The sequence below is a fragment of the Ursus americanus genome, chromosome 7 (genome assembly GCF_024610735.1).
Source record: "Ursus americanus isolate L20-20 chromosome 7, mUrsAme1.1.p, whole genome shotgun sequence".
Lineage (NCBI taxonomy): Eukaryota > Metazoa > Chordata > Mammalia > Carnivora > Ursidae > Ursus > Ursus americanus.
Genome location: NC_142133.1, coordinates 36,143,413 through 36,214,558, shown reverse-complemented (window position 1 = coordinate 36,214,558; position 71,146 = coordinate 36,143,413). Strand labels below are relative to the sequence as shown.

General features: G+C 47.0%; 1 protein-coding gene across 3 annotated transcripts; it reads left to right on the top strand.

The window, feature by feature from the left end:
- Positions 1 to 16,510: 16,510 nt before the first annotated feature.
- ADD2 (adducin 2) lies at positions 16,511 to 70,068 on the top strand. Of its 3 annotated transcripts, XM_087863507.1 has the most exons (17): positions 16,512 to 16,608; positions 17,784 to 17,921; positions 20,871 to 20,988; positions 26,467 to 26,683; positions 28,442 to 28,580; positions 35,807 to 35,958; positions 36,379 to 36,459; positions 39,350 to 39,499; positions 40,894 to 41,037; positions 43,051 to 43,149; positions 47,701 to 47,877; positions 52,069 to 52,326; positions 53,446 to 53,565; positions 54,452 to 54,541; positions 56,468 to 56,615; positions 57,928 to 58,053; positions 63,319 to 70,068. In XM_087863507.1, exons 4-17 carry the CDS (start codon positions 26,501 to 26,503, stop codon positions 63,624 to 63,626), a joined length of 2,175 nt encoding a protein of 724 aa, XP_087719633.1. In that variant the 5' UTR covers positions 16,512 to 16,608; positions 17,784 to 17,921; positions 20,871 to 20,988; positions 26,467 to 26,500; the 3' UTR covers positions 63,627 to 70,068. The 3 variants fall into 3 exon arrangements, with proteins under 3 accessions (XP_045644171.2, XP_045644173.2, XP_087719633.1); XM_045788215.2 differs by lacking the exon at positions 17,784 to 17,921 and having other exon boundaries at positions 16,511 to 16,608; XM_045788217.2 differs by lacking the exons at positions 17,784 to 17,921; positions 39,350 to 39,499 and having other exon boundaries at positions 16,511 to 16,608.
- The last annotated feature ends 1,078 nt before the right edge of the window (positions 70,069 to 71,146 follow it).

The following is a 71,146-nucleotide window of genomic DNA, read 5'->3' as shown; positions in this document are numbered from 1 at the left end:
TGGGCCCTACTTCCTGCCTCAGATAGAGCACCAGGTTTGAACCATGGGTGGATGCCAGTGGGCAGACTCTCCCGTTTGGAGAAATGTGGGGGTGGATGTTTTGGAGGGAGAAGTGCTGGGTGGCATTGGTCAATCCTACTTCCCTAAGCTATTCCCAATAATGTGGGTCAATCGCTTGTCCCTTGTCAATTGTCCTCTCCCTTTTTGTGTGGATGAACTTGTTTCTCCCCCCCATGGATTTGTCCGTGTGGGCTGGGTACCCGTCTGCTGGGTTGATTTGGGCTGTGGAAGGAGCCCCCACTCCCCTGGCCAGGGCTAGTGATTTTGTGTCATAGTCTTCAGTGTCCCCAGTGGGGAAGAGATGGCGGGCCCTGTCAAGAAGTGAGCAGAAGGCACTGCTGAGGCCAGGCCCAGGCTTTCTAATTCTAGAGCTAAGAACAGACTGGTTTCCTTGACAACAAAAATGAAGTCTGCTCATCTGCTCCTGGGGGTGGGCTTTGTGTGTCTGTGGAAAGCACTGGGACTTGGGGACAAGAAAGGAGATCCTTTCTTTATCAGTGCAGCAACCCATTTCTGAAAACTCGCCAACTCTTACTGTATTTTAAAAACATTATAAACTTCCCAGGTGGCACAGTGACATCAGTTATGCAATCTACACATCGACAATCCAAACATAGAGCCTTCCCTTCCTTCCCACTGTATTGCTTCTGATTCTTGACATATTTTACCAGACCTGCAACACCTTTTTGATAACATGTTCTAAGATGTCAGTCAAATATGCACTTAGCCCTAGCACTCTTGACGGCTAAATGAAAAGCATTTTTTCCTTCTTTAGCTAGAAGTGATTTGTGTGGCCAGGCAGCTGGGAGGTAATGAAAATCAGCACTCGACAAGCTGATGTTGGCTCAAAGCTGCACTTGTCATATGGCATCCTCAGAAAAAGCTTTGGGGTCCAAACCCTTTCCTGATGAAAACCAGAAGATTCAGGCTAAAAGCTGATCCATTTGAATATTTACCCAGCCATCAGCAAGGATGAAATCTTACCATTTACATCATTCTGGATGGAACTGGAGGGTATTATGCTAAGTGAAATAAGTCAATTAGAGAAAGATGATTTTCTTTTTTTTTTTTTTTTAAGATTTTATTTATTTATTTGACAGAGAGAGAGACAGCCAGCGAGAGAGGGAACACAAGCAGGGGGAGTGGGAGAGGAAGAAGCAGGCTCATAGCAGAGGAGCCTGATGTGGGGCTCGATCCCATAATGCCAGGATCACGCCCTAAGCCGAAGGCAGACGCTTAACCGCTGTGCCACCCAGGCGCCCCAGAGAAAGATGATTTTCATACAGTTTTACTCATATGTGGAATATAAGGAACAGTAAAGAGGCACATAGGGGAAGGGAGGGAAAACTGAATGGGAAGAAATCAGAGAGGGAGACAAACCACAAGCAACTCTTAACTATGGGACATGAACTGAGGGTTGCTGGAGGGGAGTTGCGTGGGGGAATGGGGTAACTGGGTAATGGGCGTGAAGGAAGGCAGGTGATGTGATGAGCATTGGGTGTTATACGCAACTGATAAATTCCTGAACTCTACATCTGAAATTAATGATGTACTATATGTCGGCTAATTGAATTTAAATTAAAAGAAAAAAAAGCTGATCCATTTGCTTTGCCCACCAGGCCTGATTTCAAGGCAGCATGTCTTGGTAGCGGTTTGGTGTTGAATTCATGCACTACTCTTCCTTTGTATGCATTATTAAAGCCTCCTTAAAAAGCAGCCTACGATCACAGGGGAGAAGACATGCCAGCAGTGATTTCACGTCTCCTGCAAGAAGCAACATCTGCTGCCAGAAAACACAGGAAAAAGATCTGCAAAATTGTAGCCTGTGGTAGATTTGATAAAGATGGCCCTTGGACCCTGAGCTTATAAAAGCAGCTAATTTCTTCAAATCCGTCTTACTTTCTGTGTGTCTGTGTCAGTGCACAGCATTCTTGAATGCTAGGTAATTTAGATGGGAAATTGTGAGCAGGACTTATGTGCCAAGAGTGACTGATGAGATGGGAATTAATTAGCAGAGGAAGGCCAGTTCTGACGGATGTACGAACAGACAGCGGGGGCCAGAACACTGTACCTTTTCCATGAGATGTTTTGGTGACTCTTTCCTCTTGTGAAGTTCAAAGCACTATTACTCAAACTTAGGAGCTTGCATGCCCCCCCCCCAACCCCCCATCTCAGTAACCAAGGGATGAGCTGTGGCGTGAGCTGTGGCATTCGAAAGCCCTCTACAAGTTCCTTTGTTCCTTTCATCTCTCCAAAGGAAAGACTTTGACTCCCCCAGGCAAAGGCTCCCCTTACCGGAGAATTCCTAGGCTGAGTTCTTTGTTTAGAGGCAACCTCCTTGTCCCTAGGACCTTGCTACTCTGTGGATGCCACCAGATCCTCTTCTCCATCCACACTTCCTACATCTCTGAGGGCCAGCTGAGGATGACCAGGGAGAGGGAGAGCCCACCTCACCCCTTCCCCCACATGGACCAAGAAGAGACACGACTGGAGCCAGTCAAGTCACAGACTCTCAGTAAAAGAGCATCTCTGTACTGGAAGGAATTCCAGAGGCTGCCTTACTCCACACTTTATTTTACAGATGCCCAGAAGCCCAGAGATGTTGAGTGGCTTGCTTTGATCACAGAGCAAGTTGGAGATCTAGGACCAGACCTCTGGCTCTTGATTCTGTCCAGGGCTCTTTCCCCAGGATACAGCTCCTGGAGTGCCCACTTAGGGCTGTGGTTTCTCAGTATGGTACATGGTTCAAGTGTCTATCCAGGGGTCAGGAAAGCTTTGTTTTATTCGTATACGACCTCCATTGGTCCTGATGTACACGGCATTCAAATGTTGCTCAATCAGATAGAATTTGAAGACTTACTGTGAACCTAGAATTTTGCAAGGAGGTTCCATGTGAAGCTGGACTTTTGTAGATATTTTTCAGGTAGCCACCAGCTAAACCTGGTGCTGTTTTTGATTGGTTGACAATGGTTTTGGAAATTATAAAGATCTGTAGGCCTCCTATTATATATTTTTGTACCACTTCATGGTTTGGTTAGAAATTACTTACTTTGTTCTATCTTCTACAGAATCTTGGCTAGATTCTTATCTGCTACCTGTAGCACTTAATCCTCTGAACCTCATGGCAGGGAGGAGGAGGGAAGACTGAAAAGATGGCCATAAACATCACCTTGGGACATTGGGGCTGACAGAATATCAGCAGTTTCATTTTGCCTGTGGTGCCTGCAAAATGAAGGGCAGAAAATACCCCACAGAGTTTCCCTTCAGTCTCTATGGGTGCAGAGCCTGCTGCCTATTGAAGGGCAGAAAGGTCTGATTGGGAGAAGTTTAAGGTTGGTTGGTGCACCATCTACCTCTTGTCGTGGGCATCAGCAGGGAAGATGCCCCACTTGCTTGCTGTGACATGTGGGCTGGCCATTCAGCAGATGCTGCCTAATAAAGGTAGTGACCCGGGGCAGCAGCAGAAAGCCTGCAGAGCTCAGCATACGTAGCTGTAGGGGACTACAGAGGGATTTCCCTTTCCCCCAGGGCCCATCTATAACTCCAGCGAGAGATGTGCAGCCACAATGGTCAGTGGGCCATCAGAAATGCCACCGGAAGGGCCTGGAGTTGTCATCATTGCATGTTGGTCTGTGCTACCTCATTCATTCAACTAGTTCCTATTGAGCCCCTCCTATCTTTCAGGCACTATTCTAGATGCTGAGGATACAGCGATGAACACAATCAGACAAGGCCCTTCCCTCTTTAAACATCCCGTTTAGTGATAAGTGAAAGCCTATTCTAGTTCTTTGTTATTTTTAGAATTTCCAGAAAATAAGTTCCACATAATGAGCTTTTCCCCAGTTACACTCAGTCTCTTCTGCCTCACTGTAACCTTTTGTTCATGTCTCCTCCTTCCCCCAAAGAAAAAGTGATCCTGAGGTTGTAGTGGGTGTGGAGAGTGGGAGCAGGTGCAGGTAGGGTCATTCTAGGCAGAACCCTGGGTAAGTAGACGTTCCTTCCTCCCTCCCCCTTTGGCGCCCAATCAACCTCTAAAAACACCTTTCCTTGACTCCTCAGATGCCCAGGGTCCCTGTAACAATAAAGTAAGGCAGCCTACATCTTCCCATTGCATCACCTGAAGTGCTGCATGTTCCCCTCTGTTCCCTGACCCATCAGCCCCTGACGTCTACAAAGCTCCAGGAAGACAGCTGTCTCATTAGGTCACACTGATGTAGGAAGGGATTAACAAATATTTGGTCAACTCTTCCAGGAGTGCTGGCCTTTAAAGGCAGGAGACATTAGTCTAATAAACCTCTAAATGATTGAACTTCAGGCACGGAGGGGTGGGTGAGGATGTTTAGGCAGCCTGGTGAGATTTGGGGGCCGAGTGCCACCAGCCCCCACTCTGCACCTGTGGGTTCGTTTGCCTTGTCTGTCAGATTCATATAGATTGGGGTCATCTTGCTCTACTGACTGGCTTTTCCTTACAAGTGCTGTGTGTTTGTGCATATGTCCATGACTTCTTATTAGGTCACTGTTTAGCTTATGTGTGTCTATGTAAGCAACCTTGGCTCATTGGCCCTTTGGAAGAACATCAGAGCTTGAAGCGCCCACGGTGGTGCTCTGCTCACATGTCCCTATCATCCAACCCCAGAGGAGTCACCCTCGTCTTGTCCTAACACTTCATTTACATGAGGTGGGAGAGACAAGATCGTTCACATGCACTATCCCAGGGCTGCAATTCAGGAAAGAAATAGGATTCATTTTCGTGACACAATCTTTCACCAGTTACAAATAGTACCAATTGCCTATGGGACTCTTGAGAAATTATGAAGTGTTAATTAGCAGAAGCACTGTGTGTTTAAAATATGTGGTGTATTTAAATAACTATTAAATTAAACCTACTTTGCAAAGTTGAAAATCCATCTGGTCCAAAATCTAAGGAGTTGAATTTTGCTGCAAATACTAAGAGAACTGTTTAAATGCTTCTGGAAAGGATAATTTTGTGTTACCTTTGTTTCCTTAGATGTAGAAACTGAGGCACAGAAGCCTGTGGTGACTGGCTGTGGTTACAGCCTGGCTACCCTAATTGATGTGCCTCCATCTCTAAGAGCAAAGGTTTTAATCACTCCTCACGTCCAGAGGACATATGAAAGGACTGTGGTTATGCCTTAGAAGTCACGTATTGCAAATTTGTTGATCTCAATGATTTGCATCTCTTTTGGCTTAAGTGAAAATCAAGCATTCCCTAACATTTTCTGCAGAGAGGAGGAGGCAGAGCCAGGAAACCCAGGCCAGGCACTGACCACAAAGTGTCACTGAGTCTTTCTTTGGACAAATCACACTTTCCTGGCCTCAGTTTTCTCACAGGTTTGATGAAGGGAGGTGGGAAGTTGGGCTGTGTATCAGTGTATCAGTCAGGCTCTAATAAGGAAAATAGAAACTTCTCTAAGTATCTCAGCAGAGGACGTTTAATGCAGGACATTCACACAGGTAATGGAGGAAGTGAAACAGGTCACAGGGAGGTGGCCCAGAGATCAACCCCAGCAGGAAGTCACTTCCTCCAGGAAGGAGGCTGGAGAGAAAAGGTGGGGAGGTGGTGTTATCCCAGCCCTGGGGCCAGGGTCACTCACTCGGTGGAAGCTGGAACATGGTGGGCCTCTCAGGTGGGAACTGGAGCCATGGAGGAGATGCCATGTGAAGCAGAGAGGGAGAGAAGAAATGCCCTGGCATCTTCCCTCCATCTTGGATTGGTGCCTCCTATTGCCCCCAACCCAGCAGGAAGCCAGCTGACATGGAGCCTGCCATGGTCAGCAGGGAAGCCTGACGAATTAATCACTGGGAGCAACCCAGGCCAGGTTGCTTTCAGAGTCCCCTGTAATTCTGACATTCAATGAGAGCCTGACATTAAATGTGTCCTTGAGGGTTTGCCAATGGGCACATCAGGCCAATAAGGCCAGAGTGGTCTTTAATGAGACTCCCCTACTCCCACCATCAGAAACAAACTTTCCCAAGGTACACCTAGCATGTTCTGCACTGGACTCGCCTCTATGCAGGGATGAGGCAAGCTTCAGGGATGGTGTTTGTGGATGAGGGAAGAAGGGGAAGGTACAAGTGTGGGAGAGGATGAGAAAGAGGAGATAGGAGAGGGGTCATACCTGTGAGTGGAGAGCTGACCCAAAGGCAAAGAGGTCAGGGTCTCACCCATGATCAAGGAAGATTACTGTCTGTGCAAAATGGTGCTTCCCATCATAAAATAATTCACAGCAGGTCAGTGCCCATAGCAGGCTTTTCTAGAATGTTTAACATATTTTTATACAAAGCACTTTTTCATAGCGTGTCTTCAATCAATACCTGTCAAACTGGATTGGTTTGATACCCCTCACCTAAGCTACCTCCTCCTGAAGGAGGAAGGAAGGGAAGGGCTATTGGCAGTCCCACTGTGCTGTCAGCTCAGGACATGCTGCTCTACAGGCATTTTAGCTGCAGTGGAATTTGAGGGGCTCTGGCCCCCTTTCTTTGGGCTTCAGTCTCTGTATCTGTGAAGTGAGGATGTTGGGTGAGCCTTCAGGGCCTGCCTGACACTGCCACTCTGGAATCTGCCCTGGACCCTAGCAGACAGGCGCTGGAATGGCCCCTCAAGCCATAGGGGAAAAGAGCATGGGGAGGCATAAATGGGATACTTATGCAGCCATGTCCCATGAGGTTCAGGCTGAGTGCGCCTCTGTGACCTCAAAGACAGATTTAAATAATCAGAAGCCCTTTGTGATAACTCATGGTTTTGCATTTCTTGACTATGAAATGGGGAGTGTGTAGACCACAGCAACTCCTATAAATCCACTGTTCTCTGCTGCCCGCTGCCCTCACAGAACACATTGCTGCTCCTCTCTCAACACAAGACCTGCTTCCTTGAAGGTGCTTCCTCTTATTCTCTCCCAGCCCCCTTCCCTGTTGATTTCACTTCTTGAAGCCCAAAAAAACCCCAATGAGGCAAGGTGAGCTCTTCTTGGAGTATAGGGAGAAGAGGCTGTGGGGAAGGGAGAAGCTGGGAACACTCATGCATTAATCATTTTTGTCCTGACTCATATACAGGGATGAGTAATTGGAAAAGATGCCAGTTTGGTGGCAAACGAGAGGTGCCAGAGCCAGGAAGAGGGAGAGAACTAGGTGCTGGAGAATGGAAAGACCTTGACCAGGGGAAGAGGAGAGCTGGGGGCTGATGTGGGGTAGAGGGTGGTCCTGTCTGTCTGGGGGTGGGCATTTCATGCAGAGGAAGACTGGAGGAAGAGCTAGCTTGAGGAACTTGAGAGCCAAGATGACTTTATCCTGTTGTTCGGGAAGAAATGGCTTGGTGCCACTCCCCCTGCCCTGAGCCCATGGCTGACCCAGAAAATTAATCTCCTTCTTTCAGACTGAATGCAGAGGAGGACTGGAGCTCCCTTAAGTCAGTGCCACCAGTCCATAGGAGTTGGTATGTGTTCTGAAGTCTCATGGCTATCTTGGCCATAGACAATGGGGAATCTTGGGTGGTTTTGTGAAGGATTTTAGAGATAAAACCATACACGTAGATTGGATTGCAGGAGGGGCGCTGGAGAAAGAGATCCGTGGGAAATGAAAGTAGTGAGAATTCAGGCTGTTAAAAACAAGATTCATCTGAGTAAATGTGAAGATCAAATTGGCTTTATTCAGTGATTCATGAATCAGGCAACATCCCATTTAGCAAATAGGAGTTTGGAGGAGTTGTACAAAGTGGTAGGGTTTTATAGGCAGAACAGGGGCAGGACAATTAGCAAAAGAATAGAAAGGATTGTTTCAGGCAAGGTCACATTCCCTTAGGGGGCAGAGCAGGGGGTCTTATTAGGTGAATGACCTCATCTTCCTTTGGGACCAGGAGAGGGTCCATGTGACAGATTACATCACTGGCGCAGACCAGAAAATTCCTGACTGGCCAGTTAAGACAACATTTCTCGGGGGAGGTTGAAACCTCAATCAGATTAGGTAGTAAGCCCTGGTTTGGTGACTTGGCCTAGCGTAAGTGACTCCACTGGGCTTGTGTTTTTCTTTTCAGCAAGGCTTCTTGTTTTTCTTTGTAACAAGAAGCGATATCTGCATCTGCTGCCCATTCCTACATTGCACTTCGCGGACCACTTTTTTTTTTTTTTTTTTTCCTTAAACCTAGGCTGTTTTAGTGGATAGGCTACTCCACTTCCACCCTCATCCTGGGACATACCAGTGGCCTCTCCTCTCTTGTTGACCAACCCAAGCTGCTCAATATCTACTCACACAGGAGCCCAGGCTACATTAGAGGCAAGTTCTCATTCCCTTTTCGGACCAAGCATTTTTTACTCCATAAAAACAATAGGGCAGGGGTGCTGGATGGCTCAGTCAGTTAAGCATCTGACTCTAGATTTCGGATCAGGTCATGGATCGAGCCCGGTATTGGGCTCCGTGCTCAGCATGGAGTCTGCTTGTCCCTCTCTCTCTGTTTCTCCCCACTCTCTCTGTAAAATAAATAAACAAAATCTTAAAAAACAACAACAACAACAATAGGGCAAAAGTACTGATATATAAGTCTCCATCAAGTTCACTGAAATTAGGAAACTGGAGTACTATCACCGAAGCTTCCATTCTCCTAGGAATTATTCCTAGCCCTCCATAAGCCAGGGGTAAGGAAATCTTATTTTGCTTGCTTTTCTTTTCTTTTCTTTCTTTCTTTTTTTTTTTTTCCCATCCAAAAGGATGAGACCACTTCTTGGTTGACCCTGTTAGAGAGTGATGAACAGGAGCAGTCAGAACCCATTAGTACTGCCCCAGTGAGCTGCTGTTCAATTCAGAAGCATCGACCGAGCCTAGGGAGTCATGCCACCAGAGCTCAGTGACTTGCTTCTGCTCTTTATCCTCCAGGGGGGGGTGGCGCTCTTACTGTCACAATGGCCAAGTGTGGTGGCTGATTAGATCTATAACTTCTGTCCTTTTGTTCCAGGTATCCCCTTTGTCATCATGGTGCTGCTGGTGACAATATGCTCTTAAACCCTCGCTACTCAAAAGCGTGGTCTGTGGACCATTAGCAATGGCATCACTTAGGAACTTTTGAGAAATGCAGAATCTCAGGTCTCACCCCACACCTGCTGAATCAGAACCTGTAGATTAGCAAGTTCCTCAAGCAATTCGTATGCATATTAAGTTCAGAGTAGCCCTAAGATAGTTCTGGAGGCCAGAAGTGCAAAATCCAGATGTCAGCAGGGCTGTGCCCCCTCCAGAGGTTCTAAGGGAGAATCCTTCCTCGCTTCCTCCAGCTGCTGGTAGCTTCTGGTGTTCCTTGATCTGTGGCTGCATCACTCCCATATCTGCCTGTCGTCACATGGCCATCTCGTCTGTGTGTCTCTTAAGGAATAAGTAATGGGATTTGGGGCCCACTGGATAATTTAGGATGATTTCATCTTGAGATTCTAAATGTCATCGTATAAGATCCATTTTCCAAATTAGGTCACATTCTCAGGTTCTGGGAGTAAGGACGTGGACATATTTTTTGAGGTGCCACTGTTCAACCTCCTACAGACCCCCTTGGAACATTCCCGTGCTTCCAAGCTGCATGCCGCGCCGGTGCTCACCCTCCTCAGCTGGTCCAGCTTGGCGTTTGGATTCACTCATACTGCTGACAGCCGCCAAACAATAGCAGCATTATTGGATGTGTCTTCCATGACAGATACTGTCCTATGTGTTTTTCATGGATGAATCCATTTGACTGCAACAACCCTTTGGGATTGCTATCATAATTACCATTCCCACTTTACAGATGAGGAAACTGAGGCATGGGTGGTTCAGTAACTTGCCTGAAATCTCACAGCTAGTAGAAGTGAACCCAGGATACGAATCAGGCAGGCAGTCTTCGTTAGAATCTGCATGGTTTGCCATATAATAATGCTTCTGAAATTATGTAATATGTTTCTGAAATTACAGAGGGTTCAAAGGTGCAGGAGAGAGATGACATCAGGGCCCTTTGTCCCACTTCCCGGAGAGGCTGGGCACAAAGAAGGCAAAGATGGAGTGTGGGCAGCTGTCCTGCCCCTACCCTATAGTGTATGGAGGTTGGGGGCCTGCCCAGCTATTATTTATTCCACCCCAAAGCCTTTTTCATTTAACACTGTATAGGTGCACTTTCCCATGAGACAGCTTGTGCCGGCTAAATGGCTTATGGGTATTTATTATCAAAGAGATATTTAGGTGGATGTTTAGTATGGCTACGTACACTTTCAGTATGTATCATGTCTTGGGCTCACACATTCCATTTGTTTACTAACCATATGTGAAACTTTAATTTGCTTTAAATGCCTTTGTTTTGAGTGGTGAGGAATGGGATCTCCCCCTGTATTTGCTGTCTTTATACCCTTCATGATTGTCTGCCTTGGTCTGCAGTTCTTTGCCACTTCTATTTTTCCCAGACCTCACTCCTTTCTTTTGAATTCTTTTTTTTTTTAAGATTTTATTTATTTATTCGACAGAGACAGCCAGCGAGAGAGGGAACACAAGCAGGAGGAGTGGGAGAGGAAGAAGCAGGCTCATAGCAGAGGAGCCTGATGTGGGACTCGATCCCAGAACGCCGGGATCACGCCCTGAGCCGAAGGCAGATGCTTAACCGCTGTGCCACCCAGGCGCCCCCTTTCTTTTGAATTCTAAGCTTGACTGCCAGGAAGGGCCAGAAGTCCTTCCTTCCCAAGACACAAGCATGTCAGATGGCTGGGCACAGCTTTCTGTGCCTATAATAAATAGCCGGGTCAAGGGGGTCAGGAAATTAGCTGGAAAAACCTGTAACCAGTCCAGGCATTCTCATCAGTGATGCAAAGGGCATGGTAACAGCACTGGACTCTCCAGATTACCTGCTCAGGTGGAAAAGTGGAACCTACCATTTAAAACTGCCTATCAGCCAAAAATCTACCTGTGTCTTTAGTACAGAAATTCAGTAGCAACTATAATCTGCCTAATTGTATTAAGCTGAGTTTCACAGATGCACTGACATTCCCTTGAGAACATTTGATGGGGCAGTGAGCCCAGATGTGTGCTTGCTGGCAAGATGGAATCCAGACTGCAATTTTTTAAAAATTCGATTGTTACAATGTCAATAGACCACAGGAAGAATGATTTAATAGTAGCACCTGGCATTTATTGAGCCCACATTATTTACTAGGCCCTATTATTTCATATCTTATTTCATATAATCCTCTGAGGAGATTCTATTCCTCTCTCCATTGTACAGATCAAGAAACAGAGGTTTAGAGAAATTAATTCATTTGCCCAAGTACACACAGCTAGGCAGATGCAGAGCTGGGATTTGATCCTGGGCCCTTGATGCTGTCCAGAGTCTGGGTTCTTAGCCAGCCACAAGGCTGAACGGTGGAGCCAACTCCCTGGGTGAGACAGCTTTGGGCTTCTACTTAGTTATTTACCACTCCCCCCACCCCCTCAATAGTTGTTAATTTTCCCTCTGTTTGCTTCAAATCTGTCTACCCCCAATATTGAGAAAATGCTGGGCAGATCTCAATGGCAGATCTGGGAGGGTTCTGAAAGAGAAGCTGTAAGAGATGGGAACTAGCACTTGTTGAGCACCTACTATGTGCTAGGCCCTCTGGAGAACACTTCCAGCCGGGGTGGTTTTCATTCACTCAGTGAATCAGAAATCCAGGCAGTGGGTCCATCTCCATTTTTGTCTCATCGTGTCTTTTGAGCTTTGGCCTTCTCATCCTAGTCTGGTCTCGCCTTAGGACATACGTGATCCTCTTTCACCAAGGAGGAAGATGCTTCCTCAGAAGGACACGGATGTGCGTGGAGTGAAACATGTTTGGCAGTTGGGCACATTAGTCTGTCTTGCTGTTGCCGATATTGGGTCACTGCCTGGTGGAAGCAGGACTGGCAGCCAACATACCTCCTCTGCCGATAAACTCTGAGTCAGGGTTCATGGGCCTCTCCTAATGCCTCGTGGCCTCTTTCTCCTGTCTCATAGCTTGGCTTCCTGCCACCCGCATGTGAAGAGCAATCCCAAAGTTGGTGACCTAACTTCTAAGTTGGGTTGCCATACTTCATCAATTCTAAGGCACACATTTTCCCCACATGTCAACATCTCTGAAATCAGGATGTGTCTTCCAATTAATGATGACTTACAATTATAACTGGCAGTGGTTTCCCTTTTCTAGTAACACTGAAAATAATAGCATGTCAATCAGTGATGTCTTAGATTTGAAGAAATACAGTGACGCCCATGTTTACTTTTACCCCTCACCATCAAACCAATACCTGGGCTTGTATCTTTCTGCTTTCACTTCTGAGGCCTGAATCAAAAGTCTTCCTTGTGCTTGCCTGTGTGACTAGCCTCCCATGTCATTACTTCAAGCAGGAGATGTCCTGAAAGTGAAGCTAACCGAGTCTCTGGAATCTGATAGCCCTCAAGTTGTTGCCATGATGCTTATCTTTCATTCCCTTCTTCCTAAATCTTATCAGTTTTATGGGATCTCAGGAAATTATGAAGTGGGAGGTCCTATTTTAAGATTTGTGGATTCACCTAAGTATTTATGTCCTCAGGTCTGATGTTAATATACCAATCACCTAGAAATGAGTTTGATTGAAGGAGTACCCATTTTTTATAACCTGGATGCAGGATTGAGCTGTTTTCCTTGATAATCATCCTTTTGTATTTTTGATCTTATGTGAACTGATTATTAAGGTAATCGCTATGGTCAGCTAGTACAGAAATTGGCTGCATGGTATTAAAAGTCACTGTTAATTGTGTGTATACCACATCTATTTCCAGAAAACATGTGGTTTCCTGATCACATTTTGCTAGAAACTATTTTCCCTGTGTATTGTATCTTAGGGGACTTGATTACATCTTATTTAAGAATAAAGGGAAGGAAAAAGCAATTAGAAGTGTCTTGAGAAAAGACACTTCAGAGGAAGATAGATCATCTGGAAGACTCCAAAGAAGCACGTGCTTCTTGTAATAATCTGCTACAGGAATCAAAAGAAAAATGTCAGAACGTGACTTGGTTTCCTTTATCTAGTACAAAAACATGGCTTCTAAGAAATAGGAGAGGACAACCACAGGTTGTCAGAACAGCCTAGCAGGAAGGGGCTGAGGTGAAACTGGAGGTAAAGGAAAGTATGGCAGAGATAATATGTTCCGTCCTAGTGAAAACCATACTAGTTCACTAAATTAACATCGGAGAAGTGGGCAATAATGACAAACTGTCAGAATGCAAAGAAAGTGTCAATAATAAAACTGAGAGGAGAAATGAAAAATGAAAAATTTAGAGAACAGAGATTCAGCATATGGATAATTGATGAATCTGAAGGAGACATCAGGATTAAGCTAACAGAACACTATCTTGAGGTTTTGTGTTTTTTTTTAAAGTGTGACTATGTTGTTTAGGATAGGCTGTCTGCTCTAACAGCAGCCTCAGCCTCTCCAATCAGATGCTCAGTGGGCCGCCTTCAGTGACACCATGGCTCCTTCCATTTGGTGGCTGCGTTATCCCCAAGGGCGCCAGAATTTCTAATGGATCCTCTATATCCAGCAGAGAGGGAAGAAAAGAGAAAGAGTGTGAAGTCACTTCTGCTCTTAATTGCCTGGGCTACAGGTGATGCACATCTCTTCTGCTTATAACCCATTGACTTATGTTCCACATGGCCCTTGCCAGAAGGAAGGGTGGGGGGCTGGGAAATTGGGTACCCAGGAAGAAAAGCAGTGGGTCTGGTGAGCATATGGCATTGTCCCTGATGCAAACACACACACAGATATATAGAGAAGTTGAAATAGTTCCTCCCTTACTACCTTCACAATAAAATCCCAGCCATACAGAATCATAGGGAGGATCACAGAGAGGAGAAGGTCAAACAGCATGCCTCCTATTTTTTCCATTTTTGTCCTGACACTCTGTGACAGCCTGAACATCACTTCTCAGGCATTGGGGATATCTCCGCATGGATATCCAGAGGCCAGCAGAGTTTCCCATGTGAGTCCTTAGACTCTGTAACACATTTCTTTACCAACCCTTCTTCCCAGGCCTATGAAGTCTTCTCCCCCACACCCCAACTCAGCAAGGCCCAAATGTCACTGGGGTTGTGAATTTTTACAGCTTCCTTAGTCTGGAGACGGGAGGAATGGCATCAGATCCCCTTCTAGTCCTAGATGGAAGGTGTTCTTATAATTTTCTCTTTTGCCCAGTTAGTGAGGAAAACCCTCCCAACAAAACCAATAAAAAAGCCAACAAAACAGTTCTGACCTGAATGTGATAAAAAAGCATTTGTTTTCACCTCTGTAGCCTAGGATGCATTTCATTCTATTAGACATAGAAGAGCATGTCATCTAGGAGCTGTTTCCTGGATTTCTTGGCTGGAAGTGGGAATGGAAGCAAGGATAGTCCTGCCACATGGTTCAACTGGGTTACGTTTCACTTACCTACTGAAGAACAAATGCTCTCAGATTAGGTCAAAAAGCAGAACCAACTGTTTTATGTTTGAACATGACCGAGGTGAAGCTTCTCAAAATATAGCTCCACTTGTCTTAGGTACAGTCTTGCCAGAAGTAAAAGGTAGACAAGATGACTGCTTTAAAGTATCTGTGACTGGATTCTAGGACAGCCTGAGGTGTGGAACAGTGTATCAGAGGACATGTCAGTTCAATTAGACAGTCTTTTTGATGAGCTTTTATCCAGAGTGTGCAAGTTTGGCTGACCTTTTCACTGAAGGGACTGAGTATTTGAAGGCTGAACCCAGACTTCCTGCTAACTCAGCACTGTCTCTGCATCACCTGGGCTTCCTGAATCCCCCTTTCTTTCCCCTTCATTGAACAAATGGTTTTGTAATTGGTAGCAGAGATATCAGACAGGTGGATTAAAGCTTAATGCTGGAGACTCAAGGTTGGGGCCTCCCTGGAACCCCATGGTTCATGAGGGTCTACTAGAGCACTGTGCCCCCAGTACTGTAGTGATATCTCTGTGAGTCCCCCCCACCCCCAAGCTCCATCATGGGCCTTTTGAGAGGAGGGATTGTGAATTATATCCTTTGGTTTCCCCATGCCAGAAATAGCCCTTTAAGAGGCTGGCCTAATCCTTGCAGCCTCTTCGAAGAATATGAAGTCTGGACCTCGGGCTTTAGCTATTTGCTGATTTCCATTCCCACCTTCTGACCAGGCCCCTTGCATCTGCTCACCTTCATGTGATGCAGGGAAGGAATGCACAGTTAAGTGAAAAGAGAGAACAGGCTCTGGAACCAGATGGGTTCAAACTAGGCTCTGCCCTTGAATATCTCTGTAGCCCCGACCAGGTCACTCCGTTTCCTGGAGCCTCAAGTTCCACACCTGAAATAAGCCAGGGTGGTGAGCCCTGCACCGCAGCGCCGATGAGAAGGGCCCAGCACACCCCTACTTATTTGGGTTTAACAGCCCGAATTTTGTTGATTGAATAATGTCTTCCTTCAAGATCTAATTCAGAACTTTGGTCCTCATAAATGTGGACCCTGGGTAGGGGGATGTGGTAACTGGGTGATGGGCATGAAGGAGGGCACGTGGTGTGATGAGCACTGGGTGTTACATGTGTTCCATGCAACTGATGATTAGCTGAACTCTATATCTGAAACTAATGATGAACTAACCCCTAACCCTAACCTAATGGGTTACATTTCACTTACCTGCTGAAGAACAAATGCTCTCATGTTGGCTAATTGAATTTAAATTAAAAAAAAAAATAAATGTGGACCCAGAGTTTCCAGTCTCCTGTTCCAAAAACATTGAATACATGCATTCATTTTTAGTTTCCTGTATACACACACACACACACACACACACACACACACACACTATATATATACACATATATCTTGATATATACATAAATCGAGAGAGAGATACAGATCTACACCATCATTTCAGAGGTGATCTGAAATGCATGTGTTCAATGCTTGTTATACACACACACACACGCACACGCACACACACACACAGAGTTTTATTTGTATTCATATTTTTCACCTTAATATGACTGTGGGCCTCTAGCAGGCAGGGACCAAATCTCATTTCTTCTGGAAATCTTTCCTCTCATGCCCAATTCCAGTTCTTGCTGACTCTTGGGCACCAATAGATACTCAACAAATAATTGTGCTTGTCCAGTGAGAGGGAATGGGACTGATTTTAAGTGCTCAGAAATGAGCACTTTTTAGACCTGCAGCGGTCAGGGGGTTAAAGGGTTCTTCCTGCCTCGGGGGTTCCAGAGATGGACAGAGAGAGACTTATCATTTCTCTCCTTTCTCCTTCTCCTTTTCTTCAACTATTTTTGTCCTAAATGGTCACAGCCGTTGATACCTAATGTAGAACTTGGGAAATTCAGAAACGTGTGAAGAAGCTGATGATATGCTTCACCCATAATCCCACCCTGCAGAGGCGGGAGCTTTCTCTTTATCTGAATACACCAGGCAGGGTGTGGTCCAACCCGTTGTTCAGCAGTCACCATTTACTTTGCAAAGTACCAGCAGCAAGGCCAAGACTGCCCCTTCCCTCCCTTCTGGAAGTCTCAGAGATCGGTGAGCTTGGGTTCTGACTTCAAGTCTAAGGCTTGGAGCAGATGCTGTGCTGTGGGGCTGGGGGCCCGGGGCTTTCCAAAGCTGCCACCACCCCCAGGGGAGGCCATGCCCATGGCAGTGGTGGGAGTAGCCGGGAGCAACCGCTTGCAGCATATTTCCATTTTGGGCTCAGGGTGCTCTGACTGTTCCGATTTGGACACCTCCCACTGAAGGGGCAGGAGATAGGCACCTGCCTCTTTTAGGTGCACATGGAGCTTAAACAGCTTCTAATAAAAAGTCACACAACGTGGTCATCTGTTACTCTCCTTCTAGACCTTCTGTTCCTTTAATAGCTGCTAGGAACGACCCATAGAAATATGATTTTATGCTCCAGTGATTACATATACCTGGTCTTCAGTGGGACAGGGAGGAAAATGACTTGTGATTTACAATCCCCAGCTTCTCTCCTAGGAGGGAGAATCCCAGCTAGAGTATTTCCTGAGTAGGGGTCAAGGGTGTGAGGATGCAAACCGGAGATACTGAGAGGGAGCCGCAGGACTCCCCTGAGCAAAGAGTCGAGGGTCTTGGGCCAGGGGCCAGGGAGGGGCAGCTGGAGGGAAGAGGTGAGAGAGACAGATAAGGGGCAGGGCTGAGTTTTGGAGGGCCATGGGGGTTGCGGCTGGTGGCCTGTGCTATCTGTTGTTTTCTCCTCTGTCCCCATAATCAATGTTCTATGGTGAAGTTGGATTTGTTAGTCTAAGTGTTGTAGTCAATTGCCAGAATTCTGCTTCCAAATAGGCAAGAAGAAGGGTTGCCAGAGGGGACCCAGCTATTTGGGGGTTGTCAAACAAAAGAACAATTTGTTTTAAAGATGGAGATTTGGGCACTAGGGAACCTACCCTGCGTACCTCTATTAACAATCGGCAGGCACCTTACTAGAAACTGTCTCCCCACGCTGTACCATGAGCTCCCCTAGGGCCTCTCTCCCCTCTGGGACCCCAGGACCTGGACAGTGCTGCTTTGCGGAACTGGCCAAACTTGCAGTGCACTGTTAGTTGAGTTTCAGTTCAACTCCCATTCATTCAGCATCTACCTGGCACCTGGTCTTGTGGCAGAGCATGGGGAACAGAGGCGTGCCAAAGACACAGGCCCTGCCTGCTAGGAGCTCATGGTAATAGTCTGTTGCTGTCAGATAGTAAGCGGAACAAAAGAGTGAGTGAAGGTGGTATGAGAGCCAAAGGCTTCCAGGAGGAGAGGACAACCTGAACGGAAGGGAGAAGGAAAAGAGGGGAAGAGTTCTCCAGGCAGAGATGACCATGGACAAAGGCACAGAGGTAGGAACCAGCCTGGTGCCTTCCAGGTCCTGGGAATAGCCCTGGAATACCCATGAGAGGTGGGGAGGGTGGGGGTGGGCACTGAGATACTCACGGGGCTTTGTGTGCCAGCTAAGAGCCTGGATCTCATTCTACAGGATAGCAATCCTCAAGAGGAAGGAGGTGGGCAAAGAGAAAAGCAAGGTACCCCCCAGTTCTCCGATTGGGCATAGATGGGTTTGAATTTCCAGCATGGAGCATGTGCTTGGTTTGAAAAAGCAAATTCAGAATTAAAACCTCATATTTGATAAATGTAAAACGAATACCTGTCAAAATTTAAATTTGACTGAATTTTGGCTAGAGGAACAAGAATTAGTTTTAAAAAGTGAAGGAATGCTGCCCCAGGTGATGGGAGCCACAGGTAGGTTTTTAGCAGAGTGGGGACAGGCATGGACCAGATTCGCACTTTCAGAACAATGGCTCTGGCCACTGATTGGATGGTGGGTCTGAGAGAGGAAAGACTGTGCATAGACCTTGAAAGGAATGGTGAGATGGAGGCATGATTCAGGGCCTTGTGCTCTGGGTAGGGTAGGGAGATATTTAGGACAGAAAAGCAGAGAACTTGGCGACAGAGAACGTGCCCAGGGCGAGAAAGGGAGGAGTCAGGGCTGCCTTCTGCAGCCCTTGCTGGGGTGGCTGGCGGGGCTGGGGTCCGGGAGACAGGGCTGGCTGGGGAGGGAGGCTCTGGTGGTTGGGTCAGGGTGGCTTGGTTCTGACAAGCCGGTTTTAAAGTGGCTGTGGGACATCAGAGTGAGCAAAGGTCCTTGAGCGTCTGTGACTTGTCCACGTTCGCACTCTAGTGGGCGACCATCTAGGGCTGGGATCCTGTGTCCTAACTCTTCCCACCTCGCAGCCCAGCTTGACTGGACATGGAGACAAGGAACAGGTGGCCCTGAGGTGTCATGCCTCCCAGGAGATATCAAGCATCCTGGGGGTGGGTGCTGCTGTTCTCATGATATGGAATACCCTTGCTTCTCAGCTCTGCCCCAGGGGTGTGAGTGGTTGGAAGATAGGCTCTCGAAACACATGCTGGGGAAACCAAAGGCCGAATGGATGGTGATGTTGGCCTCAATACTGCAGCAGGCACAGGCTCAGAGACTTGTCACACCACGGTCCCTTGAGGTCCACCCAGGATGGCAGCCCTACTCCCGTTGCTAGACCCTTCTGAGTGGCCCTGGCATCATGCCTCATTCTCATTAAGACTTGCTGATCTGGTACCTGTCCTGGCCCTGCTCAGTGTGACTGTGCAATCAGAGATCTGATAGTTTTGGTACCACAGGGGAATGTTTTACAACGTTTGCCTATGATGCCTCTCAGATGTATTTTCATTTTAATCAGGGAATAATACTGTAACCCAAGGAATGAAACTCTAATAGTGGAATTTCAACACCAACAGAGATTGGGATGGGAATTATTGTGTTCAGTGTATACTTATCTGGGGGACAGATGCCTGTCTTACATGAATGGCACAAGTCACTTCTGGGGGCAAAAAAAAAAATTAGTTCTTTCAGTGGACATAAGAGATATCTCAGACTCTGAAAATCCAAATCTTAGTGGGTTATGGCCATAAAACAACCTCATACCTCTGTGGCACGGGCTGCTGGGGAAGGGGAAGAAGCTTGTGCTTCAGGTAAGACAACTTATGAGGCTACAGGATTATTAGTCCTTAGGGGATATCAGTGGCCATCCCTCAGAAAAAAGAGCATCCAGAGATATGTCAGCAAACCCTGCACTAGAGCTAGCCAGCCCTGGAAAGGAGAGCTGCCTTTCAGGTTGCTGGGCATTGGACAGAAGCAGCATAAAGTGGTGCCTATGACCCTGTTCTAGCTAAAAATAAGACTAATGGGAGGAGGACCCCAGCTGGCAGCTGGACGTGCAAAGCATAGAGAATAGGTTATGGAAGCAACTGCCAGGTCCCTGACTAGAGCCATGAGCATCAGGACTGGGCTCAGGGGCCATCACAGCACGGAAATGCTGAGCCCAGGGTACCTTGGCTGGGCTGAGAGGGAAGCTGGGCCTTAGTGGGCACGCGGTGTCCTGGCCTCCCTCAGCCACACCACACCTGCCAAGATGGATCTCGCTGCCCTTCCATGGTAAGTCTTCCCAGATGCTCTGCTGTGGGCAGTGCTGGGTCAGCAATGGAGCTCAACTGGCCAGTGAAGAAGGACAGGCAGGGACTGACCCCAGAGCCATGTGGGAACCCGAGTTGGTGTCGGGGATGCTGCCAGCGCAGGGCGAGACGAACGTCCTTACTCTGAGCAACAGAGGGCCCAAAATGGAAAACCATCATTTGTGGGTTTTGTTTGTTTAAACATTTTGGTGATTAACCCTTTGAAGACCTTGATCCCCAGGATTTTTAGAGTTTGTTTGTAAGATGCTAACTCTTGGTGAAATTGTCTTGAATCCAACTGATGGCCTGTGCACCTCCAAAACCCTTCCACTGTCCTGGGGCGTGATATTCTCTGGGCTTGTTCTACTTCTCTGGCTGCATCTGAAATTCTCTCACACCAGTGTCTGTGAGTTGAGTAGCTATTAGTGAAGTGTTGGGGGGTGGTATCAGGAAGGGGTCATAATGCCTTCCAGCCTGGCTCGTGCAGGAGTTCCATATCCTGCTCCTGCCACTGTGTAGCATGGCTTCTCTCCTCTGGTCCTCGAAGCCAGCACTCAGTGAGGAGATTTTCCTATTCCTCTCTTTGAAAAGAATTTTGGTCCCACTTGTAAAGATAATGAAGCTTTCTTTACCTTTTCATAGACATAATTTGCTTTTAAATTAAAATTTCATTTCTAGTTCATTTTAAAGAATTTCTCAGCAGTCCTTAAAATAAATCAGCACCTAATGGTGCTGCAAAAACAGGGGGAGGAGTCCTGGTGGTGCAGACAAGACCCTGATATTTGTTGTTTGTGTTTCAGCTTCCACCCAGATGTTTGAAATCCCGTAGATGCGGTTGGCGTCCCTAAGAGCGAAGCAGGGTGCGCGGGCCGAGCACTGAGAAGCAGCAGCCTGGGACTAGGCTGGTCCAGCCTCCTGGTAATTTGCTGGCAGTTTTTGGTGGTGATGGGGGATGAGGCACACTTTTTGGTTGGGTCCATCTCACCAGGATGAGCTTCCAGTCACGAGCAGGATTGGGGGAGTCATTGACATGTGCTCCCCCAATCCTGCTGACATGTAGAGCTACCATGGAATCTGAAGGACTTCAGAAGGCTCTAGTGCAATCCCCCTGGCAGGAGCAGAAGCCCTTCTACAGCATCCTGCAGTCACCTTATTCTGGGGAGAGAGTACCGCACCTGACCAGGCCACCTGTCCCACCTTCCCATTCCCGAGCAGCTCCTGCTGGCGCAAAGGTGTCCATTGCACCTTCAGCTGAAACATGCTCCCCCGGACTGGCCCTGGAGGCCCTAAGCAGTCAGCTTAGTCCCTCTTCCACACAGCAGCCCAACAGACATTTGGGGACAAGTGAGGTGAAGGAACGCAGGATCTGGAGCCAGAGATGGTCCTGGTTGAGATCCTGACTCCACTGCTATCTGTGTGATCTCGGGCAAGTTAGTAACCTCTCCGTGATTCAGTTTATCTGTAAAATAGCGACAATAATATCTGCGCTATGGAGTGGTCCTGGGAATGAAAATAAATCACGAATAGAAGTTGCCTGGTACTGTTCCGTCACCAACTCTCTGATGAAAACTGGCAAACCGGGTGTCCTACAGTTCAGCTCAATTCTGACACTATGCCAAGTTAAAGGGCACACAGGTTAACTGCCACAAGTTAAAGGGCAAGGTCACCAATAAAACTGCCCCCACTTCCGAAGCCACAAGTAGGGTCCGCAGGCCACCACACTTCTGACTCACTTGGCTGTAAATTTGAGGGTTCCCATGCTGTCTTTTAGTCCCTAAGTTACTATATCAAGTCATAGAACTCACTGAAGGCACTGTCATTGATTACAGTTTTAGTATAAAGGATTCAACTCAGGAACAGCCAGATGGAACCAATGCATAGGCAGGGTGTGGGGAGGGTGGGGGATTGGTGCAGAGCTTCTGTGCCCCCTCCTTGTAGAATCTGGGTGCATCACCATCCCAGCATACCAATCAGGAAGCTCCTCCAAGCCTTGATGTCCAAAGATTTTTAATGGGGGGTTTATTACTATTAGGCATAATTGTTTAAATCATCTGCCACTTGATAACTCAATCTCTAGCCCTTCCCCCTCCTGTCCTCCATGGTTGGGGTGGGGCTGAAGTTCCAACCCTCTAATCATGTGCGTGATTTTTCTGGGTGGCCAGTCCCTCTCTTGAAACATCTAAGGGCCCACCATAAGTCACCTCATTAGCATAAATTCAGGTTCCATGAAATGAGCTCATCATGAATAACCCTCCTAATGTTTTTTGGATATTTTAGAAATCCCAAGGCTTTTTGAAGTTCTGTGCAGGGAATGGGGGACAAAGGCCAGCTATATTATTTATGATGTCATACCTGGCCCATCAAGCAGTGGCCTCTGATGGTCACCACCCTGCTTATCCTCTTTGTTGTGATCTCCAAGTTGATAATGTTCCCAGTATCTGGTCAGAGAACTAGTCATTCTTGTCATTCTTTTTCTGGATGTTCTTTTTGCTAATATAGTTCGAGATTGAATTAGTTCTTTGGACTACAACATATAATTACAGTTATTGAGTATGCACCTGTTTACTGTTGAATCATGAGCCTCTCATTACTCGAGTTCCTAATGCTATGATGATTCTAGTCCCTAAATGACACATAATAAGAGCAAATGCTTAATAGCACTTGATATACACCAGGCACTGTCTTAAATACTTCACATACATTAACTCATCTAAATCCTCCCAACAGCCTAAAGAAGTAGTTAAATAGTTCAATCCCCATTTTATACCTGGGGAAACTGAGGCACAGAGAGGTTAGGCAACTTGCCCAACAAGATCACACAGCTAGTAAGTGGCATAGTTAAGACTGGAACTCATCATCTTCTTGTTCCGGAGTCCATGCTTTTAACCACTAAGCCGCACTGCACATCACTTTGGTCACCTCTGCAACATTTTGGAAGGAAAGGAAGGAGCACAAAAGGACGCCTCTGGTTCACAAAGTCAAAGGGTGGTTTTCTCTGGACCCCGTTGTCATGGTGAGGGAGTCAGGGCTTCCATTTTCTACCCCATTCCCATTGAAGCATCTCTGGAGTAACCTTCAGGGGATGGGCTCTGAGAAGTGAAGGCAGACCTGGGAGGCATGGTGGCGTGGGCTCCTGTCCAGCAGGACCTGAGTTTTTTTGTTCCTCATGCTTCAGGGAGGGAAATGCTACTTCAAGCCTTCACAGACTCATTCCTGGGAATGCAGCCATTCTAAGAGGAAGGAAAGAGGGCCAGCCTTTTCCATCTAAATAGAAAGGATTTAGCCCAGGAAGGTTCAGTGCCAGGCTGTGCTGGCCAAAAGATCCTAATCCCAGAGAAGCTGAGGGTTCAGGTGGCTCTGGAGCTGGCGGGACCTGGAGTCATAAGGAACACAGGGAGCTCATCCCCATGTGCATATCCATGGTACCCATTGGGAGGTTGCTTGTTTTGTTTTTAAAATAACATCAAAGATCGGGGCTACAAAAGTGCTAAAGAGAATTAAAACAGAAGGAGCAGTGCCTCTGGAAAAATGTCTACAGCACTGTCTGCCCAGGAGAGTCTGGGTGGTGACTGCATGTCTGCACAGCTCTGATGTACTCCCATTGTCTTTATCCTTGCAATCCCTTATAATTGCTTATTATTGCAGGGATGAGGCTGTCTGAAAGCATGGTGGAGGTGAAGTATTCTTAACTTGCTCCACGCATGTGGGATTGACTTGAACCTACAAGGCAAATGTCAGTAGGTCATGTGTGTTCTTTGCAGCTGCCCATATGGCATTTGTCTTGAGGGAGAGGCCCCAGAGATGGGGAGACAAGGATGCAGGAAGAAGGTCTCTTGCTCCAGGAAACCCAGATCCTCCATCCTTCTGCATTTTCTACACAAATCTGTTTCTCTCCATATAGTGTAGAGCTAGAAGGGGCCCAGAGTTTATTCTGTTCATTCCCTCATTTAGAGATGGGCAAAACAAGACCCAAAGAGGGAAATTACTACTTGCCCAAGCCCACAAAGCTAGAGAATGACAGAGTGAGGATGACACTGTAGATTCTGACTTCAAGAGCAGAGCTAATTCCACTGGAAGCATCCCTGATGGACTCAATCACTCTTTCTCCACTTATGAAGAATCTGGTTTGAATGCTACTAAGGACAACTTCAGCCATTCTGGCAACCTGCCAAATCTGTTTCAAATCTTTCTTTAGAGAATTTTTTTTTTGCTTTTGGGGTGTTTTGGCTGCCACTTCCAGAAGATGCCTCCTCCATACTCTGTCACTCACAGGCAAATATTTCACCTACAGATGCTGGTTGGGGGAGATCTGGGCATTCATAAGGAAATGATTAATTCATGAAAGAATGAAGATGAGATGTCATGGTTTGGCAAACTTGCAAAAGCAGGTTGTGGTGGCATTTGGAGCACTTCTGCTGTCCCAGGTCAAGTGTATGGTGGCTGGTGGTGACTGGAGTTGGAGGATGGGGCCTGGACAGCCATGGGAAGGGGCACATGGCAATAGTGTTAGATGATGAGGTTTGTGCCATCTTTGGCTGGCTTGCTAAATGGCCAACATCTGGAATGGATGCCTTCCATTACATGGTACAACTATTAACATCTAGCCAGTGGTATTTTAACTCAGACTACCTATTGGAATCACCCAGGGAGCTTTCAAAAATCCTGATGTCCATGTCCCACTCCAGACTAATAACATTAAAATCCCTGATATCAGTATTTTAAAGTTCCCCAGTGGATTCCAACATCCACCCAAGTTTAAGAACCACTGCTCCAGAACAAGGGTTCAGGCTATCAGCTGAGGGACTCAGTATGTGTGCTCTCCCTTGAATTTGCTATTTGCTCTTCCCCATAAGGGGAAAAAATAGGAAGGAAGGGAAGAAAGGGAGGAAAGGGAGGGAGGGAAAGCAGGGAGGGGGAAGAAAGGGAGGAAGGGAAGGGCAAGGAAGAAAAGGAGAGGGCAAGCAGGGAGGGAAGGAAGGAAAGAAGGTAGGTAGGTAGGAAGGAAAAATGAAAGAAGAGGGAAAGGAAGGATCATCTGAGTGTTCTGGGCTAATGGGGTAGATTCCCGCTTCTCCCATTACCTAGTGCTTCACCCACCTGCCCCACTCAGAGGAACTGTAAGGTGGAGGGTAGAATCCCAACAGAAGATGAAAGAAGAGGTCAAAGACAGCTCACCGACAACAAGACTATGCTTTACTGGCTGCCAGCAAGGCCTCCTGCAAAACCAACTGCTGGCTGTAAGGAAGGTCAAGGTTCGGGCTAACAGAATGGGCCAAGGGGGAAGAGCAGATGAGGAGGAGGAGGCAGGAGTGCTCTAAGAGAACAAGACAGCATTCCACCTCCTCGTGGAATGCAGATGTGAGCTCACAGAGGTAAAGTGAGGGAGGGCAGGTTAAAGATGAAAGCCAGGTGTCCCGATCCCCTGTAATGCCCTTTTGCTGGCATCGCTCCACTTGTGTTCAAAAGCTAATTCTTGGGGCGCCTGGGTGGCGCAGTCGTTAAGTGTCTGCCTTCGGCTCAGGGCTTGATCCCAGCGTTCTGGGATCGAGCCCCACGTCAGGCTCCTCCACTAGGAGCCTGCTTCTTCCTCTCCCACTCCCCCTGCTTGTGTTCCCTCTCTCGCTGGCTGTCTCTGTCGAATAAATAAATAAAAAATCTTAAAAAAAAAAAAAAGCTAATTCTTATTCAGTCAAGGCACTTGCCTTCCTTTGCTGAGAAGGGGATCACACAGCAGGGAGAAAGCTAGCACTCTGTAAGGCTGCCCTGGGCACTGAAGGGGCAGAACCCAGATTTGAAGGCCCAGTGGTGCTGACACACAAAAGCCGACTGGTGTGGCCAAAGCCCCACAGCTGGGAGGTGGAGGCTGGAGCTGCAGGCTGCTTCTTGAGGAGGGCGCCAATACAGTAAGAGAAGACCTTCCTTCGTTCACCATCAGGCCTTGGGGCGGGGGGAGCATGCTTGAATAGAAAAATAGGGGTCCCAGCCCAACTCTGCGAAGGCTGACCTAGTCCTCATTCCAGAGATCAGGTCTAGATATACTACTTTAGCAAGTACTAATACCCAATACATAGCTTTACACTAGGTAGGTATGATCACAGAAATGCTCCCAAAGGTATGCAGGTCATGCTCACGCCGGAGGAGCTGTCCCCTTCCACCCCGGTGTGGCCGGTGAGTCAGGGAAGGGTGGGGGACCCCTGGGCGTGTGCCAGATTTTCACTAGGTCCGATGATGTGTTAGCGCCCCCTATCGATGGGCAGCTGCCGCCGCCCTGCGCTTGAACCGCTCGGCTTACACCCTCCAGGGAATTGCCGCCTCCGGCGTGAATCTAACGAATCCAGCTCCTCTGCTTTAGGAAACCGTACTCGGACTGGGAGCTCCCTCTTCCCTTCTCTCTAGTCTTCCAGGAGCGAATCAGAAGCCCACCAGGACAATGAGTGAAGACACTGTGCCCGAGGCTGCGTCCCCGCCGCCCCCGCAGGGGCAGCAGTATCTGGACCGCTTTTCTGAGGACGACCCCGAGTACCTGCGCCTTCGCAGCCGCGCGGCGGACCTGCGGCAGGACTTCAACCTGATGGAGCAGAAGAAGCGCGTCACCATGATCCTGGAGAGCCCCGTGAGTGGGGTCCGCCCCAGGCGCACGGGAGAGGAGGAGGAGGGAGGCAAGGAGGGAGGCAGGGAGGGAGGGGAGCAGGCAGCGCCGCGGATTCATCTGGCTGAATCTGAAAGATAAATAACTCCTCTTCCGCTTGCTCAGTGTTGTAGCAATTTTAAGCCCGCTGAGCAAGACAGGCCTGGCCCTGTGGGTGTTTCATTCTCTCCTCGGACACTGGTAGAGGGCAAAAACCTGGTTTATGTGCAGGTGGTTTTGCTTGTTACTGGGAGGGGGTGGGTCTGAGAGACAGGAGCCCTGCCTCAGTTTCCAGGCTTCCCCAAAAGTTGCAGCAATGAACTAACAGGGATATTCGTGTAAACCGGAGGCCAGCAGGGAGCGCCACGTGGAAGGCTTGGGGCCCCCATTTTTGAACACCACAAAGAACTCACTGTTGAGGCAATAAGATTGGCATGCATGGGGCAGAGGTGAAGAGGGTCTGGAAGCCCCAGGAGGTGGCCAGAGTGAAGGATACAAGGGGCTATGGGGCAGGGAAGGGAGGGCAGGTCATGTTCACCCTACCATGGCCCCAGACCTGAAGTCAGTTGGTACCTGCATGGCATGGAGACAGAGCTCATCCTTGAGGCAAGTGGTGCATTGAGAAGAACAAAGCATGGGCCTAATGGACTACTGAAGTAGGAGGGTGATGTAGGCGCTGGATGAGGAGAGGAAGAGCAGTGTGGAAGGAGACAGTGGGAGTGTGAGGGCAGTAGAGCTGGGGGTCCTCAGTAAACAGTACATGATCCTAGGGGCTGGGAAGCTCAGGATGGAGCTGGCATCTCCAGGTGCCTGCCAGGATGGGCTCTGCCTCAGTCCCCACTGGGCTTTGGAGAGACAAGATATGTAGGCAGGCTGTGTGTGACCCTGGTTGAGAGCACACAATAAAAGCTCAGGCTTCACAGAGGAGCACTGAGGTAATGGGCCTGAAGTCTTGGTGACAGGTGACGCTGTGTGAGGAGTCGGAGGAATATGGCAGGTACTAAAAGCTTTGGGATGATGGAAAAACTCTAGTGGGGGACTAGGAGAGATGAGAGGTGTGATAGAAGTGGCAGAGTTAGTACCAACCCAAGTTTCGGGGCCTGGATGGATAGGACTCTATTCTCAGGCAAGAAATGGGACAAAAGGAGTTCATGTTTCTTCTGTCCTTTTATAGATTGACCAACACATGAGGGGCGCCCTGTTTCCTCCTGAGTGTTTCCTGCTGCCACCTGGTGGACAGGCATGCCTTATTTATGGTCTGAAAAGCCAGGCTTAGAGTAGTACTGATTCCTTCAGTATGAGGAAACTGAGGTCCAGAAGAGCCACAGGCATGGCTGATGAACAGGGAGGGTGGCACACTTTTTCGTCCAGTTCTGCTTTTTAAAATGTCTCTTAATTACTAAAGTGAAACACTGCCATGTCTGATGGCCAGAGGTGGGGGGGGGGGGTTGGAAGTGGGAGGGACATTTTGAATATCACTTAGACCCAGGAAGGACCTGGAATCTGGATTACTACCCATAGGACAAAGGGAACACAATAGGGGACATCTTCCCAAACAGCAGTTTGGGGGGGGGGGGCTCCTGAGGTCCCAGTGGAATTCCCAATGTCCTCTGAGGCCCAGGGATCCCATGTGTGGCCCTGGCCTAGTTGACCCAGGGGATCGGAGTGGGCTCTTGGAAGAGAGGTTCTCAGTCTCCCACATGAGACCCACGGAGGGAACCAGCACCTTGGGGCCTGCTTCAGTCTTTCAGGGAGGAGCTGGAAGGCCTCATCCAGGAGCAGATGAAGAAGGGGAACAACTCCTCCAACATCTGGGCCCTGCGGCAGATCGCGGACTTCATGGCCAGCACCTCCCACGCAGTCTTCCCAACATCTTCCATGAGTACGTGGGGAGCTGGGGAGCTGCCAGGAGCAGAGGTGGAGGAAGTGAGGTGGGGAAGAGAGGGTTGGTTGCCAGGCTACGGAGAGTGGTGCAGCTGAGTTAGCCGACCTGGGGGAACAGCCAAAGAGGTACCTGGCTCTGCTTCTGAGGCTACTGGATTTAAAGACCCACAGGAGAATTGTTCCTGGTGCCCAGAAATAGAAGGGGGATGGTGACTTACGGGAAAACCTCCTTCTGGTTCTGCTGGAGGAGGGGACAGGATGACATGGTGTCATTGTTCTGAGAGGCAGGGCAGCCTCTATGTGACTTCTCCATCCCTTCATAAGTGGATTAGCATGAAGGGAGGAGCTTTGCAACTCCAAGTGTCTTCGTGGCCTCTGCCTGAGGACCCAGGAGTGGGGAGTGCAGATTCTGCTCCCTGTTATTCTAGCTGCCGATACAAAACTGAAGAAAACTCATGTGCTAGCAGTAGCCCCTGACTTAGGCTGCTCTTTTCTCAAACCCCTGGAGCCACTCCCTTGCAGATGGAGTGGCAGGGATGGGAGGAGGCCACTGAAGCCAGTGTCTTGGTGCCCCCTGGACAGACCCACCTGACTCCATAGACAAGGACCACAGGCAGCCAGGGCTGGGCATGAAACCCTCTTCCTGGGTTCTGAAGTTCTGCCCACAACCTGGAAGAAATGAACATCAAAAAATACTTTCCCTCAGGTGCCTGGGTGGCTCAGTCGGTTGAGCTTCTGCCTTTGGCTCAGGTCATGATCCCAGGGTCCTGGGATCGAGTCCCACATCAGGCTCCCTGCTCAGTGGGGAGCCTGCTTCTCCCTCTCCTCCCTGCTCATGCTCTCTCTCTCTGTCATTATCTCTGTCTCTTTCAAATAAATAAATAAAATCTTTAAAAAAATACTTTTCTCCAACAGCATAAATACAGGATTATGATGAAAAATTAGGAAAATAATCAAGAAAGGGAAATTAAAATCAGTGTACTGTGTGCTTACAACCAAGAATTGACTATTTTCAATATTTTGGTGTGTATCCTTCCAGCCTTTTTCTCTTAACATATATAAATTAAGAAAACAAAAATGGAATCACATTATACATGCAAGTTTGATAGCTTTAACATATCTTGACTAATTTTTCACATAATAAAACATGATTCTATAATATAACGTTTGGTGAAAGTATGCTATTCTGTGGCATGATTGAATATGCCATAGCTTATTTTTAGACTGTTTCCCATTTTTGGACTTTCAGGTTGTTTATAACTTTTTGCTCTTGTGAACAACAGTGCCATAAATCCTTTCATTTATTCTATCACTATATTCTAAAGACAAATTACTGGAATTAGAATTGCTGCTTTAAAGTATTTGCGTGTTTTAAAGACATTAATGCGTAATGCCAAATTACCCTGGACAAAGATGGAACCAATTTATGTTCCCACCAGAAAAGCAAGAGAGGGCTCTTTTCCTCCACCTTGATCTGTAGTATGTATTATACCATTCGTTTCATCCTCCTAATTTGATAGGTGATAAATAGTACTTTATTTGTGTTTTAATGTGAATTTATTTGATCACTAATGACGTTGGATATATTTTCATATACATGTTGGGATGATTTTCGTTTTGTAGTAAATTGCCTATCACATTCCTTGCCAATTTTCCTACTCACATATTCTTTTCTTACAGATTTTCAAATCTTTTAAGGTGGGGCTATTTCCCTTTTATCTGTCAAGTATATTGCAATTTTTTTTCCAGTTTCTCCATTGCCTTTTTTGTTAATGATGTTTTTGTCTTGTAGAACTCTTTAATTTCTATGCAATTGAATACATTGTTACTTTCCTTTGTGTGTTCCTCTTTTGATTGCACACTCAGAAACACCTTGCCCATGTTTGATCATCCCATGGGACAAATACCCTTAATTATTTCTAAAAATAAGAATTATTTTGTCAAGCCCCCCCCCATTATACCTCAAAAATTCCCTTTTGGGATGTTGATTGGGATTATATTAAATAAATAGATTAATTGGTGGAGAATTTATAAATTTGTAATTTTATATTAGAATATAAGTTTCATGGGGGAAAAGATATTTGTATGTTTTGTTCACTGATGTATCCTAGAATAGTGTGTTGGACTTAGAAAAGTAGCTGGCACAGTGTAGGTGTTTTAAAAATATTTGCACAAATTTTTTTTTCATTTTTTTAATAATTTTTTTATATTATGTTAGTCACCATACAGTACATCCCTAGTTTTTGATGTAAAGTTCCATGATTCATTACTTGCGTATAACACCCAGTGCACCATGCAATACGTGCCCTCCTTACTACCCATCACCAGTCTATCCCATTCCCCCACCCCCCTCCCCTCTGAAGCCCTCAGTTTGTTTCCCAGAGTCCCTAGTCTCTCATGGTTCATTCCCCCTTCTGTCTACCACCCCCCCTTCTTCTTCCCTTTCTTCGCCTACCGATCTTCCTACTTCTTATGTTCCATAAATGAGTGAAACCATATGAGAATTGTCTTTCTCTGCTTGACTTATTTCGCTTAGCATTATCTCCTCCAGTCCCGTCCATGTTGCTGCAAATGTTGAGAAATCGTTCTTTTTGTTGGCTGAACAAATGAATTTTAAGGCTTTTCGGAAATGATGTATGTCTTCTATTTATTTACTTTTTTTTTTAATGTCCATGAGAGAAGGTTAGTAGTTATTTTCTTATAGTCCCTACTAATTTCTTGTTAAGTTTTTCCTGGAAATTTTATATAACTTTGATATTTTAAATTATTTTTTTCCTCCATTCAATTTTCTTTCTGGTTATAGCTGTCATCCAGGGAAAGTAGCTTCTTATTGAACTCTTAAATTCTTACAGCTTTTCAGTTAATTCTCTTGGGTTTTGTATATAGAAAAATCACATAACCTGCAAATAATGGTCATTTTTAATCCTTCATTCCAAAATTTACCCTTTGGTTTCTTTTTCCAGTTTTCTCACATCCATTAGAACCCTCAGAAAAATGTTTAATAATAGATTAGAGAGTAATCATCCTTGTCTTGTATCTGACTTTAATAAAAATCCTTTACCACAAGAGTCTGAGTTCGTTACCATGTTGAGGAAGTATCTTTTTATTCTAGTTCAATATGGGTTCTTTTCAGAAATGGATGTTGAATTTTATAAAATGCATTTTGGGCATTTATTGATTTCTCTTTCTTTGAACTATTGATGCGATGAATTATATTAATAGATTTCTGAACATTGAATTCTTTTTTCATTCCTGAAATCAGTCATTCCTGCTCTTGATGTGTTCTTTTGAAAATACTCTTCTAAATTTGATTTGCTAGACTTTTATATAGAATTTGCATATTCATATATGAGATTGGTCAGAAATTCACTTTTTGAGCAGTCCTCATTTAGTATTGGTTTTAAGGCTATAATTTCGTAAGATGAATCAGGTGATCCCCATCCTTTTCTTTGTCCTGATGGCATTTACATAAGATAGGAAGTCTCTCTTCCTTGGAGGTTTATTACTTACTTGTAAAGCCATGCAGATCTGGAACATTTTTTATAACATTATTTTTCTCAGTTTCATCTAGGGTTTAAAAAAAAATTATTTTGCTGCTTCTTGAGTAAATTTTGAACATATGTTTTAAATAAATAATCCATTTCGTGGAGGTTTTTAAAATTATTAGAGTGATTTGCAATATTATTTCTATCATTTGAACTTCCTGCTGTGAGTGAGCTGACATCCCATTCTCATTCCTGGTGTTGTGTAATCCCGCTTTCTTTTATGGCCAGTGTAGATGTTGGTTTATTCATACATCTTCTCACAAGAGCCAGTTCTTGGATTTCTATATAGTTCTACTAATTTTCTAGTTTCCGAATGCATAGATCTTGTTTTTCTATTCACTAATACTTTTCCATAACTTTTCTTTGGTTTGTTTTGTTATTTTTATGTTTTCTAGAGTAGAATAAAATGGATGCTTTATTTTCATATTTAATTCAATAACAAAGACGTTTTAGGCTATGAATTTTTTTTCTCTGTAAGTTTCGTCTTATCCCATGCATTTGGATATAATATTTCCTTTATTGTTAATTTCTAGATAGTTTTGGGTTGCTGTTTTGATTTTATTTTTATTCTAAGAGCTATCTGGGAGTGTGTTTTCTCATTTCCAAGTGGTTGAATGTGTATTATTTTAAGGGTTTGTTTATAACATCTGGTTTGATTGCATTGTTTTTGGAAAACGTGGCCTATTTATCTATGTTGGGGATTTATTGAGATTGTCTCTGTGGCCTAATAATATCATTTTTGAATGATATATAGGTATAGACTCTATCTCCAGGGCATAGTATTTAATCTGTATCTTCATTTTTTTTTATTTTGTAAAAAATGAGCGTTGTGTTGTCTTCCACTGTATATTTAATTAGTGTTCATTTTTCTTCATATTTCTGGTAGCTCTTGCTTTGTATCTTGATGAGATGTTATTCAAAGCATAAATGTCCTTTATGGCTATAGCTTCATGACGGATTATATGTTTAATTCATGTAAAATGACCGCTACAGAGGCCCTCCCAGCCATGCCCCCTCCTGTCTGGCTTTGTCTAGGGGGGCGTATGCTTTTGCTCTGCCTCCCTTCTTGTTACCAAGGATGAATATTCCAGAGGAATAGGGCTTTCCCTGATTTCTACTTTGATGATATTATGACCTCATTTATTTTTTCTTTATATTTGGTGGGCATACTTTTGACGATTCTTTTCTTTTTACCTGCTTCACGTTACTTTATTTTAGTGTGGTTTGTTGGTAAACCTCTTACAGCATTGTCTTCTGGCACCTCTTGCTATGGCAGAGAAATCTGAACCAGCCGGGTTTTTTGTTCCTTTGTAGGTAACCAACATTTTTTTTGGTAGATGTTTGTGCATTTTTCCCTCTTATCCTTGTATTACAGAAATGTGCCAGGAAGCATATAATCGTAGGCTTTTTCTCTTTATGGACTTTCCCCTCTGGAATGTAGTAAATCCTTATAATTTATTTACACAGGTCTGTTTTTCAGTTCAGAAATTTTTTTCTGCTATGTCAGTGCTGATTGTTTGTACGCTGACTCTCTGGTCTTTGTCTCTCATAGCTATCCTATTCTTTCTCATCATTTTCATGTCTCTGTCCTTATACTTTTTCTTTTGAAAGAGAAACAGAGCCGACCAGCATTCCCACTGCCTCACCGACCAGCATCTGTCAGGAAGACAGTTGGATGCCTGAAAATCTGATTAGGGCATGTTCAGGGTATCTGAGTCTGGGAATGTGGAGAGGGGAAGTTCCAAGTGTCATGAGTTCAAGCGCAGTTGTTCTTTGTTCAGCTCCATTTGCCTTAGAATTTTGTGGTTGTTTTGTGTTTTTATTTTGGTTTCTTTCTTGCAATCATGTGTCCTTCAGTCTTAGCTTTCCTGGAGGTGGTTAGGGAGTTTTCATCTTTTTCTGTTTTCTTAGGTCCCTTGAGTAAGGCTTGGTTAGATCTGAGTCATAAACCTGGCGTTCAGTCATCTTAACTTTTGTGAGGCTGGTCAGAATAAGCATTCTTTCTCTTAAAATCCTGAGAGCAGAGGCTCTGGGATGCTCGTGGAGCCTTCTGGTCTCTTCTCCCACCCTGGGTCTGCTGGTAGGGTAATCCTTACAGCAAAGCTCCACAGAGTGGGGGAGGGGAGACACTGATAAAGGACACAAAGGAAGAGATGGCATGTTTTTAGACCTATTCTGTCCTCCTGGCCATCCCTGGGGATTTCCTACTTATTTGTAAGAGAAGGAATTAAAGAAATCTGGGTCTGAAGACCCTCTCCCAACAATAGCTCCCCCTGCCTGGCTTTGTCTCGGGAGGCTTATGCTTTTGCTATGCCTTCCTTCTTGCTGCGGGGGGTGAAGGAAAGAGGCTTGTCTGGGGAATGCACAAACAGGAGGACGGGATCCCAGACTGGTCAATTCCAATGAGAAATTGTTGACTTTGGAATTTCGTTGTTGTTCTTTTTGCCAGTTCAGCTGAGCCTTTGGACCACTTCTTTCTCTGTGAACTCTGGTTACTGGACACATGCCCCAGAGGTATCCCTCCTCTGGTGAGCACAGGTTTTTGGGGTGCATATTCCTGACGTGGGTGTTTCGAGGCTTCCTCTGCTTGCTGTATGTAGGCCCCACAGCACGTGGTCCACTTTGACCTTTGCAGACCCTCTCATCATTATAACTAATGGCGAACCTGATGCAGGACAGATATCGCACAGTGTAGTAGTGAGTTTATTGAGACAGTGGAAGCTGCTAAAGGGCATCTAACCCATTAAAGTTTTTAGCGGGATGCTGGGAGAGGCGGCATCAGGAGGCTCCCAGCCAGACATCATTTTAAGCCAGAACCCTTTCCTACTGATTCTTTTATTGGTTTCTAGACACTGACTAATCGGAAGTGCTGGGGCTCAGACACCCTCTCATGCCTTCCGGAGGCATGCAGGGAGCGGTTATCATTTTTAATGGGATAGACTGGACATCACCTCCTAACCCCTTCTGTGCCCTGAAGATAAGACCGTCAAGCCCTCTAGGCCCATTTCCAAATCCCTTCCGTAACTCCCCAAATTCCCAGAAAGAACCATTAGTAACCAAGAGACTGCATATCCAGAGGGGAGCAGACATGGCCTGCCTGAAGCCTGAAGCCCTTCAGCTAGCCACACTGACTTCCGGAAGTTTATGACTTGTGGGAAGAAGTTGAGAAATTTACTTCCTGGCTGACTTGGCTTTCTGATTTGCCCTGTTTCCAAAGCAGAGGAAAAGTTATATTACATGGTATAGTTTAAAACAATAAACAGTAGCAGGTCTAATGATTAGTATCTACTTCATCAAAACTAGCTGATGAAGTATACCTATATTTCCACTCAGTAACTTATTCTTGCTTTTATTCAATGTCCATCTTTAGGATTTATTGTGAGCTTGGCATTCCGAGAATCCTTCATTCTGTGGTTTGAATTTTGCCATGATTTTTGACCAAAAGCAATGCCATTTTTATCTGAATAAGCAGAAGACCTTCTTGGGCACAACTATCCATTCTATGGATTTTCTCCCCCTGGATGAGGGTCAAAGAATATTTGATTCCTTGCCTGTGGAAGTCTCTTGTACAGTTGTAGTGCCACTGAGAATTTAGAGATGACTAGGGCAAGGAAAGAAGGGGGGCAGACAGCAGCCCTGACCCTGAGAGCTGCCCTGTCCCCACCCTGTTTCCCTGCAGACTTCTCCATGATGACACCCATCAATGACCTCCACACAGCTGACTCCTTGAACCTGGCCAAGGGGGAGCGGCTCATGCGGTGCAAGATCAGCAGCGTCTACCGTCTCCTAGACCTCTATGGCTGGGCCCAGCTGAGCGACACCTATGTCACGGTGAGCAGAGCATCTGGGAGTGGGGTGGGTACTGCATGTGACCCTGACAAAATCCCAAGGGAGAGCTCCTGCCCGTTGGCATGGCCATGCGCTGAGCCCTTCTAACATTTCTAACTACTGTGGTCACCTGAAATAGACAAGCTTCCCTGCGGCCACTTCCCTGCATAAGGAGCTAGGAACTCCTGGATCCTATTTCTAGGGCTACCCTGGATCACTGGGAGATTCCTCTTGTAGGTCCCTTGCCCCAGTTCCAAATAAAGGCCAGGTCCCCTTCATCTCTCGTGTGCTGGGCGGAGAGAAGGGTTCTTGAGAGTGAGTTTTAGGTGCAGTGGATTCAGGGGAAGAGGGGATTCAAGCAGAGTGTCCTTGGAAATGACCCTTCTGTCTCCTTGCCACTGAGAACGTGTGTCTTCCCTCTAGCTGAGAGTCAGCAAGGAGCAGGATCACTTCCTGATTAGCCCTAAGGGAGTTTCTTGCAGTGAAGTCACCGCATCCAGCCTGGTAAGTATAGTCCGGCATCTCACTGCCCATTGCTTATTGAAATGACAGCAGCCTACAGTGAAAGGTCATCTGCAGATTAGCTACTGCCATTCTGTCCCTCGTGGAGCTTGCAGTCTGGTGGGGAAGAGAAGACACATGGCCCCAAAGCAGAATACCCATAGCACAACCCAACCATGAGACCAAATATGAGGTGTAGGCAGCAAGTGCAGTAGGAGGGAGGAGGGGGAGGAGATGGGCCTGGGGTCTTCTGTGCTGGGATTGGACCCCAAAGTCTGGGAATGGGGAGGCCTTCCTGGATTGGGGAATATATTAGAACAACAGCCAGTGCTTTGTCTCAAAGCAGTGCAAGACTGGCCTAGTGCCGATGCCATTAAAAATAGCTCTGGGACCCCTTTTGGTTCTCTTGCTCCTTTTAGGTATAGTAGGAAGAAAATTCCAGAAGTTTGTCTTGATCAGGAAAGATTCCTGGGCAGGAGGAGGAAAGCAGTAGAAAGGGCTTTCTTACAATCAGAAGAGGCCCAGCGGTTCTTAGGTGCATGGGCTGCAGCTGCTGTGCTGTACATCTGAGGCCAGAGGGTGCCACCCCAGGGCCTCTGCCAGGCTTGAGACACAATCACGTGTTGAGACCAGGTATGCAGTTAAAGAGCCAGTGTACCAAGTCACAGAATATCTGGGCAGGGTAGGACCTTGAGGACTGCCAAGGCCACTTCACAGGCAGGAGAGGACGCTGGTGCCCAGGGAGGTAAGTGACTTGCACAGGGCCACCTAGATGCGGAGGCAGGAGAGACTGGACAGAGAGAACTGTGTCCTCAGCAGGAGGAGGACAGTTGACACAAAGCCAGGCACATGCCACATCCTGGTGCACGTGGGAGGGCAGCGAGGGGCCGTGTCTGGCTCACATATTCCGTGTCTGGAAGCGAGGCTGGGAAGGGGATAGGGACCAGCTGATAAATGGCACCGAAAGCATTGTGATGGTGCTTTGGCTTTACTCTTCTGGGCGAGCAGAGCCGCTGAAGCATTGTAAGCAGGTGAGAGATGCAGTCAGGTTTCCGTGTAGAAACTGTACTCTGACAGCTGCGTGCTGGCGAACTGACATTAGCACCGCTGGTTGGTCCTAGGAAGGGGTGCTGCCTTGCATGGCGCACTGTCAGGCGCAGGGCAGCTCTGCGAGGCAGGCGGGGGCGGGGAGCGAGGCTGAAGCTACCATTGATAGAGAAGCGTCAGTGCCTCCTGTTAGCCAGGAGGGGGTGGTGGACATTTTTGCAGTTGCACAGTGTCATTTGTGTCTATGCCTAAGCACGAGTAAGGAATAGTCTCTTGTCCCACTGTGTCAGAGAAAGTGACCTTCTCTAATGGTGATGTTTATGCTAAGCAGGGAACACCACAGCCTTGCTGTGTGCGGGGCCAGCCAGAGCCATCAGCAGTGGTGCGTACGCGCGCACACACACACACACACACACACACACACACACACTCACACACTCACACACAAGTGTGTGATTGTTAGCCATGATACCTACTAGCTCCTTGGCATCAAATGCAGATTATAAGTCCAGTGACTAGTTTCTACCTGTCCTTTAAGATCTAGCTTTTGGGTGATTGGTAAATGGGTGTTTATTACACTATTATCTTTACCTTTGTGTATGACGCTTAAAAATGCAAAATAAAGAGTGAAAAAACAAGAAAAAGGCTCAGCTTAGATGTTTCTTCCTTCCTCTGGGAAGGCTTCTCTGATCCCCCTCTTTCATTGGTATCAAATACTCCACCCATCTGCTTCTAGAGAATTCTGTGACTGATTCTCTTCTAGCACCTCCAGCCAAGGTGTGGTCTGTGCACCAGCAGCATGGGTATCACCTGGGAACTTGTCAGAAATGCAGACTCTTGGGTCCCATTCTTAGTCTACTGAATCAGAATCTGCTTTTTTTTTTAATTTAAATTTTAGTTAACATACAGTGCAATATTGGTTTTAGGAGTAGAATTCAGTGATTCATCACTTACATACAACGCTCAGTGCTTATCACAACAAGTGCCTTCCTTTATGCCCATCACACATCTACCCCTCCCCCACCCACCTCCTTCCATCAACCCGCAGTTTATTCTCTATTCTTAAGAATCCCTCTCTCCTTTCCCCCTTCCCATATTTCATCTGTTTTCTTTCTTAAATTCCACATATAAGTGAGATTATGTAGTATTTTTCTTTCTCTGACTTCTTTCATTTAGCATAATACACTCTAGCTCTATCCATGTCATTGCAAATGGCAAGATTTCATTCTTTTTGATGGCTAATATTCCTGTGTGTGTGTGTGTGTGTGTGTGTGTGTGTGTGTGTATACAACTGTTGGTGGCTCTGGCTGGCCCCACGCATAGTTAGTCTGTGGCGTTCACACACACACACACACACACACACACACACACACACACACACACCCCTCCCATCTTTATCCATTCATTAGTCGATGGACTAATTTCAGCTCTCTCCATAGTTTGGCTATTGTGCCCCTTCAGATCTGTATTTTTATATCCTTTGGGTAAATGCCTAGTAGTGCAATTGCTGGATCATAGGGTAGTTCTACTTTTAACTTTCTGAGGAACCTCCCTACTGTTCCCCAGAGTGGCCACACCAGTTTGTAGAGAATCTGCATTTTGACAGGATCTCCAGGTGATTCTTATGCCTGGTAAAATTTGAGAAACTCTAGAATTTTACCTGCTGAATTATAATCAGCCTTATCTCCTGTTAGCCTGCGTACTCACCAAAGGCAGGAACAGGTCTCCTTTTCTCCCAACACCGAGCATAGCCCTGGCTCCTGGTGAGCGGGTGTGGCCCACCTGGGGGGAGGGTCGTGAGGGCCCCTGCCTGCCATTGCCCACAAGTTTCTCTTCCCTGGCCCAGATCAAGGTGAACATCCTGGGAGAGGTGGTGGAGAAGGGCAGCAGCTGCTTCCCAGTGGACACCACGGGCTTCTGCCTGCACTCGGCCATCTACGCAGCCAGACCTGACGCACGCTGCGTCATCCACCTGCACACGCCGGCCACAGCAGCCGTGAGTGTCCGCTCGAAGGCCAGCGTCTCAGTCCCCGAGGCTGGCAGCAGACCCATGCTACCTGCTTCTCTGAGGTCCTCCCTGAGGAAAGACATAAGCCCCCCACAATAGTGGCAATCTCGTTATTTAAAACAGTTCTGGAAAGATTTCCTGCAACTCAGGTCAAGGTGAGGAGAGGGAACACCCAGTGTGGTGACCCTAATCCTCTCCATTTTTCCAAGCCCAGAAGTCTTGGTTTGGGGACATAAGGCAGAGATACGCAATGTTTGCTCTACTGCGTCCCCCACCCTGCTACCTACACGCACGAGCACCACTTACCCAAGTGACGGCACCTAGGTCAGTCCTATCAGACTGACGCCTGCCCCAACCCCCACCCCCAGCCCAGGCTCTGGTGAGGAGAGATCTTGATAAAAGATAAGATGGTGGAACCTGGACTTGTCCACTCTTCATAGCCCTGGGTAGGCTGTGAGGCAGAACAGGAGCAAGGAAAACTCAGAGAGAGTAGAAGGAATACCCTCAAGGATCAGGTTGTCCCCTCAGGGGCTCTGGTAGTTTCTCCATGTGTACCTAAGTCACCGCAATGTCACCTGGAAAGGCAACAACAAGCAGGTCTGGGTGTTCCCTCAACCTTCAACCCATCTTACTGACTTCCAGGCCTTACACCTGCAGGGGCAGAGCAGACTTGTCATTGGCCTGGGGTTTTTCTGTGAAGCACACCCATTATGAGCACTCAGATTTTCCAGAATTTGGGCCAAGACTGAATGATGTATCTGTGCTGAGTGTCCGTTTCTGCAGAGCCCAGGCTCACTCATGGGGCAGAAAGCGGGAACAAAGCAAGAGGCTCTCCTAAACCTCTCCACGCTCTTTGCTTTTAATAAAAGGCAGAGTATGAAGCATGAATTTTAACCCTGTTTCCTGGCAGTCTTGTTGCCCTGTCACTAGTAAAATGGAGCCTCTCAGTGGGCCTCCCTGTTTCTGCACTGACCTCAAAGCTGAGGATGTCTACCAGCTCACCTCAGAGGACCCTGGACCCTGCTTTGTTCCAGCCTGGTGCCAACTCCGCTACCCCTACCTCTTTCCAGAGTCCTAGCACAAGAGAAAAGCAGGGGGTGGGCAGCAGCACTAGCTTTCTCAAAGCATTCTTTGTAGCAATTTTAGAGAGAGGTATATTGACATGGCTGCTGTCAAAATGGTGATGGAAAGACGGCAGAGAAAGCAGCCAGAAAGCCGGAGTCCAGCCAGGTGCAGCAGAGTCAAAGGGCAGTGCCTTTCTTGGGGGCTTGCTCCCAACCCTACTAGTCCCCAGAGTAGAGCCTGGCAGTACCACTCGGAGGAAAGGGCAAAGATGGAGTCGGGGAGCCACAGGTGCTAACCATTCCACTTTCTCACTAAAGGTGTCAGCCATGAAGTGGGGCCTCCTGCCTGTCTCCCACAATGCCCTGCTGGTGGGGGACATGGCCTATTATGACTTCAACGGTGGGATGGAGCAGGAAGCAGATCGGATCAGCCTGCAGAAGTGCCTTGGACCCACCTGCAAGGTTTGCTCGGCTGTTCTGGGAAGACACTCTGGGGTGGGATTGTCAAAGGCCTACATCATGAGTGACGTGTTCAGTGGACATTGTTTAGAAGTTGCACATAGGGGCGCCTGCGTGGCGCAGTCGTTAAGCGTCTGCCTTCGGCTCAGGGCATGATCCCGGCGTTCCAGGATCGAGCCCCACATCAGGCTCCTCCGCTGGGAGACTGCTTCTTCCTCTCCCGCTCCCCCTGCTGTGTTCCCTCTCTCGCTGGTTGTCTCTCCGTCACATAAATAAATAAAATCTTAAAAAAAAAAAGAAGAAGTTGCACATAAACAAAAAAGTGAGATAAAATTCTCTTTATCCCACTATCCTGAGATTTTGGTGCACACTCCACAAATATATTCACGTATATTTAGAAAACTAGGATCAGAAAATGTATTCTCCTTTTTTCCCTTAGCAATATCCAGTAAACACCTTTGTATGTTATTACATATTTTCTAAAACACTATTTTAAATTATTAGATTATATCTCATGTATAAATGGCTATGCCACCATTTACCTTAACAATCCTCTGTGATTGGACACTGGAAGTTTCCCCGCCCTGAATTTTTCCTTGCTATAAACTACACAGGATGAAAATCCTTTTAGCTAAATCTCTCTATAAGCTTGCAATCATTTCCTTAGGATATATTCCCAGGGATACACATTTTATTACTCTCATTTCACATAGACACATTGTCGTCTCCTCCCCTGGAGTCTAATATAGGAGAGTGCTGCTTCCCTGCAGTCATAGTTAGAGGTAGCCAGTTTAGTACGGGAAGTTCTGGAGCTGAGCCTAGGTTGATGGACGTTTGTTCCTGTCCTCGAAAGGCACTCACTGCCTGAGTCATTTCCAGTCTGAGAGCCTCTGTCTTCCCATCCCTGACACAGAGGAGAAATCCCTGCCACTCTTTCCCAACATTCCCTAAAGCCTCATTAGCAGTGCCAGGAGAAGGAGGAGATGTTCACATCGACGAAATGCCGCAAGAATTTCAGAGATGGGGCATTTGCTATCTGCAAAATCTTTTTAGGCCGGAGTCATCATCTCTTTCCATTTCTCTGGCACTTGAGAGGAAAAACCTCCAGCTGTTTTCAGCAAGAGAGGATGTGATGATGATGCCACTAGGCCTCAGCCCAGGTCTGCAAGGACACACCCAGCACGTGGGTCTGTGTCCCTGCTGCTAGGTGGGCATCACCTGGTTTCAGAGAGTTCTTGAGGATAAAACCAACCAAGAAACAGTTCTGCATCTGAAATTTGGGGAGTCAGGCTCTTAGTATAAATTCATGTCTGTTTCTCTCCCCTGCCCCCTTTTGTCTGCCTGCCCCTGGCTGAGTCATAAGCGTTGCACCAACAGTGAGAACACCTGAGTGCTAGTTCCGATTCTGTCCCTGATTAGCTGGGAGGCTTTCCATTTCTTTAGGCTTCTGTTTCCTCTTCTGCAAAACCAGAGAGTTAGAGTAGAAGGCCACTACGGCCTCTTTCACAGAAGTGTAGGGTCTTAGAGCTACCAGGGCCTCACTGAGTTCATGGGGAGGAGACTTGAGGTCCAGAGAGGTGACACGACTCACCTGTTCCTGCAGAGCCACCCCCTTGGCTTTTAATTTCCAAGTCAACTAAGTCATAGGAGCAGGAGATTGCTTTTGAGGTTAGACCCTCCTATTGGACACAAAATAATTTCATTCGCTTTAACACAGACACAGGTTTTCAGACTTTGAACCCCTTGAAAGCCTAAAAATCCAGGTATTGCCCAAAGAAATCCACCAAGCTCTGTAGTCTCCATCTTAAAAAGCATCTTCTATTTCTTAAGGAGGTTGCTTAGGGTTAAAATCACATGTGGGGTAGCACTGGGGTATTTGTATGGGGAGAATGAACAAGGAATTGGGGGCATGCTTTGGGATTGGATATGGAAACTGATCTGGAGTAAATGAAAAATCTCTCCTTCACTGAAGTTTAAAAGGCTTGAAGTTTTAATTGGCCACTTGCTCCTCTGCAGATCCTGGTGCTAAGGAACCATGGAGTGGTCGCTCTCGGTGACACCGTGGAGGAGGCGTTTTATAAGATCTTCCACCTGCAGGCTGCGTGTGAGATACAGGTGATCAGGTTCCTCTGGGGAGCGGGCCCTGGTTTGGCTCTGACGGAGGCCCCACTGGCCATGATTTAAGGAGTCCTGGGAGCCAGCCGTCTAAAAGCCTTGCCCTATTTCTCTGCCTTGGCACCACCTTATCCTTCTAAAGTTTCACACTTAGAATCAGTTTTGTAGCTTTAAAATATTTATCACTGTTGCCTAACAACCAGTACCCACCTCTTGAGGGTCAGTGCCCAGGACAGGGAGCTGTCTAGGCCCATCAATCGGACAGTGGGAGAAACTGTAATAGGGGATATAAAAGTTCTTCCCATGCTCACCTATTACCTGGGGTATAACTGTTACATCTAGCTATGCCAAATAGACACCACGTCGTAGGTAGGTCTTTTCTTTTTTTGTCTGGAGGGTATAGTTTGCAAAGACCATGAACATGGTCCAGCCCAGAAAAGGGCGAAATTAGACATGGTAAGCCTGAACACCAGGGAACCCCCAACGTAATATCCAGGGAGCCCATCATGAGGTCCTCCTAACGAGTAAGGGATGGAGTCAAGAGTGGGTGGGGATTGTCAGTGATCATGGGACCCCTAGAGGAATTGGTGGAAAAGCAATAGGAAAACACAAATCCTTTAGTTTTGCCAGATAACAAGGTGGTGTTACATAAGCCAAACACGTGCTCCTTTCAGTGTGGCAAGCTGTCCAGGGTGAGTAAGGGGGCCTTGCAAGCTGAATGGACTCCATCCTTCCCAGCTCTGGGATATGTGTCTTTGGGTCAGGGACTTGCTTTCTGTGTTTCCTCAGCTGGACATGTGGGGCCTATGGGGTCCTGTTGAGGATGGGGCCTTTCAGATAAGGAGAGGTGTTGCTGATGGTATTTTTAGGACTCGGTTGACAGAAGGGAAGGCTAACTGCTCCAGGATGAGTCAGCTCTTTGTAAAGTCCTTTTGGTGTCCTGTCTGCCCTCTCCTGGCTGGTCTGGGCAGAGTAGCACCCCAGGAGGAAGGCCTGCCTTTGTCTTGGGAGTTGGGGGATGGGGAAAGAATGGGATAATCCCAGAAGCATTGCTAGTGGAGGTTCTGCAAATGGCACCTTTCTCAGCGGTTTTCAAAAGAATATGTTAAGAGGACAGTTGTTAAGACAATGATGAAGAGGTGTTAGAAGTGCCCCATCCCCCTACTGGTCAGAACAGAAGGTGGAGAGGGTAGAACCAGGATCAAGGCAGTTCCTTTCTGATGTGGCGGCCTCCCTGCCCCAAACAGATGCTGGCCCTGAGCTCTGACCCCTGACTGATGTTAGAACCTGGCCGAGCCTCCAGTATGCCCACTTTCCTTCCCCCCTGTCTGCACTCTAATGAGTTCCCCTCCTCCTTCTGAAGAGGCGGTTTCCATGAGAAAATAATTCTTACCGCTTTGCAAAGACAGCATGGCCCGAAAATGAATGGAGAGAGATGCCCATGTATCCCCCCACGAGGTGAAGACCTCTCCCAGGCTCCGCACTGAGAAATGGCCTCGGTACGGTTTAACCAAAGGCAGGATGGCCGCCTAGCAGCTGGGAGGATGAAAGCGCAGTGCTGCCAGCCACCGGCCCCCACAGCCCAGCGGCTTCTCTTGGCCCTGCCTGCTGTCACTTTCTTTTCAGTCAGGACTGGTTCCACGTGACCTTGTTAAAGTGCATCAGGCGATGGAGGCAAATAACCCCCACAAAAGCTCCTGTGGCTTTTTTTCAGCTTGTGGAGCAGGGAGGCTTCTAGAGAGAAAAAGGAAGCTGGAGGGTGTGGAAGCAGAGCAGGCAAGATTAGACCAGAGGTGAGGGTGGTTTAGGGCATGGGCGCCCCCAGGGGCCAGCAGTCTGCAGATGCTGTTGGGATGGTAGCCCCTGGCCGCTCATTTCTGCTTGAGCAGCCAGCACTGAGGTTCTGTTTCCATCATGGTCTTACTTTTCTCCCTCAGTGACCTTGGCAAACAAGCAAACGTGGCTGTGGTCATTTTAGTGGTTCAAGGCTAAGAGCCTAGTCCATTCTCCTGGGGACAATGTTCTCATTGCTCTCTATCAGTCTGGGGTTCTAGGAAACTGGGTCATCCCCAGCTGAGAGAGGCAGCTCCCTGCTCTGCTTATAGGCAGATGGGAAGAAGCTCAGGCAATTCTTCTCCATCTGTTACCCATCGCCATGGAAACTGATGAGGGGAAGAAAGAGGTGGGAGGAGGCATAGCTCTTTTAAGGATGTGGGCAGTTCCCTCCTCCATGAATGACTAGTCCCCTGGGCACATTGTTTCTTTCATAGTAAAACCTCAGAATTTATTGATCATAAACATTGATGTGGCACTCTATGCTCAGGTGCTATTCTAGGTGCTTTACAAATATTACCTTTAATAATGCTCATGAGGTAGATACTTTTTTTTTTTCAATTTACAGATGAGAAAAACAGGCACAGAGAGGGCAAATAGCTGCCCCAAATCACACAGTGAGGAAGTGGCAGAGCCAGGATTCAAAGCCAGGCAGCCTGTGTCCAAGTCCATGTCCTTAAACACTACATTGCACTGCCTCCGGGGGAAATGAGGGTCAGCAGGAAAGATCAGCTGACAGTCAGCACTCCAAGTCAGGGTTCCAGGGTCCCAAGGGCTGGAGCCCCGCCTTGGGCAAATGGGGATCTGGGATGAACCAGGTAATTTATCTACCAGCTGGGATTCACTGCCATTGAGAGTGCTTTCCCACATGCTCAGCCTCTGTGGGTGTGAGGGACTTCATCATTAGAAAATATGGCAACAGAGGGGCGCCTGGGTGGCTCAGTCATTAAGCATCTGCCTTTGGCTCAGGGCGTGAACCCAGGTCCCTGTTGAGGCCCGCATCGGGCTCCCTGCTCTGCTGGGAGCCTGCTTCTTCCTCTTCCACTCCCCCGTTTATGTTCCCTCTCTCGCTGGCTGTCTCTCTCTCTGTCAAATAAATAAAATCTTTAAAAGAAAGAAAAGAAAATATGGCAACAGAGGCCAGAACCAGAACTAGTGAATGAACATAACAAAAAGGTGGATTTGCACTCTGTGTAATCCGTATCACCTCACTGTAGCCCTTCGAACATTTGGACAACGGTATAGTAGGCTGCCTCACTAAGCATGGAGCTGACTATCTTCCAGGGATGTTGGACAAGGACCCTTAGCTTTGGTGGAAGGATGGAATAAATGACTATTAAAGTTTCCATCTTTACCAGATAAAAATGGAGCCTTCAACTGGATGCGGGGCTTGGATGAAGAGCGTACAGAAAATGAGTGTTCTTGCTTCCTCCTCTTCACAGGGGACAGGGGTCACCTCGCAAAGTGGCCTGGCCGACCTCTAGGAAGTCTCACGGGAGCCATGTGTTACACTGGTGAATCTAAGACACTCCAGGATGTGTGCCGGACCCTCACGGGTTCATAGACTTATGCTGGCCGGCCAGCTCAATTGCGTCCTTTCATTTTCAGCAAAAACTGGAGCACTGGAAGTTTATATAATCAGATCATTCTCCTGTAATAAGTAGGCTTACAGGAGGTATCAAATATTAATCAGATTGCAGCACAGAACACCTGGCTCCCTACCGAGAAATCTCGGAAACCACCATCTCTCCCTGTTGCTGGTCTCACCCTGGAAGCCAAATCATAACCAATTATATCTGAGCGCTGGATTCAGGGAGTAAATAGAATGTGCCATTAGATGGACATGGAATTAGAAAATAAGGAGATTAGTTAGATTAATAAATGTTTTCTAGGGTCATTCTAAAATCGCCTGCTGTATACACACACCTTTTGCCCTAATACTCAAAGTCCATTGCCTGCAGCCACTTGTTCTCTCCCCTTGCCATGGAGCCTGGACAGTGGGGCGAACGCTCCAAGTGCGTTGGTGAAGCTGCCTGACCCCTCCACGGGGCCTGGCTGTGTATTACTAGCACTTTAGGTGTCTCCTTTTCCTGGGTTTCCTCGACTGACTAATCCCACAGCGGAAGATGAGCTCTTCCTCTGCACCTGTTCATTCAGGCCATCAGTCTACTCTCCTGTTTTATTGGCTGAGAAGCCAGCCTATTTCTTTCAAGTGACTTTTTTCTTTAAAAAAAAAAAAAGGCAGGGGAAGATATTTCAAACACACAGAAAGATGCAGAAGGATAATATACACCCACTAACCACCACTCAGCTCTAAAAAGTAAAAGCCTTTTTATTTCAGATCTTTTCCTCTTGAAGAAATAAAATATTACAGACAAGAATTGAAGTCCCCTTTGGAGCCCTTTCTGATCTTATCCCCCCACCTTCCCCAGAAATAATCACAAATTGAGGTTGGTCTGTATCCAGGTAACTTTTCAGCGCTCTGTATTGCATTATTCTTAAGGTTTAGCACTTGCTGCTTCCTCCTCTTCTGTAGTCTCTACGAACTAACATTAAGAAAGAAACTGCTAATACCTCTTTCTCTGGAAATGGGTACACGCCCATTAACTTTGGAGTGGCTTTTCCTCTGGGAGGGAAAAAGCCAAATACAGCTCACATTTCTAGACACGTGTACACACACGCGCGTGCACACTGAGGTCTTTCTGCTCTTTGCTGCAGGTATCCGCCCTGTCCGGCGCTGGGGGAGTGGAGAACCTCATCCTCCTGGAGCAGGAGAAGCACCGACCCCATGAAGTGGGCTCCGTGCAGTGGGCAGGGAGCACCTTCGGGCCCATGCAGAAGAGCCGGCTGGGGGAGCACGAGTTCGAGGCCCTCATGAGGATGCTGGACAACCTGGTGAGTCTCCTGCCATTGCCCTTCCCAGCCAGTCCGTTGAGACTCAGCCCCCTGTAACCAGTTAGGGGAGACGCAGTAGGTGGGCGTGAGAACTGCAACATCAGGGTTAAATGTTAAAGCCTCATTGATTGGCAACTGACTCAGAATCTGTGGTCATTCTAATAGTAGTTGAGTTTTCTTAAACGATGGCCTTTACCACCCCAGTTCTAAAGGCTGTCAATGCCGTCTTATATTGTGGCTCAGTTCACTCTTTTATAGTTAGTTCTGCCTTTGTTATCTCGTGACTTCAGTGTAGAAACCACGTAATACTCTAATTTCTTTATTCTGGTGAGCAGCATTCTAACAATAACTTGTCGTGATGATTGAATCAGTCATGTAAGGAGTTAACTGGTATGTGTCTAGGGGGTGGGCTTTAAAGGATACAAAAGTCAAACAATCTAGCTGATGATAGGACATATAAACAGGAGACAGTTGGAGAACAAGAGGGAAGCATGCACGATGTGGAGCTAGTTGCAGGAAGAAACCATAACTTCTTCGATTGCTCGGAGAAGTGAAGGATGAAACCTGTCCTTGGACCGTTTCTGTATCTGATTCATGTTCCCCTCCTCACTGCTACTACCTCGGACCCTCTTTATTGTGCCCAGGTCATTGCAATAATTAACCTTTTTCTCCTTGCCTCCAGTCCCTCCATACCATCCCTACCTTATTACCAGGCTGACTGTGAGGGTCACTTTATAATGATGAAAAATGAAAATACAGTTCCCGTTAACATTCGTGTGCCAAGTAATCCAGGCCTAAATAAAGCTCCAGAGCCAGACAGTTTCATACAGGAATTTTTCAAATCTTTAAGAAACACACAATTCTTATGCCATTTAAACTGTTTCAGAGAGTGAAACTGCGACATGAACTCATAACAATTATAACACATTCAGACCAATTTTGCTTCGAGTTGATGAAAAATGCTGCATGTGGGGTGCCTGGGTGGCTCAGTCGTTAAGCATCTGCCTTCGGCTCAGGGCATGATCCCGGCATTCTGGGATCAAGCCCCCCATCAGGCTCTTCCGCTGGGAGCCTGCTTCTCCCTCTCCCACTCCCCTGCTTGTGTTCCCTCTCTCATTGCGTCTCTCTCTCTCTCTGTCAAATAAATAAATAAAATCTTTAAAAAAAAAAAAAAAGAAAGAAAAATGCTGCATGAAAACTAGCAGGTAGTATCCAGCATAACATTAGAATAATGCTGCATAATAACCAAGCAAAGGCTCATTCCTAGTATTCAAGGATGGTTTAATATTATAAATCTTTTAAATATATTTCATGATATTAGTCAAAGGATAAAAATCCTTTGGTCATTTTAATCAATATCAAGTTATTTGATAAAAATGTGGTATCAATTTATAAAAATAATAGCTGTTAAGATGGGGGACCCTTGTTTAACATGATTAAAATAATTTTTTTTCTCAAAACAAGAGCCAATATCATGGTACAACACTGGAAGTATTTCCATTAAATTTTAAAACAAAACAATGATTCTTGCTGTCAGCCCTTTTAATATTGTTTTGGAATAATATTGGAGCTCAATCTAAAGGGTGAGGCACATAAACAAAATAAACACTGAAAAGGAAACAACCTTGCTAGTCTGTGTACATAGTATGGTTATATGCCTATAAAGTCCCAAAGAGTCAACTGAGAAAAACTATTAGAAATAATGAGTCCATTTTAAAGTAGTCAGTTATGAAAAATGTATTTAAAAATTAGTAGCTTTTTTTTTGCATCTTAACATATAATAATATATTTGAAAACATAGTAATGGGAGAAAATAGCCCCTTTGCAAATGCAGAAAGAACATAGATCATTAAGCAGAACTGATTTAAAGAAAACCATAATTCTTTACCAATAGACGTCAGAGAAAACCTAAACTTAATAAAGAACCACAATTTCCTCTTGGTTAGAAAATTCCACAGGGTTAAGAGGTTGCTTTCCCAAATTAATAAACTCGATGTAATTCCTTCAATTATAGGGGCATGCAGAAGGACTTGGCAAAAATGTTTTTCCAAGTGAAATTCAGAATGGCTAGGAAAATCCTATAAAAAGAAGGGTAATTAGGGGTACGTGTCCCATCACATGGTAAAGCATGAAAAACCTTCAGCAAATAAACAGAAGAGCAGAGGAGCACCAGTGTAGAATGAACAGGTCAATCAGTGGGACAGCTTAGAAAATCCAGAAATAGATCCTAAATGTATGAGAATCTAACACAGGGCAAGTAGGCATCCCTTAAAGCAGCGGGAGAAAGGTTGACTGCTAGACCTTTGGGAAATAAATAAAGCGGATCATTCCTTTCAACAAGATGAATTTCTGATTTATCAAAAATTTGAACATAAAAAGTAAATTCATATAGATATTAAAAAACAGATTTATATTTTTGATGCTCTTGTGTTGGAAAAGAACTTGTCAAGTATGGTGGGGAAAGTCTGAAATCATGATGACAAATATTGACAGATATGATTATATTAAAATTGAAAATGTATATTTTTATAAACTGTCCCTCCTATCATAGACAAAGCTAAAAGACAAACTATGGAGAAAATATTGCAACATGTGTGACAATAAAAAATTAATATCCTTAGTGTAGAAAAAGGTATTATGAATCAATGTGAAAACAGTAAACATCTCAATAGGAAAACGAACCAAGAACACAAATAATTTACAAAGGTAGAGTTTCAAGTGGCCATTAAAAATATTTTGTTTTACTAGTAATCAAAAAAATAATTTTAAAAATTAGAGGATTGTACTTTTAACCCTTCTGATTGCCAAAGATTTTTTCTTTAAACCTCAGCAATATTCAGCAGATGGGAGGGAGATGAGAACTGGGAACTCCAGCACAATCGGTAGAAGTGTAAATTGACTCAACATTTTGGGGAGATGGTAAATACATGAAAACTTTTCATATATACCCCTTGACCCGGAATTTTTATTCTAGGAATTCAAGGAGAGAATCATTTAATTGCCTAAAGAAAAATGTGTAAAGATACTTATTTCATGGTTGTTTATAATATTTTGAAAATGACAAAGTGCTATCAATTACTTTTTACTAAATCATAAAAAAATATAGGTTTCTGTGTGTTTATAGATTCAATAATGTAGAAAAAAATCTTCAAATCACATCAATAAACTAGAAGAGCAGCTTGTAAAGTTGCTCATGCAGTATGGTCCCATACTGTTACATATATATAATTATAGAATACATCTATTATATATAATTAATATGTTCTATAGTTATGTATATACTTACATACATGCAGATATATAAATATATATATAAATACAAATATATATGTGTGTGTGTGTGTGTGTGTATATATATGTATATATATATATATATATATGATTTCAGAGACGACCAGAAAGATTTTTAGTGGTTATCTCTGGGGATGAGATTTTTGTATAAAACCCACTTTTTTCTTATGTTTTTCCATATTGCCTGATTTTTATAGAAAGGTCTGTATTTTCTTTATAATCGGAAAAATATTTTAATCCCTCTTTAGTTTAAAAAAATAGGAAGAATATAGGCAAAGCCAAGACAGAATCACATGAGGAGCTGTCCAGATGACTGAATGTCCTCACAAGCGGGAATCATTTCTACCTCTGTAGGACATGATCTTGCTTAGGAGACAGGGATGTTTTGAGTCAGGTTTCAGTGTTCCAAGAAGGAAATGGTTTAGAAGCCTTGGAGTCAAGAAAATAAGGGTTGACTGTTAGAATCAGCTGGAAAGCTTTAAAAATCCTGCAGCCCAGACCGCACCACTGTCCGTTGAAATCAGCAGCTCTGAGGTGGGCGCAGCCACCAGCATTTTTAAAGCCTCTGAGGGATCCCAGCGTGCAGCCAGGGCTGAGAACCCCTGGAGTAGATGGAAAATTGGAACACTGTTAGGGTAAAGGGCCCTATCTGTCTGGTCCACAAGGTTCTAGGGATTTCTCAGCTCCGATCAGAGGGCTTGTTGGGGTGAAGGAAGGAAGAGGTAGGGAGACCAGGCGGATGAAATGAAACACATTAAAGGAGAAGTAAGGCCTACGTTGTGTTATGGAGATTTGGGGTTAAACTGAGTCCTTCAAAAAGAAGGGGGCAAAGAATGTGTGGGATATGTGTGTGGAGGCCATTTTCCCCACACTAAGTGGTACTGCTTCTGTCCTTTTTAGGGTTACAGAACAGGCTACACGTACCGTTACCCCATTGTTCAAGAGAAAACCAAACACAAAAGTGAGGTGGAGATCCCAGCCACCGTCACAGCCTTCGTGTTTGAGGAGGACGGCGCCCCGGTGCCTGCCCTGCGGCAGCATGCCCAGAAGCAGCAGAAGGAGAAGACCCGTTGGCTCAACACGCCCAACACCTACCTGCGGGTCAATGTGGCTGATGAGGTCCAGAGGAGCCTGGGCAGCCCCCGGCCCAAGACCACAGTAAGGAGGAGATCAGGGTGGAGGGAGGGTGCCTGGCTACATCTGTGGGTTAAGTAGCTTTAATAGGGGAACAGAACAAATATCCCTCGGGCTGGTTATTACAGTTTCCCTTTAGGGCTTCCTATTGGGCATCTAGGAGCAGCTGCTCATGCCCACAGAACCTCTGATCACCTGTTTCTTGCACCTCTGCACTGAGTTTTGGGACCCAAGGAGCAGATTTCTCCAGGGGGTGGCTGGACCTCACTCCCAACAGCACAAAACCCAGGAGCAATTGGCTTTTGCTTCTTGCTCCCCCATATACAGGGGGCTTCTGGGAAGTTCATGGGCACCCAACATTTGGATGATACCTCTGATGCAAACCCAGGAGGTGGGTGGAATATTAATTTCTATTAAGTTGTCTTCTCCCTCCTCACGACTCTTCCCTGTCTCTCTCTCCCTCTCTCTCTCTCTCACACACACACCCCAGTACACATACACACACATCAACTCTTAATTTGATTTTTCATTAACATTAAAGTAGCTGGAAGCCAAGTAGAATAGCTCTTCATAAAAAAAAAATGAAGCTCTGCAAATTAAAATTAATAAGTCAGGGCGCCTGGGTGGCTCCGTCGGTGAAGCACTGGACTCTTGATTTCGGCTCAGGTCATGATCTCAGAGTCATGAGATGGAGCCCTGCACTGGGCTCTGCATGCTCAGTGGGGAGTCCGTCAGATATTCTCTCTCTGCCTCTCTCTCTCCCCCAGTTCACATGCTCACTCCTTCTCTCTCTCTCTCCCTCTAAATAAATAAATAAAATGGAAAATCAATAAGTCATCTGATACTAAAGGTCAAGTGGCTACCTGTTTGTCAAATTGGTTGTCAAGGTTCTGAGCCCTCCTCTCCAGCACTCTTTATGGCTGACTATTGACCTGGGGGCCTTCTTTAGCATCCAGATCATTTGTTCCCCATCTCTGCTCTGGGAGACGGATCTCAAGGAGGCCCAAGAAGAGAGAACAGCTTTGTATGGGCTTGCTGACTTTGCATGTCGGCTGGTTGGCCTAGATCTCAGGGGTGGGCCATAGGGAAGGACATGGTGACATTATTCCTTTGCCTTACCCACCTGGCCTTGTGTGTGTTCAGTGGATGAAGGCTGATGAGGTGGAGAAATCTAGCAGCGGCATGCCAATACGGATCGAAAACCCAAACCAATTTGTGCCTCTCTATACCAACCCCCAAGAAGTGATGGACATGCGGAACAAGGTAAGGTGGGAGCTGTTTCTTCACCCTCAAGTGGGGAGCTGTCTCAGGTCCCACAAATATGAGCTGAGGTCCCAGGATGTACCTGTCTTATGGGAAAGAAACTACCATTTATGGGCCATACTCAAGCACTGTGTTAACTCTATACCTATGTGGTCTTAAATAACCCTCATACATAAAGGGGTGCTTGCTGAGACATTAGATATGTCTAAGAAACCTGCCCACAAATTGAGTTTTTATGAATTTTATGCTATTTCCCTTTCGGCTCATTTTCAAAATTTCAAAATCCTTTGTATTTCTTTCTCAACCTTTGCTTTACAATTCATTCACTCACATTTCTCATGTTACGTTAAAGCCTTAAGCTGTGGTAGACCACCTCCAAAAGGCCAGGTAGACTCACAAACCTGTGACTTAGTGTATGGTTCAAGGACACTCTGCGGTGCTGGTTTAAAATACAGATGCCCAGGTCAGTCCCCTTGTCCCTCCCCAAGGAGAGACTCTGATTCAATGGTTGTGGGGTGCCCCCCAGGAATCTGTTATAGTCAAGAAATTTCTCGGGGGCTTCAGTAAAATGTGAGACCCTCCCTCAAGGATCTACTGTGCCTCGTTTCACTCTCTTCACCTCTTACAGTTACCTCCTCAGAGTTCATGAGAAGCCAGTATTTTGCATAAACCAGTCATTCACTCTGAAACAGACATGGCGACTGTCTCTTAGAGGACACACTGTGTTAGAAATAGGAGAGACAGGCCCCCACCCCACTGGAGGACCTTTGTAGACCCTAGTCACAGGGCACACCAGACACCAGGATGCCCTCCGAATGCCCCGTCCCAAACTCCACACCCTGACATTCCACAGCTCACTCACTCTCCCCCTTCCCTTACCACACAGATTCGAGAACAAAACCGACAAGACGTGAAGTCGGCGGGGCCTCAGTCCCAGCTCCTGGCGAGTGTCATCGCTGAGAAGAGTCGAAGCCCGGTACAGCAGAAGCTGCCCCTATCTGGAGGGGAAACATGTTTGCCTTCTGGGTCTTCAGTACCTGGGGCTGGGCAGCAGGACCCCTGAGTCCTCGTGCCCACCCTCCCCTGTGATCTTGGGCGCTGGTGCTCTTGCTGCAGGACGGATGCTGTGAGGACCAGGGACAGTGTGTAATTGCCCCCTGTGGGTACTGGGCAGGGGAGCGGCAGCCCAGCCTGCCCCAGGAGTGATACTGACTTCCATGCACCCATGGAAATCCACTCTGCCCTCTGCGGGTATCCTGCAAAGTGGGCATCACAGGAGTGTGGCTGGCAGCTCCCAACTGCTCCAGGCCTGCCTGCCCTGAGCGTTTCTGGCCTGTGTGTGTGTGGATATGGCATCATCAGGCCATAGCTCTGGGAAGATGCTCATGGGCTTGCAGAGGGGAGGCATGTATATAAGGACTGGTGCTCCATTCGGGGCAGTTAGTTGCCCACACAAACCCACATAGAGTTAGGAAGTATAAAGTTGTTTCCATGCCTGAGATAGGACAGTGTTTGTCTAGTGCTTAGCAAAAGGGGTGAAGATCAGAATTCTGGCTTGTGTGGAAAATCGTTGCTACTCTTTGCAAGATAGCAATGGGCATAGCATATTCCTTAGCGGTTAGAAGGGGCGAGATACAGTAACTGTTCCTCTCCGCAGAGTAAACGGAGATGGTTTAGATCAGGCTGCAGCCCTCAAGGTGGGTGCCCAGGCAGGGAAGTGGGAAGGTTAACCACCATTGTCACCCACCACCACTAGCCGGGATGAAGAACGCCAAAAGTGCCATGGAGCCGCAGATAGAAATACCCCATGATACTGGGGTGGGGGTGGCGAGAGTTCAGTACAGTGAGCAAAACTGTTTAAAACTCTGCCATTTATACCAAGTGTTCTCCTTGGAGTCCCTCTTCTTGGGATCCTGGTCTTGGATTCTCTTTTGAACTCTGTGATTCCTTAAGATAGACCAATGTTGCTTCTCTTTCGGAAGATGGCCATGGGCCCATCATCAGAGGACCCTGGTAGGCCAGGGAAGGCAGCCTAGAGTGCGTGGTGTGGGCCAGCTGCTCTGGGCTCACCTCCCCTGAGTTTCATGCTCTTTGACTCCTCCTCAGCTTCGGAGCAATACATTCTCAAAGGCCAAGATGAGGATGCCAAATTAAGAGAAAGGGCTGTGGGGTCTGAATTTTAGACCTCGTCATGGGCTAGGGGGGTTCGAGGATTCCTGAAGCTCACACAAGGTCCAGCTGGTGAGCTCCCTGGAGCCAGGGAGTCCCCCGGGGATTTTTGCCAATGTCCCCAGGGACCTGCGGTACGGGAAGGTTGAAGATCCGAGATTCAGGACCTTGGCCCCTTGAAATTTATGACTGTGTGCAAAACAGGACTAACAGTTTGGACAGAGAACACTGAAGCCATTGTGTGTTTTGCATTTGACTTCCTGCTGTGTGCTGTGGCTTGTGCTGCTGTTGGGGGGTGGGAGGAGGGCATGGTGGGGAATGGCTGGCATAAAGCGGGCTTGAGCCAACGCTTCGCTTTCTGGCTTTGACTAACTGACTTTGGGCTGTCGACTGTATTTGCGTAGTGATGGCTTGCAAGCATCCATAGGAGGGATTGCAATAAACGTGTGTCTTCCTTCTGCTTGGGAGCATCCTTCGATTTTATTTCCGGGGCAGAGGGTGGACTCCCTGCATTCATCCAGGCAGTTGCAAAGAACCGAGGTCTGGGGGTGAGGTAGCCATGGGAAGGAATGAACAACCCCTACCCCGAGGCCCTGAGCTGTATCCAAGGAGCTGCATGCCTCGCTGCCCCTAGCAAGACCACTGGCAGCCACATGAGTCTGAAAGGAAGCTCGGGCCTGGGCCCCAACTGCGGCATTCAGAGAGCAACACACACTCTGTGGTTAACTTTCAGTCTACAGAGAGCCAGCTGATGTCCAAGGGCGATGCAGATACCAAAGACGACTCAGAGGAGACCATGCCCAACCCCTTCAGCCAACTCACTGACCAGGAGCTGGAGGAATACAAGAAGGAGGTGGAGAGGAAGAAACTAGAACTTGATGGTAAATAATCCCGGGTCGCCCAGGGTAGAGGGAGAGCTGGGAGCACCCAGAGGGGCAGCGGAGCAACCAGCAAGGCTCACTCCCACCAGTGGCCCGGGGACCCACACCTCCTGCCTGGCAGGGCCCTTGGAGCTCTGTCTAGCCTTGCCTGGCCTTCACATTCAGCCTTCACTTCTCTCTCTCCTCTATCATATTCTCAGGTTGCCCTTCCTGCCCCATCAACCAAGTCATATTCTTACCAACGTAATGTTATTACTTACGTAATGGTCCTCATGGCTCGGTGCCTAACAGTGCTGCCGTGCTGCCATGACCTTGTCTGAGCCTCTCCCCTGGGCTGAAAGGAGTTAATCCTTGTACAGTGCTTAGAACAGGGCCTGTAAGGGTGGCTTAAGTCAGATAAACATTAGCTATGATAAGATAATTATAATAGTGATAATTATTATTAATCTATCAGGTCCAGTATAAACATTTTAGCCTGGCAATGAAAACTCCCATCAGCTACCTCTGCTCTTTTCCTTACTCCTTCTTTATTTCAGAATCTTCAGTCAAGCCCATCTCTCCGTGTTGAGTCCCAAATATGCATATTCATGATACCTCGTATGCTCTCATTCATTTCTTTGTCCTTCCTGGCACGGTTTCCCTTGTTGGCTAGCATGGCCTGAGAACTTCCATCTCAAGCCCTTCTTCCAGCTAAAAGCCCTCTCTGTCCCTCTCCACACACACACCCCTCACTTTGAGCTGTCCCTTCTTTGTTTCAAGAGCACTTGGGGTCTGAGACACAGACAAATTCAGCTCCTGGTTTTGTCCACCAGGCTAGGCTTTCATTCCCATCGTCATCGTCCACGACCCCCCATCCCACCCAGAGTCAGCCATGTTCCTGGGCACAAGCAGGCCCTAGAAAAACCCTTGTTAGCTGCTTGGAGTTCTAATGGGACAGTTGAAAAAATAGATAGAAAATGTGGTGCTTTATATCCCTAGGGATTATTTGGGTTGAACATGAAAAACAGATAAATAATAAATAAGGTACATGCAAACAAATCATGGATGGGAAGCCTGCAGTCCTCATCAGGGCTAACGTTCCACTGGCAGATGTGCTTGGGTAGAGGAAACAGAATAGGATTCTGACTCCTCCCATTTCCCTCCCCCCCCCTCCAGATGTAGCAGAAATTTTAAAAAGTTTGGGGGAAGCAGCTCACTTCAGCTAGGAGAAATGGGGACCAGCTGGAAGAAAGCATTTTTTTTTTCATGTTCTCTCTCTGCCCACCTTTGCTCTGTTTGACCCCTATCCTGAGGTGGTTTTCTTTATTTTCAGGAGAGAAAGAAACCCCTGCAGAGGAGCCTGGCTCACCTGTAAAGTCTGCACCAGCTTCTCCAGCACAGAGTCCAGTGAAGTCGGAGACGAAGAGCCCTGTGATCTCTCCCTCCAAGTCTTTAGACGGTGAGTGGAGCTGAGCAGCTGGAAGGGAGGAGGCACCTCCACAGCTCAGAAAGGGGTCTGCATGGAAGGCAGGGCAGGTGGGCACCTTCCAGGGACCCTGCCTTTCCACAGGTCTTGCCTGCTACCCAAAAAGCTTTCTGTTCTGCCATTTCTAGGGAATCTGAAATAGGAGTTTCCAAATTTAAGCTTGTTTCATTCACAAGCTGTGACAACACACCTTACCGTTTAAGTCCCTGTCTAAGCAATAATGAGTAAGTTAATGATCAATACACAGCCTTCTCACCTCTCACTCAGACTAGGTTGGCTGATGGGTCTTTCTAGATGCACCAACCTAGTGCTCAGACTTTGATGTGTGTAGGGATTTCCAGGATCTTGTGAAAATGAAGATTCTGAGGCAGTAGGTCTGGGGTGGGACCTGAGACTGTGTATTTCCAACAAGCTCCCAGGTAAGGCTGATGAGGTCATTCTCAACCTTTGGAATCTCAACACATTGGAACTACCTGGGGAGCTTTAAAAATCCTGACACTGGCCTGGGTCCCACCACAGCACCCCCAGTGGTTCTCAGTTAAATGGTCTGGGGATGGGGTAGAGAAGAGTACCCTGGAGTTTTAAGATCTCTCCAGGTAAATCTAGTATGTAGCCCAGGCTGAGAACCACTTTGTTAGATACTAGTTTAGAGAACTAAGGTTTTGGCCCAATTCAACTGCTAAGTAATAGTAACTCAACTGCTAATTTTAGAAAATCAGATAATCTTTGTGCCTCATTTCCTTGTCTGTCAAATGGGACTACCGATATTTTCCCTTTTTAAGGTTCTTATACATATAAGGGAAGCTGTAGACGAGAACATAAAGAGCAAAATAAAAAATATAAAAGAAATAAAAGAATAAAAACATTTAAATGTAAGATCTAAATATGATTATGATTAATAATATACATATGGTGGATAACACCTAGATCATAAAAGTGTCTTTATTGAACTCCTGGAATCACTCTAGGGCATGAACATTCCTCCCTGGGTCCCCTGAGATTTTTCCTGTTCTGGATAGAATGACCACACATGTGGATGCTGCTAGAATCCCCCAACCTCTGAGCTCCCTCCATAGGCAAATTGCCGCCTTGAGCGCAGTTCCAGTGTTGCCAGAGGAAACCCATCTGCTTGTGGCCAGAGCTCCAAGTGGATGATCCCTAACTGTTTTGTTCATGTGTCTCATCGTGGTGTTATCAACCTGTCTCCACAATGTCTTCCTTTCTCTTCCCATTTGTGCCTTCATCAAAGGAGTTTCCTCCGATTCTGAATACTTGTCTCTGTAGTAAGTATAGAGAGGCTGTTTACTAACTCACTCCAACATTTGCAATGGGGGAGGGAGGACTTTTTCAAAAGAAATGTGTTTTTCCCCAGCTTTTTCTTTGGCAACCCTGCCTTCGGGAGGTTTCCTGGCTATAAAATTCATGACCAACTCCACATGTGCTATGCATGGGCTAGGCTTCCCTCTAAGATATACACACATAGGATGGACTCATACACACACACACACACACACACACACACACACACACACACACTCATCCTCACATGGGGCATAGCACCCAGAAGCAGCAAGCGTGCACAGTGAAAGGGCGGTGGGGCCAGCTCCTGGGCACTCCCTGTAGGGGAGTGCTTATGGCCCTCATTAGCACATCTGCATCCCTGTTCCTAATGGCCCCTCCAAGGAGCCCATGACCTCTTCTAGGGCTATGGCCCAGAGCCTGAATGGCCTTAGGACCTACTGCCATATAGAGATGCTTGGAGCACCAGGCCTAACCATGTCATCAGCATCCCTCAGGGGTGCACACCAACTGCAGGTGGGAAATCCAAGCTGGAGAGGTGGCTTATGACAGCAGTGGGACAGGGGGTAGTAATTACATTTCAGCTCCTAGAAGCCCCTTGGAGCAACCTCTGCTGTTCAGAGGGACAGAGAGTGGACGGAGGGGCGTATGACAGGTAGGATAACTGCTTACCCACCTCTGACATCCTTCCCACTGGTAGCACAGTTCTTGTCCAATCTGGTCCCAATCGGTGCCCTCATGGAGGGGCAGTTGGGTTGTTAGAAAAATCAAGATCTTCCCTGAAAGTACAGACAGAGCTGAGCCCGCATGATAAGGCCAGAGTTGTAGCTGCCTTGGGTGACCAGTGTGGAGCAGGGCAGGGTGGCCATGGCCATGCTGCCCAATGGCTTGCCCAGATCCTCAGGGCAGACAGGGCTGACACTCCCATCAAAGTGTGCACTTTCACATTTAGCTCACCCGTTGGATCAGGGCTGGCTTTTCACTGTGAGTCACTGTTCTCAAATGCTCTGGTGCGGAGTCACCCCCGTGTCCCTCCTCATCTGTCTCCTACCCCATCAGCCTCCCTAAAGGAGAGTCTTTCAAACCTCTTCCTCCATATCTGGTCATCTCTGTCATCTCCTTCTCTTTGACTGGTGCCTGATCCCTGCCCCGGCTGACTTCATCCCCAGGTAACCTCTCAGGAGCACCGGCTGTGCCTGCCAAGAAATAGCCCTGCATTCCGCATCAGAAGATCAGCTCTGTCACTTACTGATTTCGCCATCTCAAATAAGTTACTTAAAAACCTTGCAGAATGGGGCGCTGCCTAACACGAATCCTTGCCCTATCCTAACTCATAGCATTGTTATTGGGATAAAATGAGCAAATGAATACAAAAGGGCCTTGTAATGTGCTTCCATCAATTAGTTCCCGTTCTGTACTATGTTCCTGGGATTGTAAGATAGAATATAGGCTTGCTGTTTTAAGCCACTAAACTTGGGGGTAGACGTTGTTATGAAGCAATAGATAATTATTAAATCATGGTGCATAATAAGAGCTGGTTTTATAGAAATTAGTTTTTCTTGGGTTGACTAGGCTCAGTTGGATGGTTCTGCTCCATTCATGTCAGCTGCGGCTGCAGTAATCTGGGAGCTTGACTGAACTGCAATTTCCAAGATGGTGCACTCATGTCAGATGCCTTCCAGCCAGAGCTGGAAGCCTGGGCTCAGCTGGGACACTGGGATGGCTGGGTCTTTCTTTCTCTTCTGTCTCTCTCTCTCTCTCTCTCTCTCTCTCCCCCCATGTGGTGTAGCCTCTCCATGTGTGTTTCCATCAAGGTAGTCAGACCTCATTATGTAGTGGTTCAGCGCTCCCCAAACTCTCAAAGCAGGAACTTCTAGGCCTTCTTAAGTCTTCAGCCTGAGACTGGCTCAGTGGCACTTTCTCATCATTCTGTTGGTGACTGTGAACCACAGGGCCAGCCCAGATTGGTTGTGGGAGGGGACCACACCCAACTGTGTCCTCTTAAAAAAAAAAAAAGGTAAATGACACATGGAAGTGTAAAATGGATATATTGGCAGTAGATTTAGAGAAGGGCAAGATCATTGTCAGATGTCAGAGGAGGCTTGAGCCAGACCAGAGTGTCGCTGAGGCCAACTAGCTGGTGACGTGAAGAGAGGAGAATGGACAGAAAGAAAGTTGTGTTTAGATGAGTGTATTGATTTCAAGATTATTGCCAGGTGATGACCATGGGGACACATGGTGGGGGGCGAGTGTGAGCCTTTGGAGTAAAGGGCATTAGAGAACTTAGTAGCTGGATGATGACAGGACATGGGCTGGACAGAAGGATGGGAGCCGGGGCCAAGGTGTTGGGTACTAAGAGACAGTCCTCAAGAGTCATCTGGAAGAGGACGTTGACTTGCCCAGAGAATTTCAGAAGTTAGGAAAGAACTTATTATAAGAGTTTGCCCATAGTCAAACTAGCCCATTCTCAATGTCCCCAAATTTATACCTCTCTGTCCCATGTTCCATGTAACCACACATTTCTCCAGTCTTTACCCCTGTCAAGAACCCTAGTTTTTCCTAAAACTTCTTTCCTCACCTATGCCTTCTGTAAGTCATACCAGTCATACCTCATCCATTACTCACATTCGTATAGAGTGGAGCATACCCAGTGCCTTCTTGTGGTGTGAGATCTCACACAACTCACTTACACACACAACTCACTCACACACACCAACACTCACACATGACACCCACACACTCAATCACAAACTCACATGCACACACACAAACTCAACATAACTCACACACTCACCCACGCACTCACACTCCCATACTTATTCACACAGCTCACCCCAAATTCACACTTACAAATTCACCAAGCACACACATTCTCACACACTCACAAACACATGCACACACACATTCTCATACACTCACACACTCCTCTCAGTTTCACATAGTGAAAAGAACACAAAACTGGGTGTCAGGAGATTGAGGTCTGCCACTGTTACTACTTTACTCAGTTTTCATTTCTGTAAAATGGGGAGGAGCTGACCTAGATGATCTTCAAATACCTTTCTACTTTTCGGAGTCTGTGGTTTTCTAATCTCCCCTCCTCCCTCCCCATCCAGGCATTTCAAAGCTTGAGTGGAAACAGGGTAGGGGAAGTGTCGGAAGGGGGAGAAAGGGCAATAGGGGGGCTTAGTTTCTGGGGTCTGAGCAGCTCTGGCTTTGAACGTGGCCAAAATCCAAACAGGTTCCCTCCAGGTGGCCACTAGAATGGGTCAACCAGGCATCTTCTCCTTTGATTGATCCTTTTATCTTGGAAACATGGGGTCCATGTCACTCAGGGAATTCTGTTCTCCCTCTGCCTTCCCCTCTGTGCCTACTGGGAAGATACTCTCTGTTTTTCCAAAAGTTCCTTTCTGATATAGGAAATTAAATGGGTATAAAAGCATATAATTTCCATGTTAACCAACTGGAATTTATATAAAAGCTTTATAATATGTAATTTCCATGTTTTTACTGGTGCAGCTGAACCGGTTACAACAAGTCTTAGATTCTTCCACTGAGTCGTGTGTGTTCCCGCTCTCCCCCTTCCTACAGCCTCTCTCCTCACCTGGATCTGTCCCCTCATTTCGTGCCTTAAAAAGCTCTCAACTAGGCCCTAGCTGGGCCCCCTGCCATCTTTGGACATCATTACCTGTTTACATCTGTAGACAAGAGCCCAGAATAACAGACCTGCCAAGGGCCTGTTCCCAGGGCAGACTGCATGGAAGGGGGTACAGGGTTTGGGTGAGAACCCTGCCTAACCCTTTCCCCCTACAATGTCAGCCTGTCCCTCCTGTTGCCCTAGACTTATTTTATAGAGTTGCCTAGAAATGGTTCTGTTGACCCCACATGGAAACTCTCACCTGATCAAAATCTTATGGGTCGTATCTTTTGATCTTTTTCTAGAAGGTGCTAAGAAGACAGAAACAAGCAAAGCCACCACAGAGCCTGAAACAACACAGCCAGAAGGAGTGGTGGTCAACGGGAGGGAGGATGAGCAGACCACAGAGGAAATTCTCAGCAAAGGCTTGAGCCAGATGACCACCAATGCCGACACGGATGTTGATACCACTAAGGACAAAACCGAGTCGGTCACCAGCGGCCCCATGTCCCCAGAGGGCTCACCTTCCAAGTCTCCCTCCAAAAAGAAGAAGAAATTCCGAACCCCATCCTTCCTGAAGAAGAGCAAAAAGAAGGAGAAAGTGGAGTCCTGATTGGTAGCACCCTTGGGCTCCTATCTGCACCCTCTCCCTCCACCCCTTCCCTTCTCCCATCTCTGTCCCTGGAAGCACAGGGCCAAGGAGGGATAGAATAGGACCCTGGATCACACTCTGAAGGGGAACTTAGAGATTACCCAACCACCCCCTCATTTTACAATTGCCCCAGAGAAATCAGGTGACTTTCCCAAGGTCACACAGCTAGTTAGTGGCAGAGCCTGCACTAGAATTGGGGTCTCCTGGCCCCCAGTCCAGTGCTCTTTCCACTACACAACACTGCCTAGTTGTGGGCCACCTTTGTGAGGATGCTGTCCACCAATCTGAGCCCAGGGCAGAAGGCCAGAGTGGGCTGCAAGCCCTCACAGTCTCAGACCAAATCAGACAGGTCGAGATTTCCCCTGAGCAAGGTCCTTTTCCTTGCGCAAATCCAGTCTCCTGCTAATGGAGCTGTCACAGTTTAGAAATCTCTCTTTTCCATAGGGTCCCTGCCCTGCTGCTCTCAGTAACCAGACAAATTGACCCGTCCCCTCCACCAGAAGTTAATCTTTGTTCCCAAGGGCTGATGGCTTAGCTTGTGCTTCCCCAACCACTAACTAACCCTGAGCTTTCTTCGTGGAACCTCCTGAATGATGGATGGATGAAGAATTGTAAGAGCGGGCAGACATAAGGGCGAGCCAAGTCGGCCACAGGACTGGGGACCGTTGAATGAATATAAGAAGCCAGGAACTTGGCCCATTTGAATTGTGCATCTCAGGCGCTTCAAAACTAAAACCAAATTTAGCTTAGAGAACAGTTGTCTCATGCTCAGGGCAGAAATTTGGGGGGAATTTAGATCCTCTCTTGGCTTCGGGTTGTACAAGGAGGATCAAAACAACACAGGAAATGCTATGCCTTTCTAGCTTTGCATGATACATGGAGCAATGTGGCTGTACCTGTTTCACTCCTGTCCAGCAGTCAGATGTCCCCTGACCTTCCTTCCAACCTGGAAGCACTGGCTCACAGACTGGAACTGGCCTCTTACCCTTGGCACCTTGACCTGGGCTCCTTTGGGTTCCGACTCAGTCACCCTGGGTCCGGCAGAGGAGAGTGAGATGAGCCCTTGAGGATTAATTCTCTTGGATCAGCTGTCAGAAAAACCAGCTTGAGTGTCCTTGCCCTGTCACTACCTGTCCATCCTGGGGCCTAGTAAGAGCCGCGGCTGTTGCTGTTAATGCCAGCACTATCTTTTCATGTTCTTCCACGGGACACTGATGAATGAGCATTGTTGGCTCCTAAAAAATAGACAATCTATTCTCTTTATAGCACAGTGTCTTCAAAGAGTGTTTTTCCTTTTTTGTCCTGATTATTGTGAAAGTACTTTTGAAAGTTCTTCATCATAGTTTTTCACTTTCGAGCACTTACTTTCTATATATAGACGCTGTGCAGGTTTTTCATACGTTATACCCTTTGACTGTCACGATAATCCTGTGATGTGGGTAAGATATTCCCATTACCAGTAAGAAAACTGAGCCCCCAGTGGACAATCGACTTGCTCCAGGTGACTTGGCTAGAAAGATCCAGAGCCTGGATTTGACCCCTGGGTCAGTCTGAGTCCAGAGCCTTTGTTCTTAACAGTTACGATGATTAGAAAACTTGAAATCCCCAAGGGGGGTTAATTTAGTCCAGGACCCGTTTCTGTGACTGGTCTCCACTGTGTAATGTCAGCACGTGAAATGAAGGCAGGAAACTACCTGTGTTCTCCCTCATCAGTGCACGTTAAGCTCCTGATAAATGTGGATTGTGGCGAGGCCAGTGTGGACCTCTGACAAAGGAGAGGCAGGAGGCTTCTGGTTGGGCCAGAGAACAGGAGGGCTATTTCTTGAGAAGAAAGGAAGCTGACACATGACTAAGGAGAACGCAATACTGCATCTCTCGAGTGCAGGTTCCTAACTGCTACCCCAACCCCCACTCTGCTCTACTTTCTGATGGGCCTTGTGATGGGCAACCCAATGGTCAGGGGCATCCAATGCCTCAGAAAAAGTCCGTGATGTGGGAAATGCCTTTAAAAGCCAATCCTTTGATGCCTTCTTCGAAAAAATAGATTTCACGTTCATTCCTTCATCCCTCACAGTATTTGTTAAGCACCCACGAAGCACAGGCATTATGCCGTCATTAAAAGAAACCACTCATTGTGGCTAGAATCAGCAGCAGCAAACAATGTTAAGAGAAGAGTGGAGAGGATTACCATTGACAGAGCTTTTTGTGTTTGAGTGGTTGTAGCTCAGAGATGATGTTGATTGACTCTTCGGGTTCAACAAATTCTCTTTATTCCCTTTACAACGACATTTTCAGGTGAAAACGCCAGAGTCTTGCTGGAGCGTCGTCCTTGGAACTTACGCCATGCGCCCACCTCATACTTACCCATTTGTTCGTCCTCATGCATTCGAACAAAACAGCCAACAACAGAACACCCCATGAGCTTGGGTCATGGGTCAGGTCTGAAGGCAGAACACGGTCCCTGCCCACGGAAGTTTTTAAGTAGAGGAGGCTTGTAGACAAGTTACGAAAAGGGCATGGGGACAGAGGTGACGTAAGGACGGAATGATTTATTGTCTCTGGACCAGAGAAACTTTCCTGAAAGATGTGATGATTGAGTTAGGTTTTCAGACAAAGAGGAATTCTCCAGGAAGACAAAAGGGTTGGTGGGATATTTGTGCTGAGGGAAGGGCGTGTGCAAAGGCACAAAGCACAAAACTCCACAACAGGCCAACTGAGTCATGCAGTAATGCCAGAGCATGAAGTGTAAGGGCCGCGGGGGCTTCGTTTCAGAGGTGGGCAGCGCTGGCTCAGAGAGAAACCTATAGAAGTGTGCAACTAGAGTTTATCCTGAAGGGGGTTTGGAGCCGCTCATGGCTTGCATCAGGGTGTCATGATCAAGCTTGAATTGTACAAAAATCCGTTTGGTGGCTGGGTGGAGAATGGCCTGGAGAGGAGTGCAGTGAAGGCCCAGGAGATCTCCTAATGAGGCCCTTCCGAAACATCAGCACTGAAACATGCTAGGTGGCCTGCCTTACACTACGTTTTCCTTTATAGCAAACAGTGTGCTTCCGGCACAGAATTTTACTTCCCTAAAGGTCTTTGGATAAGGCATCTTAGGGAAGATTTTCAACAAGGAGAGGGAAACATTCAAAGAGCTAATGCTTGGTGCAGTTTCCAGGTCTGTTTCGTCTCACTGCAGAACTGCCACGGGAGCAGCTGCGGCCCTCTGCTGATTTCTTGCTGTCTTGTACGCGTCAGCAGTGGCACGCTTAGCTCCAGGCCCAAGGTGGTGCACTGCATGCTGTTGCAGGAGACGTGAAGTCCAGAGAAAAGCACAGGCTTTAGGGAGAGGATGGGGCATTTTCTTTGGATTTGGGTAAACATTGGCCAAAACCTTTGACCAGTGTCTGTCTGGAGAAAACGTATCTATGGAGAGCTCAGAGTGGGTAGGCAGGAGTGAAGCCACTGTGCTTGGATATGCTGCAGAAAGGGATGAGAGCATGTGAGCCAGTCTGCAGCATTATAGATGGCTGAGCTGAGCAGTGGGGAGGTTTTGAGGCTGTTTCCATGGAAAGTCAGGGGTGCGGGGGGAGGCAGAAGGAGAGATGGTTACAGAGAAGACAACGTGGCTCCAGTGCCTCTCCGTGTGCTGGTGGCTGGCACCCAGAAGAGATGTGGGAGAACCATCCACACCAACTTTCTCAAATTTTGCAAAAAGCTTTGCCAAGCGGCAAGCCTCTAACACAGATCTGTGCTCCATTAGAACTTCCTGGCCTGTAGTGACCCAAGTAACTGTCCAACTTCAGCCAGGTTACACACAGATAAAAATAACCTCCCCAAGGGGCGCCTGGGCGGCACAGTTGGTTAAGCATCTGGCTCTTGCTTTTGGCTCAGGTCATGATCTCAGGGTCTTGGGATCAAGCCCTGCATTGGGTTCCACAGTCAGTATGGAGTCTGCTTGAGATTCTCTCTCCCTCTCTGTCTGCCCCTCCCACTCATGCTCTCTCTCTCTCTCTCAAGTCTTTAAAAAAAAATAGCCTCCCTCAGTAGTCCTGTAATGAAAATGGGGCTCTTCCTCTGCAGACAGAGAAGTTCTTTTTAAGGGACTTGCAGGGATTTGGATGAGGACCCTGGTATAGTAAGAACCCCACTGGAAAGCATTGCTCTCATACTGTGGTTTTATGTATACTGAGCCTTGAATCCTCTCCCAGTGTCTAAGGCACTGACTGTGGCAAGACAGTGATTCCGATGTCATTCAGCACCGTCATAACAGGGCTACTGCTGTCCTTAGAGGCCACTTCTCTAGTGGCGATGGGTTTGAAAGAACCACTCCCCCAACACTCCCCCAGGATTAGCTTCAGAAAGCCGAGAAGATCAAAAAGAAGCGTGGATTTTTGATGGAGGTATGCACTGGGGTAGATAGACGGCCTACATGGGCCTGTGGAGGCCATATTCGGCACAAGTGCTTATTGTATGTTCCAGGTCCAGGCCAAGAGTAGTCGGTTTTTGACTGAGAAAACATCCAGTCCTTACTCCTTTCCCTCACGCAGGTCAGCAGAAGCCCTCAAATTGGTTGGTGGAGCTGCTGTTGACTCTCGGAGCATAGAGGAAACAGGCCTTGTATTTTCTCTTACCACTTGAGTCTAAGCAAACTCTCAAAGACAATAACATTGAGAGAGCCTGAGAAGAAACTAGGGAGGAAGTAAACCCATGCTCTCCGTTCCCACAGGAAGGACGGGGCACCCCACAGTTGTTCCCCATCTGTTCCAAAAGGGACACTTGAATATGAACAGCACAGGCCGGAACGGACTCTGAAGAAATACGGTGCTTGGTTCTTTATCTGTTGCAGTTTCAGTTCTGTCACAGGATGAAAATGCAGACACCGTAGCGTGGTGACCTCCCAATGCCCTGTCTAGCCAACCTACCCACTGGGATGTGGCGTGATTTTTGCCAGAAATAAAAGAGCACACGTGGAGCCCCGTCACCAGGGCACGTCCAGCCCTCTTGAGCCTCTCGCCATGAGAAGCCACCCTCACCCAGGAATCAGCGTGGGCACTTCAGGTGGGGTGTCCTCAGTGGAGAAACCTTCTTTCATCATTTTATGTAGATAGGCTTCTCTTTTTAGGATCAATTAGCATCTCCAGTTGAGGGTTTTCTTAAAAATACAGAAGTGATGGTTTGTATTGGTTCGTACTCGAGTTTTGCCAAATCGATGTTTGGTGCCATTTGCCTTCAAGATGTCCCAAAAGTTGGGTCACTGCTACGAGAAATTGGACCTGAAGATGGAGGAGAAATGGTCACAGTCACTGACGCAGGGGACGCAGGTGTGGTTGGAAGCCAGTCCTCAGTAGCCTTCCCGGTGTGGTGGCTCCTTAGCTCTCATCTCATCCACTGGTTCCCAAGGAGCAGGATGAGGCCGTCTGTGATGTGGCAAGTCCCCGACCTCTAAGCAGCTTAGAGAAGATGGGAGGGTTTGGGGTGGGGGGGAGGAGAACTGTAGAAAACCCCCAAACTCTTTTCCCCTTCAGCAGATCATCTCGTAACCTTTAGATCTTCCCTTTTTAAAAATGAATCAGAAGGAGGACGACAGTTGGACCAAGGACAGAGGGGCCAATTTTAATACATCAAATCTCTTATAAAATGGGACTATATTTTGGGGATCCTCGCCCTCACATTTCAACCCCACCCCATGCCTATTGGGCCTGCCTTGTGGGTGATGGCTTGATCTCCGTGGTCTAGTCCACCTTTAAATTCCTGCCATCTCTGCTACAGCCGCCAAGTCCGGCGCTGTGTTCCCCCCTCTCCGGGGAAGACTCTCGTGGGGAGAGGTCCAAGGCCTGGGGTCTCCTGGCTGGGCATGCGGGGGTCTAGGTAGAGAGTGCCGTGTTCTCTAAAGCCGTGGATGGTTTCAGTGAAATGTCTGTGTCTGACAATCGTCTTCCCTTGTACATGCATTGTCTGTGTATAGCTTTTCCTAGTATTGTGAAGTCTCAAATAGGGGTTCCATGTAAATACTCTTTCTGCTATGGAAATGCCAGCCCCCTGGATCATGCATCATCCCCACAAACGGTTTTGCCTTTCTCTATGCTAACACTTCTTGAGCCACTGTTGTGCAGATTGAGGATTAGTTTCTTGGGCTTTTATTTTGCAATTTTATATATATATATACACACATATATAATATATATATATATATATTTATGGGTTGGTTTTGTATAGTTTTCTGTTTGAATCTCTGAGCACCAAAGCTGCCCTTGGATTTTCAAGAGAACTTTCCAAAGCCACTTCCTGAGGCCCCCCCACTCCCCTGCTGCTTTGGTGTTTGCGGTGCCGGGTGGTATCTCTCTGCCCATGGGTTTCTGTATGTATGTGCTGTTATCTCACCTGCGGATATTATCCTAGTAAATCTACCGTGCTTGGCTTCCTGGTGTGTGACCCATCTCTGTCGGCCACCCAGTTCTCCCTGCTCCCAGGGGAGCAGAAGCCAGAGGGGGGGGGGTCCTTGTATGGAAACCTCCAGCCACACAGGAAACTCATCTTTGAAACCATTCCTCACACATGGAAAGCTGAACATACGACTAATTGAGTTCTGATGGGGAGGGAGGTGACAAAATGCTGTAGACCTCTGAGAAGGGAAAAGCCATGTGGATTTGCAAACAGCTCACGGAGGAAGATCAGTTTAGATGGGTTGGAGTAGGGGAGGGGGTTGCAAAAACAAATGATGGTCCCCATGGGGAAGCAGCTTCACGGGCTGGAATGGAAAAGAAGTCCCCCCAAAGGTAAAAGGGAAATGGAGGTAGTAGGGAAGAGGAGGAAAAGGAAAGAGCCCATTCCAGCGGATCCCTGCTCCTCTTCACTCAAGTAAGGAGCCCACACATAGCACCTCATTTGAACCCCATAAAACCCAAAGGGAGGTCCCATTATTACCCACTTTACAGATGAGGAAACCGGCTCTGAAATGAGGTTTTCGTGGGCCACGGGTAAGTATGTGGTGAAGCCCAAATTCGAACTAAGGTCTTCTAGGGAAGCAAGCCTTAGCTCTTCTCGCGACTTCCCCACTAACCAAGTGGCCTGAGCAAATCCCCCCAAAACAGTCTCCATAATCACTTCTAGGCCCCTGCTTCCTGGTGGGCCTGTGTCCCCAGCACTGCCTCTACACCCAGGTCCTCAGAAGCTCCCACGGGCTCCTGCGGACCTAGTTCAGCCCTGCCCCAAGGCCATCAGTGTCTCTTCTCCTGAGGTCACTGCAGGGTGATCCCCCCCCACCCGCGGCAACACGACAGCTCTGTAATCTCACAGCTGTGAGCTCGGCTCTGGCCAAGGAGCTCAGGCAGGGTGCTGACAGCACTTTCAAGCATTTGCTACTGTTGAAGGTGCTGCTGCAAGCCCTCAGGGGGGGCTCTTCCTCCACACCTCCCAAATACAGACACGGCCGCAGAACGCCCTCTACTTTCCAGAAACGCGGAGGGCTTTCTTCAGAGCATGCCTCGCGGGACAGA

Coding starts and splice junctions, on each gene's coding strand:
- ADD2 (XM_045788215.2), top strand. CDS start 26,501: ATGAGTGAAGACACTGTGCCCGAGGCTGCGTCCCCGCCGCCCCCGCAG. Junction 39,500..40,893: donor ACACGCCGGCCACAGCAGCC/GTGAGTGTCCGC, acceptor TTCTCACTAAAG/GTGTCAGCCATGAAGTGGGG. Junction 47,878..52,068: donor TGAGGATGCTGGACAACCTG/GTGAGTCTCCTG, acceptor TGTCCTTTTTAG/GGTTACAGAACAGGCTACAC.